Below are 72,089 nucleotides of genomic sequence, written 5' to 3'. Positions count from 1 at the left end.
AGATCTTCCATATGTGGTTGGTTCAAAACAAATCAATTCTTAGTAAATAAAAATATATAGATCTTCCATGTGTGGTTGGTCTAAAACAAATCAATTCTTAAATATTAGTTGTTGTTATTATAATTTAAAACATGTTATTTATAAATTCCTAAGTCAGTATTCAAATAATATCTTTATAATTTGAAATTTTATGCATAGAATTTAAATATAATCGCTTCATTTTAGACATTTTAATAATTTATAAATTTCATGTCTAATTACATTTATCTTAAGTTTCCCTAACGATATATTTACATAAAGTCAAATCTTGTAGGTAATATTTCAATTAAGGTACAATATATTATATGTGATTAATTAAAATTATTGGGCTTAAGTATTTTATTTTCTCTTATTACGTGTACCACCTACCCAGGTCATCAATTAACTCATTGTCGTAATTAAAGAACTTCTCAATTAATTGTACCGTTAAAAAAAAGGATTAATTGTTGTAACATGAACTTGTAGGATACAACCGGATACAAGATTAAAATAGATCATTACTTACTCTCTTCCCAAAACATGGATAAATATTCGTTTTTATTAATTAAGTTGCCATTTATGGAGCAATGGATTGAGCATTTGTTAATTTATTAGTTAATGTTGAAAAGCAATAATTTTTTTTTTAATTTAATATTCTCTAATGAATGAAAGAGCACAAAGAAGCGAGGATGAGGAACCCTTCTTGCGCAAAAATAATGCAAATTAAAGAATATAATTACATTATTGTCCTTTTCAATTCCTTTGGAGATCCAATAACAGCATTACCTGGAAGAATCGCAAAGAATGTACCCTAAAATAAATAAAATTTATTTGTTAATTGAAAGTCCTCGCATTCCTTTCGGTACACAAAGTCTAAAAATTCCAATAAAAATTAAACATTTTCATAAAATTTTTCCCATCTTACACCTTGCAATGCCTTGTATTGTAGCATTAAGAAAATATCAATAGTTTTGGAAAGCATTGTTAGGGAGCAGGGGGTTATGGAGGTGATGTTCAAAGCGCAATGACCCAAAAAATAAGCCTTCCCCTAATCCAATTAACACTATGTAGAATAATTAATTATCCAAAAAAAAAAAAAGAAATATATAATAACCAAGCACACAAAACCAGCCACACAATCACAAATAACACACCAAGATTTACATAGGCTGAGTTTGTGATGGAAACTCTAAAAGTCTCTCAACTGTCTAGCAAAGAACTATGAAGCCATAAAGCTTGTGCCTCATCATCAAAAGAAATTTTCATAGATGCCAAGTAATTTATAATTTCCTGCATTTCATTCAAATGATTAGTAATAGGAGTACCATCGCGGTAGTCTAAATTCATAAGCATCTTTATCATATACAATTTATTTTCCCTTGTTTTTCTAGCATAAAGGTCAACTAGTTTTGTCCAAAGTGAGTTTGCATCAATTTCATTGGCCATTGTTAGGAACCTGTGAGCAACCAGAAAGATGTGACACCAGAAATTTAACGTGGTTTGGTCAATATCGACCTACGTCCAGGGAGCACACACCACAAATTCACTATTCGCCGGAAAGTTACAATTCTCACTCTCTCTTTCCCTCTCTTCCTCCTCTCTTTCTCCTCTCTGCTTTTTGAGCTTCTCACTTGTGTACATATCACATTCCTCAGCTCTTTATTTATAGGGATGATATTTAAATCAATATTTAATCACAATTAAATATAATCAATCACAAACGGGAGGTTTACAATGATGAGATAAATGGAGATTAATTGCAATCCGCGTTCCAATTCTTCACGTGTCTCCACCTTCTAGCTTTCCTGTCTCCACCTACAACAATCTCCCACTTGGAGATGGAGACGCCTCCTTAACCAGTATTATGAATAAATGATGTGCTCAAAATATGTCTTCAGACATGAAGACCAACTGAAGTTGAAGATAACTTCAGCTTCTCTGTAGTCACTACCTCAGTTAACATATTTGCCGGATTTCTACTACCTTCGATTTTTTCAAGTATCAGCACACCGTCGTCTATCAAAGATCTGACGTAGTGGTAACGCAATCCAATATGCTTAGTTCTGGAATGAAATGTTGAGCTCTTTGCTAGATGTATCGCACTCTGATTGTCACTGTACAAAACATTCCTCTTCTGCTTTAATCTAAGCTCCATTAACAAACCCTGAAGTCAAATCATCTCTTAACTGAATTCTGTCACTACTAGATATTCAGCTTCTGTAGTGGATAAAACAACAATCTTTTGTATCTGTGACATCCAACTAATAGCTGTTGAGCCAACAGTGAATATGTACCCGGTGGTGCTTCTGCGATGATCAATCTCACCTGTAAAATCCGCATCTACAAATCCTCAGATTTTCAGATCATTTTTTTCGAAACATAGGCACTTATCAATAGTGCCACGAAGATATCCAAAATCTACTTCACTACTTCCTAGTGTGTCTTCCCTAGATTTGACATATACCTGCTGACAGCTCCCATTGCTTGGCCAATATCCGGTCTAGTTCCAACCATAGCATACATTAGACTTCCAACGACTGAGGCGTATGGAACCTTAGTCATGAAGTATTTCTCTTCATCTGTTTGGGGAGATTGATCCTTTAAGAGACGGAAATGACCTGCCAATGGTGTATTTACAGCCTTGGCACTGCTCATGTTGAACCTTTGTAAAACACGGCTGATATACTCTAACTGAGATAGCTGCAACCTGCCTTGTTGCTCATGTCTAGAGATTCGCATCCCAAGAATCTTCTTTGCAGGACCCAATTCTTTCATATCAAATTCCTCTGATAGTTGCTGCTTCAATTTTTTGATCTCTTTTATACCTGATCCTGCCACTAGCATATTATCAACATATGACAGTAGAATAATATAGCTAGCATGATACCTTTTGAAGTAGCAACAGTGGTTGACATTGGAATCTGAAAATTGTTCCTCTGTATATAGCTGTCGAATTTCTTGTACCACTGTCTAGGAGCTTGTTTGAGACCATACAAACCCTTTTTCAATTTGCATACAAGATTCTCTTTACCTTTTTCTGAGAAACCTTCTAGATGTTGCATATAGATTTCCTCATCAAGATCACCATGAAGAAATGTCGTCTTCACATTCAACTGTTTAAGATGTAAACCCTTTAAGGCAACAATACTCAGAACATATATGATGGTTGTCAGCTTCACAACTAGTGCAAAAATGTCGGTGTAGTCAATTTCTTCCTTCTGCTCGAAGACTTTAACTACCAACTGAGCTTTGTACCTCCTGGATCCATCATGTTCTTCTTTGATCCTGTAAACCCATTTGTTATGAAGAGCCTTCTTACCATTGGGCATGTAGACACCCTATTTTTGCCCTAACCGAATAGAACAAAGGAGTCCCTTCTCGTTATATTATTATTATTATTACCTTATTTTTATTATTATTATTTTATTATTATTATTAGTACTTTACTATTATTTTGCTAGTATTTTTATTATCATTATTATTATTTTTTATTATTATTACTAGTACTTTTATTATCTTTATTTTATTTTTACTTTACTATAATTATTTTTGTTTTCCATTTATTTTATTGTTATTATTTTTGATATATTATTATTATTATTATTATTATTATTATTATTATTATTATTACTTTTTGTATTATTACTCTATTTTTATTAGTATTGTTATTATTATTATTATTATTATTATTATTATTATTATTATTATTATTATTATTTTACTGATAATATCTTTATTATTTTTATTTTTACCATAATTATTTATTATTATTTACTATTAATAGTAGTATTATTTTTATTATTATTTTCTTATGGATACTTATATTATTATGATAATTATTATTATTATTATTTCCTTTTTCATTATTACCATAAGAATAAAAGAATAAAAAAAAAAAATCAAAGAAGGAAGGTTGTATTAGGGTTTTCATTTTTTTATTATTATTTTTTTATTATTTTTTTATTATAAAACAAAGGGGGGTGAACACACAAGGGGGCGCGCACAAAGGCAGCACACAGCCGGAGCAAAAAAGCAAAAAAAAAAAAACCTTTTTCATTCTTCTTCTTCTTCTTGGAGACACTGCAGCAGCCACCACCGTCTCCGATCGCACACGACTCCATCACTCTCAAACTCCCATCTCTTACCTCCATTCCATCCTCTACTCCCCTGTTCCAGCACCCGAGCATCCCTCAAGCATTAACCCGAGCGCCAAGAGCCCAGCACCAGCAATAATCACCACCGGTGGCCTCCCCTGCAAACACCGACGGCCACACCCATCTCCGACGAACCCGCACACTTGCAGCACCAGACGCCATTGCTGTTGCCACCGACGCTGTCCACTGCCACGCACCAGCCATCCTCCAGGCTGTGCCCAGCAACCTCGCTCCTCACACAACACAGCAGTGCTCCGATCTCTCTATCTATAGCCGCCCAGCACGCACGGCACCACGACAACCTGTTCCTCTTAGTCCTTCGCTGCAAACACTGTCGCCGTCGCCCCAGCGTCTCCACAGCTCCGGACTGCCACACCACTGTCGCTGTCAACCACGTCCGTCACCAGCGCCATTCCGGCTTCTCCTCGCGCCGGATTTTTTTTTGGGGCTTATTTCAATGTTCAAAGTTGGATTTTGTTCTCTTGATTTTATGGTACATATGTATATATATATGGTGTTGTTTTCGTTATGTAAGTATCAAGTTTATATTTTTATTTTTACGTTTACTTTTATTATTTATTTGGTCTGCTGCGTTTGGTTATATTTATCTCTATTATTATTTATGTTTAGCACATAGATTATTTCAGGATTGTTTGGGTATTTTTAGTTTAGATTAATTTTCACATTAATATTGTCTAGGTTTTGTTTAACATTTAGATTATTTCATGATTGTTTGGGTATTTTTAGTTCAGATTATTTTTCTCATTAATATTGTTTAGGTTTTGTTTAACGTTTAGATTATTTCATGATTGTTTAGGTATTTTTAGTTTAGATTATTTTTCACATTAATATTGTTTAGGTTTTGTTTAAAACTTAGATTATTTTGTTTGGTTTTTTTTTATTTTATTTTTATTTTTTAGATTATTTTTCACATTAATATTGTTTATGTTTTGTTTAAGGTCTAGATTGTTTCATGATTGTTTGGTATTATCTTTATGTTTGTATTTGGCATTTCTCATTATTATTTTAGTATATATGGTATTATTTATTATGATATTTTAAGCATTTTTAGGATCTTAGCATATATGGTGTTTTTAGTATGTTAATATATTTAGTGATAGTATCATAGTATTTCTATTATGTTTACATGTGCTGAGATTTATTATAGTATCCTTAGTATATTAACATAGTAATATGGTATCTAATTACTTATTTTGACATTCATGATATTTTAGTAAGTGTGTATCGCTTATTACTTTATTACCATATATTAAAACCTCCCATATTAGTATCTTTCTATAAAAAATTTTTATACAATTTTAAATTTTGGGAGAGTATTTTTCATAAGTATTTTCTTAATTATTATTCCCTATGATTTTATTGCGGGGGTATGAGCCTTCGGGCATCACGTACCCTAAGCTCTGAGGGAATATATATATATATATGTATATATTTATTTATTTATTTTTCATATGTATTTATAAATTAATAAAAAGGAGTAATTTAAAGACTTATTAAATTAACTTAGGGATAATTTCGAATTAATTAGGTACCGTTCGTAAGAACAGGCGCGTAGGGGGTGCTTGTACCTTCCCCTCGCGTAACCGAACTCCTGAGTTTAACTCTGGTAACATAGACCTACTCTACCCCTAACGGGGTAGTAATCATGTGTTCTAACCACACTAAAAGGTTAGTGGCGACTCCGACACTTTCATTTTTTAATTGAAAATTCAAATTGATTTTAATTTCGCCGCCCGGGGCACACGCGCTCCCGGGACGTCGTGACAGGGCAACTTAGCTAGTTCCCATGTTTTGTTGGAGTTAAGAGATTTCATTTCGTTTTTCATTGCAAGCTCCCACTTGCTCACATCTCCTGCCTGACATGCGTCAACATAGCATTCAGGTTCTCCTCCATCTGTAAGAAGTAAATGGTTCAAATACCTCCTGTTTGGTACGTGCTGCCGAGAAGATCTCCTAAGTTTTGGTGCTGGAGTAGGAGGTGGTGGTGCAACAATCTGCTCCACATGTTCCTCTGCCTAAGGAATCTAGAGGAATCTAGGTAGTCTATTTAGAATTCTTTATGTTCTACTGATGTGTCCTTACACTTCTTAAAATATCATCCGCATATACAAAGGTTGTTTCAGACTCTGTAGACTCTGTTGTGTGTCTATCTTTGTACATCATCTTTTCATCAAAAATCACATCTCTGCTTCTGATCACCTTTTTGTTTTCATCATCCCAAATGAGATATCCAAATTTATCTCCACCGTAACCGATGAAAGTGCATTTCTAGGATTTCGGATCTAGCTTATTCCTAAAATTATCATTGATATGTACATATACAACACAAACAAAAACTTTCAAATGTGAAAGTCTTACCTCTTTGTTACTCCAAACTTCTTCTACCATCGCTTTCCAAATTTTAAAAGCATAAAAAACATCATATTTATACTTCGGAAAGTAAACCCATACCTTCCGTGAATGATCATCAATAAACGTGACGAAGTAATGCTTTCCTCCTGTAGACAAAATGGTTGTTGGTCCCCATACATCTTAATGGACTAGCTCAAGTCTCTCATTCTTTGGGTACTGATGTTTGTCTAGAAACTGACCCTCTTTTGTTTCCCAAATATGCAATCCTCACATGTATTAATCTTCACCGACTAAAAATCACTCAATTTACTCTTTGAGTGCATCACCCTGAGTCCCTTCTCACTCAGGTGTCCAAGTCGTTGATGTCATATGTTACCATCATCATTTCCTGTAGCAACTGTAATAGACATACATGTATCAGGAGTTACATAAAGAGTACACTTTTCTTACCTCGGGCAATTGTCAATGCAACCTTCGAAATCTTCCATTCATTACTAATGAAAGATGTGTTAAAACCTTCATCTGCCAATTGACCGAATGAGATCAAATTCTTTCTCAAGTCTGAAATATACCTGACATCTCTCAGTTTCCATACTAACCTATTCATTTTGATCTTTACTGTTCCCTTACCAGCAATGGCGCATGGTTGATCATTGCCTAGATAAAATTTACCGAAATTACCTGATGTATACTCCTCCAGGCAATGTTTGCTGCAAGTGGCATGGAATGAAGCTCTAGAGTCTAACACCCAAGACTCCTTTTTGCTCTCCAAAGAGCAGATCAACAAATCATTATTTTCGGAAGTAATATTTGCTCCTATCTTTGCCCTCGTCTCATATTCTTTCTTCTGACTTCTGCATTGGTTCTTATAATGACTAGTTTTTCCATAGTTCCAGCACTCAATAACTTTTGTGCTCTGGGAACCTGTGTCCTGAGTACCTCTAGGATTTCTGGATTTAGACCGCTTGGGCCTAGATCTACCATGGTTGTTTGATCGTCCATGTCTGTTTCCTCTACCTCGACTTTCCATGTTCAAGGATGAATTCGAAGTGGAGCCATGGTTCGACTGCATTTTGATTTCCTTCGTCAAAATCATGTTGACGACCTCATCGTATACAAGCTTTGATTTTCCTGTGACGCTACCGATGGTAGTAACGACACCATTCCAACTTTCAGGAAACTGACTAAGAATCAGTAGGGCACAAATCTCATTATCAAACGTTATCTTGACCGAGGCGAGTTGATCTGACAACTCGTTGAAATTATTCAAATGTCTGCTTAAACTTTCACCTGCATAAATGCTCATCGTAAATAGTCTTTTCATAAGATGTACCTTGTTTGCGTCTGAAGGCTGCTCGTATATATATTAGAGAGCGCATCCATCGGAGACTTGGTGGATGATATGCTTGATATTGAACGCCACAGATTTCGACAACGTCATTCTGATGTTCTGAGAGCTTTTCGATCAAGAATGTAGTAACCGGGAAAAAAATAAAATTTTTTTAAAAAATAATAATAAAATAATAAAATAATTAATTAATTAAATTAACAAGTAAAATGAATAGTATGATAAGGAACAAATATATATATATATATATATATACATAAATATAAAGTGCGAAAGCTTCTTCAAGAAGCTTTACTTTAATTAATGTATACTATTATATATATATAAAATAACACAAACTTCTTCAAGAAGCTTTGAAAGTCAAAATCCAAATTGAATTGGATTTTTGGGTGTGCGTGAGTGCACTCTCTCTCTCTCTCTCTCTCTCTCTCTCTCTCTCTCTCTCTTTCTTTCTCTCTCTCTCTCTCTCTCTCTCTCTCTCTCTCTCTCTCTCCTATGACTCTCTCTCTCTTCGATTCCGGGCTAGTTTTACGCCGGATCGACAAACTGAAGCCACCACGACGCTCCTGGTGAAGTTCTTTACAAGTCTGCCGGAGCGGATCGTCAGGAAAACAAAGTTGGATTTCATCCCAAATCCAAGGTAAGACTTTATATTCAATATTTGGATTTTTGACAATTGAAGAAAGTGATATACGCGTAAAAATAATGAACTCTAATACTGGAAATTTTCAGTTCCAGGGTGTTGATTGGGAACGTTGGGAATCATCCCTAAGTTGAGGTAAGACTTTTTAAGTAGAATTTGACTTAGTGGTAGTTATAGAAAATGTTGTACGTACGAAAATACTAAACTTTAATTCTACGAGTTTTCATTTTCAGGGTGTTGAGTTGAGAACCTTGTGGGACGAGGAAGATTTTCTTAGGGGTTTTTTAGGAATCAGGTAAGGGGATAAACTAAGTTAGTTTTGTTTTGAGAAAATGCATGTATATATATGTAGCATTTGGTTTCAGGAAAAATAAATATATTTATATATATGATTTATATTTGGAAAATACTGTTTAAATGATGATATGTTGAATACGTGGAAAATTTGTTTAGTGTGACATGAGTATAAAAATGTTGTGAATACTATTTTCTGGGAATGGGGACGATATGGATTTCTATGATGGAAAATCGGCGTACGGGCCAAGATATATATATATATATATATGTGTGTGATTTGCCGGCATACGGGCCGTGCTATGTTGATATGTTTGCCGGCTTACGGGCCGTGCTATGTGGATGAGATTTGCTAGCATACGGGTTGTGTTATGTGATTTGCTGGCGTATGGGCCGAGCTATGATAAAATGTGAAATACCGGTGTACGGGCCGATGATTTTCATGATATATGTATACGTGAAAAATGATATGAATGATTTGATAATTAATGATATGAGTTATCCATGTATCACGATTTTAGTATATGTATATGATATCAGAACCTGGTTGGCTTGGTCTAGGCTAGCACTTGCACGGTACCGTTGCTATGTGTCCATGGTCCTCGTGATCATGATATCTTTGTTAACGCCGCTGTACGGAGTGGTGTGAGATTGGATGGTCGATGTGGTTATTTTCAAGAAGTGTGTTGTTATCGCCCCTGGTGTACTGACCAGTCTAGGTAGAACCATCGGACCTACAGACTACTGTTTGACTTGGCAGTGGTCGGCCAACCATTGTCAGGTCCCGCCTTCGGGCCACACAACCCAGTCATGTGGGGGTAATACATGACAACAGCCAGCTAACCTACCAGGATTGTTTTATGTTATTATTAGTGTATGAGATGAGAAATGTTTATAAAAATGCAGTATATTCTGCTATGTGTTGATATATATGTATATTTTCCCAGATTTGATAAACAGTATTGAATATGTTATGTATGGTATATGTAGAACACATAATACTCATGTTGCCACACATTGGTATTAGTTTATTTCCCTTATTGAGAGGTGTCTCACCCCTAAATCTTTTTAACTTTTCAGGAGCCCCGAATAGGAGAGCGGGAAAAGCCCCGCTGATATAGTACGGTCTATCTACCCTTTTTGAAGGGTAAGTTTTGTAGGGATAGTTAGATTTTGTGGAAAATGTCCCTAGGTTTTATTTTTGGGATGTATATATGAAAATACAGTGATTGTAGTAACTTTGGCATATTGTAGTATATGGTATTGAGATGTACATGTTTGTATATTTTCTATTGCTAGGGCTTCTACTTTATGCTTTGACATATCCCTGGTACCCACAGGCCCAGGTGGATTGTGACCTGATGAGCTGGAATGTATGATGTGATGATAATTTATTTATTAAAAAAAATATATGTGAAAAAGGAGCAGGTTGTTACAGTTGGTATCAGAGCCTAGGTTGCTAGATTCTGTAGACTTTAGAGTGCAGCATGAACAATACCAGAGTTTAGGAAATGATTTGAGGTTTTGTTCTACAGTCTAGAGGCAGGACTTCCGTGGTAGTTTCTGTGTTTTTCCTGGAGTGACGATTTCAGGAAAATCATAGTAAGCTATTGTTGGGTTGTGTTCCTAGAATGTAGGACTGGGGATTAACAATAAGTTAGAAATGTTGAGATGAGTGGTGAGGATAGGTGGGTAAATTATGAGGATAGGATTACTGAATTGCAATTGTTATTTTCCAGGATGGATTCAGAAGGAAATAGTGCCCATGCGAGTGGCAGTGATGGAGTAGGACCATCAGGTGCAGCTAGGGCTGACTCTAATGCGGTATTACGTAGCGTGGCTCAGCAGGTTATGACTGAGATTTCTAGGAGCTCGAGGGAGCAGAGTGGTCCATCTACAGGTCATGGGTGCACTATAGAGAAATTTACAAAGATGAATCCTCCGGCGTTCTCAGGTGGAGTTTATCCTGTAGCCGCTGAGAACTGGATACAGGAGATTGAGAAAATCTTGGCTGTGCTGCAATGTACTAAGGAATAGAGGGTCCTCTTTGCCACCTATAAATTGACAGGAGAGGCTGAGAGGTGGTGGACTGCGGTGAGACTATTAGAGCAGCAGAGGGTGACTCCAATAGCTATGACATGGGACCGGTTTAAAGATCTGTTCTTTGATAGATATTTTCCAGCTACTGTGAGGGAGGCTAAGGTAGAAGAGTTCTTGAGTCTGAAGCAGGGACAGCTATCCGTCCAGCAGTATGCAGCACGTTTTATCGAGCTCTCTCGATTCGCCCCATACATTGTTCCTGATGAGGTGAAGAAGGCGAGACAGTTTGAGAGAGGCTTGAGGCGGAGTATATTTAGGCAGGTGGTGGTGCTGCGGATCCAGGACTTCGTTGAGTTGGTCGACAAGGCGGCCTTGACAGAGATTGGTGAGCGTCTTGATGCAGATGAGCCAGGACAGAGGAAGAGATCTGCATCTACAAGCTACCAGCAGGGTCACAGGCCGGGTTAGTGGAGGAGAGGTAATCATGGTAGAGGGCGGAGACAGGAGACGGGAGGACGCCAGGTGCATACAGGGCAGGGTCCTCCAGTTTGTCAGACTTGTGGTAGGAGGCACTGGGGAGAGTGTCGAGCTGGTGGTGTAGTGTGCTACCGATGCGGTAGATCGGGACATATAGTACGAGATTGTCCTACCCCGCCAGATGCAGCTCCGGTTTGCTATCACTGCGGTAGATCGGGGCACATGGTACGAGATTGCCCTACTCCACCAGATGCAGTTCCAGCTCCTAGACCATACCGGGGAGGTTATCAGGCACCACGGGGAGGCCAGCAGAGGAATACGGCTCCAGCCAGGGTGTTTACTCTGACGCCAGGTGAGGCTGAGGCGTCAGGTGACGTGGTGACAGGTATGGTCATTATGCTTTCTTTTAAAGTTATTGCATTATTTGATTTAGGAGCTACACACTCGTTTGTGTCCTTGGGGTGTATTAAATTATGTGAGACTGAAACACAATCATTAGATGTTGAACTGTTGGTATCTACACCGACTAGGTCGGTAGTGAGGTGTGGTTGGGTACTCCGCGATTGCCCAGTAGAGATTCAAGGGAAAACATTGTCTGTTGATTTGATAGTGTTAGACATGCATGGGTTTGATGTTATATTTGGCATGGATTGGCTAGCAGCTAATTTTTCCAGCATAGATTGTCGTGCATGAGAGGTGATATTTAGACCCCCGGGGGAAGCAGAATTCAAGTTTGTAGGGTTGCATGTACAATCCCCGCCTCATCTAGTTTCAGCTATTCAGGCCAGGAGACTACTGCTGAGTGGTTGTCAGGGGTTTGTGGCGGTTGTGAAAGAGATGTTAGAGAATGAGTCGAAACTTGCTAGCACGCTTGTAGTGAAGGAGTTTGTGGATGTTTTTCTAGATGAGTTACCAGGCTTGCCACCCGACCGTGAGATGGATTTCTTTATTGATCTACCTCCCGGTACAGCGCCGATTTCTAAAGCACCTTATCAAATGGCGCCAGTGGAGTTAGTAGAATTGAAGAATCAGTTGCAAGATCTGCTAGATGAGGGCTTCATACGGCCCAGTGTATCTTCGTGGGGAACTCCAGTTTTATTTGTGAAAAAGAAAGACGGGACTATGAGGATGTGTATAGACTATAGGGAGATAAATAAAGTGACAATCAAGAATAGGTATCCTCTACTCCGTATCGATGATTCGTTTGACCAGCTCCAGGGTACACGGGTGTATTTGAAGATTGACCTCAGATTTGTCTACCATCAAGTGAAGGTGAAAGTAGAAGACATCTCAAAGACGGCCTTCAGGACTAGGTATGGGCATTACGAGTTTTTAGTGATGCCGTTTGGTTTAACGAATGCTCCTACGGTATTTATGGACTTGATGAATAGAGTCTTCCACCAATACCTAGACTAGTTTGTTGTTGTTTTTATTGATGATGTACTGGTCTATTCTAGGAACTATGAGGAGCATGAGACGCACTTGAGGCAGGTTTTGCGAACACATCGGGAAAAGAAGTTGTACGCCAAGTTCAGTAAATGTGAATTTTGGCTGGAGAAGGTCGTGTTCTTGGGGCATGTTGTATCTGGAGACGGTATTTTTGTGGATCCTAGCAAGATTGAGGCTATAGTGAATTGGGCTAGACCGAGAAATGTCCACGAGATTAGGAGTTTCTTGGGGCTAGCAGGCTACTACCATCGTTTTGTTGAGGAATTCTCAGCTTTGTCAGGGCCCTTGACACGACCGACGAGGAAGAATGTTAGATTTGAGTGGGACGATAGTTGTGAGCAGAGTTTTCAGGAGCTGAAGCAGAGACTAGTTATAGCACTAGTGTTGATCATCCCATGTGGGGGTGAAGGGTATACCATTTACAGTGATGCGTCCTTGAAGGGACTTGGCTGTGTATTAATGCAGCATGGCAAGGTAGTGGCGTATGCATCCAGGCAATTGAAAGAATATGAGAAGAACTACCCTGCCCATGATATTGAGTTGGCTGCAGTGGTACACGCACTGAAGATTTGGAGGCATTACCTGTACGGTGAGCAGTGTGAGATCTTCTCCTACCATAAAAGTTTGAAGTATTTCTTTACGCAGAAAGAACTGAATATGAGGCAGAGAAGGTGGTTGGAGCTGATTAAGGATTTTGATTGTACCATCAGTTATCACCCAGGGAAAGCAAACGTGGTAGCTGATGCGTTGAGTAGGAAATCTAGGGAGCCAGTGTTGGCGGCTATGGGGACCCAGCATCTGATTATAATGGATCTGGAGAGACTCGGCATAGAGTTGGTGGAGAGTGATCTCCCAGTAGGTATTACCAGCCTAGTGGTACAGCCTACCCTACAGGAGATAATTAAAGCTGCCCAGAAGGAAGATCCAGAGCTAGTGAATGTGATAGACAGAGTACAGAGTGGGCAGGGGGAGGAGTTTAGTATCGCAGATGACGGAGCTTTGCGGTTCCGTTCCAGATTATGTGTTTCTGTCGATACTGAGATCAGAAAGACTATTCTAGAGGAGGCTCACAGATCTTTGTATACAGTTCATCCTGGTAGTACAAAGATGTACAGAGATCTGCGAGAGTCATACTGGTGGAGTGGTATGAAGAGAGAGATTGCCGAGTATGTAGCGTAGTGTTTGACGTGCCAGAAGGTAAAGGCTGAGCACTAGAGACCGGCAGGGCAGTTGTAGCCGTTATTCATCCCGGAGTGGAAGTGGGATCACATATCGATGGACTTCGTGTCAGGACTGTCGATGATGTTACATGGTCATAATGCCATCTGGGTGATTGTTGATCGATTGACGAAGACCGCCCACTTTATTCCCATCAAGATCAGCTACTCCCTCAGCCGTTTAGCGGAGATTTATATTCAGGAGATAGTACGTTCTCATGGGGTGCCTGTATCTATTGTGTCGGATCAAGACCCACGATTCACATCACGATTTTGGAGGAGTTTGCAGGAGGCTCTAGGGTCTCAGTTATCGTTTAGTATGGCAATCCATCCTCAGTCAGACGGGCAAACTGAGAGGACGATACAGATATTAGAGGACATGCTCAGAGCGTGTGTACTAGACTTTGGGGGTAGTTGGACCCAGTTCATGCCACTAGTAGAATTTGCGTATAATAACAGTTATCAGTCTACCATTGGCATGGCACCATTTGAGGCTCTGTACGGTAAGAGATGCCGTTCTCCTTTGTTTTGGGATGAAATGGGTGGGCGGCGAGTAGTGGGGCCAGAGCTAGTTCAGTAGGCGTGTGATAAAGTTCGTTTTATCAGGTACAGGATCAGTGCAGCTCAGAGTCGACAGAAGAGTTATGCCGACCATCGCCGCAGGAATTTAGAGTTTGACGTAGGTGATCACGTATTTTTGAAGATAGCTCCAATGAAAGGGGTTATGCGATTTGGGAGGAAGGGTAAACTTAGTCCTAGGTTTATCGGTCCATTTGAGATTCTATATAAAGTGGGACCGGTAGCCTACAGGCTAGCTTTGCCACCTGTATTGTCTAGGATTCACAACGTATTTCATGTTGCTATGTTGAGGAAATACGTCCTAGACCCTTCTCATGTCATCAATTATGATGAGTTGGAGCTTAGTGATTCACTGGGATATGAGGAGGTACCTGTACAGATTCTGGATAGGAAAGTGCAAGAGCTACGTAACAGGACGATTCCTCAAGTAAAAGTCTTGTGGAGGAATCATGCAGTAGAAGAGGCTTCTTGGGAGTTTGAGGAGCAGATGAAGCAGAGGTATCCGCATTTATTTCAAGAAGTCTGAGTGAATAAATGTAAATAGTTAAGTAGTTTTCTGTTGCAGGTACATGTAATGGTTGAATAGTATAGTACTTTAGTTTTGGGAGAATGGTTTTCTTTTGTATATGTAATCTTCCAAGACTCGAAATGTAACCATGGTATTCCTTCGCCATAAGTAAGGGTAGGTAATAAAATGAGTAGACCATTTTTCCTGATTAAAGGATGGCGAGTTACGGAAACGGTAAATTTCGAGGACGAAATTCTTTTAAGGAGGGAGGAATGTAGTAATCGGGAAAAAAATAAAAGTTTTTTTTTAAAAAAATAATAAAATAATAATAAAAATTAATTAATTAAATTAACAAGTAAAATGAATAGTATGATAAGGAACAAATATATAGATATATATATATATATATAAATATAAAGTGCGAAAGCTTCTTCAAGAAGCTTTACTTTAATTAATGTATACTATTATATATATATATATATATATATATAATAACACAAGCTTCTTCAAGAAGCTTTGAAAGTCAAAATCCAAATTGAATTGGATTTTTGGGTGTGCGTGAGTGCACTCTCTCTCTCTCTCTCTCTCTCTCTCTAACGACTCTCTCTCTCTCTTCAATTCTGGGCTAGTTTTACGCCGGATCGACAAACCGAAGCCCCCAAGATGCTCCTGGCGAAGTTCTTTACAAGTCTGCCGGAGCGGATCGTCAGGGAAACAAAGTTGGATTTCATCCCAAATCCAAGGTAAGACTTTATATTCAATATTTGGATTTTTGACAGTTGAAGAAAGTGATATACGCGTAAAAATAATAAACTTTAATACTGGAAATTTTCAGTTCTAGGGTATTGATTGGGAACATTGGGAATCATCCCTAAGTTGAGGTAAGACTTTTTAAATCGAATTTGACTTAGTGGTAGTTATAGAAAATGTTGTACGTACGAAAATACTAAACTTTAATTCTGTGAGTTTTCATTTTCAGGGTGTTGAGTTGAGAACCTTGTGGGTACGAGGAAGATTTTCTTAGGGGCTTTTCAGGAATCAGGTAAGGGGATAAACTAAGCTAGTTTTGTTTTGAGAAAATGCATGTATATATATGTAGCATTTGGTTTCAAGAAAAATAAATATATTTATATGTATGATTTATATTTGGAAAATACTGTTTAAATGATGATATGTTGAATACGTGGAAAATTTGTTTAGTGTGGCATGAGTATAAAAATGTTGTGAAATACTGTTTTCTGGGAATGGGGATGATATGGATTTCTATGATGGAAAATCGGCGTACAGGCCAAGATATATATATATATATATATATATATATATGTGATTTTTCGGCGTACGGGCCGTGCTATGTGGATGAGATTTGCTAGCGTACGGGTTGTGTTATGTGATTTGCTGGCGTATGGGCCGAGCTATGATAAAATGTGAAATATCGGTGTATGGGCCGATGATTTTCATGATATATGTATACGTGAAAAATGATATGAATGATTTGATAATTAATGATATGAGTTATCCATGTATCACAATTTTAGTATATGTATATGATATCAGAACCTGGTTGGCTTGGTCTAGGCTAGCACTTGCACGGTACTATTGCTATGTGTCCATGGTCCTCGTGATCATGATATATGTGTTAACGCCGCTGTACAGAGTGATGTGAGATTGGATGGTCGATGTGGTTATTTTCAAGAAGTGTGCTATTATCGCCCCTGGTGTACGGACCAGTCTGGGTAGAACCATCGGACCTACAGACTACTGTTTGACTTGGCAGTGGTCGGCGAACCATTATCAGGTCCCGCCTTTCGGGCCACATAACCCAGTCATGTGGGGGTAATACATGGCAACATCCAGCTAACCTACCAGGATTGTTTTATGTTATTATTAGTGTATGAGATGAGATATGTTTATGAAAATGCAGTATATTCTGCTATGTGTTGATATATATGTATATTTTTCCAGATTTGATAAATAGTATTGAATATGTTATGTATAGTATATGTAGAACACATAATACTCATGTTGCCACACACTGGTATTAGTTTATTTCCCTTACTGAGAGGTGTCTCACCCATAAATCTTATTAAATTTTCAGAAGTCCCAGATAGGAGAGCGGGAAAAGCCCCGCTGATATAGTACGGTCTATCTACCCTTTTTGAAGGGTAAGTTTTGCAAGGACAGTTAGATTTTGTGGGAAATGTCCCTAGGTTTTATTTTTGGGATGTATATATGAAAATACAGTGATTGTAGTAACTCTGGTATATTGTGGTATATGGTATTGAGATGTACATGTTTGTATATTTTTTGCTACTAGAGCTTCTGCTTTATGCTTTGATATATCCTTGGTGCCCACGGGCCCAGGTGGATTGTGACCTGCTGAGCTGGAATGTATGATGTGATGATAATTTATTTATTAAAAAAAAAATATATGTGAAAAAGGAGCAGGTTGTTACAAAGAAACTCCCACTCGTCCTCGTTATGCTGGCTTACCCTTCAACGGTAAGTGCAATTCCTTCCCATACAAATAATCTTCTATCTGCATCTTCCAGAAACCAAAATTGTTGCCAGTGAACATTTCGATTTTTGAGCTCTTTTTATTTGACATCTTGATTCACTGATCTAGAGATGGAATTAGCTCAAATGGATAGTGCGGTTGGATCCAAAATGATTGATACCCTCAGAAATGGTTCAAGTCACTCGAAAAACGGACCCCAAAACGACTCCGAAAAGCTCAGTCAAAATTTTAGGTCGAACTTGGCCAACTGGTCTACGTTGACGTAGCAATGCTAACGTGGCACCCGACTGACGTGGCAGGGCTGATATGGCAGTCCTGACGTGACACCTACTAACGTGGCAGTGATGTCCACCTATTAACGTGGTATTGGGGCCCACCTGCTGACGTGGCGACTGATGTGGCACCTGATGACGTGGCACGCTGACATTGCGCTGAGCCAACAGGTCAGATCCCGGTCGAAACTGGTTCTCGGGTTAACCCGGTCTGAGGGTGTCTTCGAGTTGGGTCAGGTTTTTTCTCGAGTCAGATTGGGGCAGTTCGGGCGAGGAAGACGCATGCAATGTGTGCAGCGCATGGGGAGCTGGTCACCGGCGCGTGGCGAAGCGTCTTGCTTCGGCAAGGTGCATGAGGGTGCGTGAGCCTTCGTCTAGACTCCGTTTGAGCTCCAGCTTGCACGATTCTTTTCGTCTCAGTGAGCTGAATGTGATGGTGGCCTCAAAATTCAGTTTTGATCCACTAGACAGAGCTTTGATTTCAGGATCACTTTCGATTTGGCTTTCCTACTCCAACCGGTCTTTGATACAACTTGTTAGGAACCTGTGAGCAATCAGAAAGATGTGACACCAGAAATTTAACATGGTTCGGTCAATATCGACCTACGTCCACGGAGCACACACCACAAATTCACTATTCGCCCAAAAATTACAATTCTCACTCTCTCTCTCTCTCCCTCTGATCCTCCTCTTTTTCTCCTCTTTGCTCTTTGACCTTCTCACTTGTGTACATATCAGATTCCTCAGCTCTCTATTTATAGGGCTAATATTTAAATCAATATTTAATCACAATTAAATACAATCAATCACAAATGGGAGGTTTACAATCATGAGATAAATAGAGATTAATTGCAAACTACGTTCCAACTCTTCACGCGTCTCCAGCTTCTGACTCTCTTGTCTTCAGCTACAATGGCCATATGGTTATGGACATTACCATTAACCCATTTCCGGATATAACCACATACTTTTTTTTTGTTTGGTAAAAGAGGGTGGCACCTCCTTTCTTAAGTTTATTAATAACCTTCACTTATGGCGGAGGAATACCGTGGAAACAAAAGGACACTTGGCACTTACATAATAACCAATAAAATACCCTATGCATTAAACCAAATAAAGGAATAAAGCAAACCTATACCAATACCAAACAGAAACCAACTAAACATACCTCATATAAGTCGTACTCATCTTATCTAATCTATACAAACCTTTAATACCTTTAGGAAGTTGACTACTATTTGTAAACAAACTATTCTTTCTATGGCACCTTGTCGAGCCAACGCATCTGCCACGTTATTCCCTTCTCTATAGAAATGATATAACCACATACTTGCCTATTTAACAATTTTTAGTCATCATCAGTTCTATCACTAGGCTTGGTTGACTCACCAAGAATAAAAGCACGATAATTTTTGTAATAAAGTAGGTCCTCCATTTTTCCTTTCCAGATGTGATAATTACTCTCATTCAAACTTATAATTCTACTAGCGTTCACCTCCAAAGCTACAAAGAAACCAAGCTCTAATACCACTATTGGGGAAGAGGGGGTTGTGGAGGTGATGTTTGTTGTGCTGAAGCCAGGAGACGTTGAGCTGGAGACGCATTGGAAGCGGAAGTTGTTATCTGCCATTTAATTTAGATGGATGAAACCTCTTATTTTTTATTTATTGTATTTAATTTTAATTGATTACCAGCCTTATAAATAGAGGAGCTGTGGAGATTTGTAAGATGCACATAAAAGATACGGAGAAGAAAAGAGAGGAAGAAGAGAGTTGTATTTCTTTCTAGCAAATTTTTAGTGAATTTGTGGTGTGCTCCGTGGACGTAGGTCGATCTTGACCGAACCACCTAAATTTCTGGTGTTCTAATTTTTCTGGTTGCTTATAGGGTCCTAAGAAGTGGAATTAGAGCTCGGTTAGAGCAGAAAGACCAGATTGGAGTTGTTTACCGAAATCAGAGTTCTGTCCAGTGGCTCGAAATTAAATTTTGAGGCCACCATCACATTCACCTCACCGAGATGAAGCCAATGGTGCAAACCAGAGTTCGAAAGGAGCTCAAATGGAGATACACGCGCTTCGCCAGGGCAGGATGCCTCGTCACACTCCAGTCACGCGCCGGTGACCTGCTGCCCACGCGCCCCTCACGTCTTCCACACCTAGACTGCCTCAACCTGAACTGACCAACACTCGACTTGATCCAGAGACTCACTCAGACTAGACCAACTCAAGACCCGGTCCGCGCTCGACCCGAATCTATATCTGACCCGACCCGCTTCTGACCCGGCCACATTAGCACTGCCACGACATATGCCACGTCAGCAAGTGGATCGCAGTGCCATGTCAGAAGGGCTTGGTGCCACATCAACAGGTGTGTTGTAGTGCCACGTTAGCAGGTGGTCCCTAGTGCCACGTCAGCACCTGCCACATCAGCATTGACCTGATCTTTGACCAAGCTTTTTGGAGTCGTTTTGGGTCCGTTTTTCGAACGACTTGAACCATTTCTAAGATTTTCAACCGTTTCGAATCCAATCGTGCTACCCATTTAAGCTAATTCCATCTTTAGATTAGATAATCAAGATTTTAAATGAAAAGAGCTTAAAAATTGAAATGTTTAACGACAACAATTTCGGTTTCTTGAAGATGCAGATTGAAGATTATTTGTTTGGGAAGGAGTTACACTTACCATTTAGCATCTATGAACGAGGAACACTTACCATTGAATGGTAAGCTAGCATATATGAACGAGGACAAGTGGGAGTGGCTTGATCAAAAAGCTATCGAAGCCATCAGAATGACGTTGTCAAAGTCTGTGGCATTCAATATCAAGCATATATCATCCACCAAGTCTCTGATGGACGCGCTTTCTAATATGTACGAGCAGCCGTCAGCCGCTAACAAGGTACATCTTATGAAAAGATTATTTACTATGAGCATGTCTGCAGGTGAAAGTTTTAGCAGGCATTTGAATAATTTCAACGAGTTGTCGGATCAAGTCGCCTCGATCGGGATAACATTTGATAATGAGATTCGTTCCCTATCGATTCTCAGTCAATTGCCTTAAAGTTGGAATGGTGTTGTTATTGCAATGAGTAGCTTTGCAAGGAAATCAAAGCTTGTATACAATGAGGTCGTCAACATGATTTTGACGGAGGAAATCAGAATGCAATCAAACCATGGCTCCACTTCGAGTTTAGCCTTGAACATGGAAAGTCGAGGTAGAGGAAACATGCATGGACGATCAAACAACTACGGCAGATCTTGGCCCAGGCGGTCTAAATCAAGAAATCCCAGAGGTTTTTAGGTCATAGGTTCCCAGAGCACAAAAAATATTGATTTATGGAACTGTGAAAAAAATGGTCATTACAAGAATCAGTGTAGAACTCTGAAGAAGAATATGAGACAAGGGCAAAGACAGAAGCAAATGTTGCTTTAGAAAATGATGATATGTTGATCTGCTCTTTGGAGAGCAAAAAGGAGTCTTAGGTGTTAGACTTTGGAGCTTCATTCCATGCCACTTGTAGCAGAGATTGCCTAGAGGAGTATATATCAAGTAGTTTTGGTAAAGTATATCTTGGAAATGATCAACCTTGCGACATTTCTGGCAAGGGGACAATGAAGATCAATATGATTCGGCTAGTATGGAAACTGAGAGATGTGAGATATATTCCAGACCTGAGGAAGAATTTGATCTCATTCAGTCAACTAGCAGATAAAAGATATAACACATATTTCATTGGTGATGAATGAAAGATTTCAAAGGGTGCATTGACGATTGCACGAGCTAAGAAAAGTGGTACTTTTTATGTAACTCCTAATGCATGCATTTCTATTACAGTTGCTATAGGAAATGATGATAGCAACTTATGACATCAACGACTTGGACACCTGAGTGAGAAGGGATTCAGGGTGATGCACTCAAAGGGTAAGTTGAGTGATTTATAGTCTGTAAAGATTGACACATGTGAGGATTGCATATTTGGGAAACAGAAGAGGGTCAGTTTCCACACAAACATCAGTACCCCAAAGAAGGAGATACTTGAGCTAGTCTATTCATATGTATGGGGACCAACAACCATTTCGTCCACAGGTGGAAAGCATTACTATAACGACCTGAAGAATAATGTTATTTAAATAATAATAAAGAGGGAGGGAAATGGAAACAGGAACAGAAGAAATTTTCTAATGGCCTCGTCGACGAACATAGGGGATTCGTTGACGAGGGTACAAGTGGGTCTCGTTGAAGTAGGCATGCCTCGTCGATGAGAAGATACTGAGAGAATGTTTTGGGCGATTCTGAATTTCATCGACGAAGGGTAGAGCTTGTCGATGAATTTTCTATTCGACTCATCGATGAGATGACATGGCTCGCCGATGAAGGTCGCAATATAAATAGCCCTAAACTTCGTTTAATTGTAGAAAAATCAACGAAAAAAAATCCTCTTTCTCTCTCTCTCCTATGACTCTTTCTCTATCTCTCTTCCATTTCAGCCACGTTAGTCGTTGGATTGACAATCTGAGGCTACCATGACTCTTCTGGCGAAGTTTTCTTCAAGTTTACTGGGGCGGATCGTTGGTGGAATCGAGTTGAATTTCTTCCCAGAATCAGGGTAAGGCCTTATATTCAGTTTTTGGCCTTTTAGTAGTTGTAGGAAATGATGGAGGTAAAGAAATAACGATATTCTGTTATGGCGAATGTTGTTTTCAGGGTGTTGAGTAGGAAGCCTTGCAGGTGTTAGACCAGTATACCTTAGGGGTTTTCTAGTAGTCACGTAAGGGAAACATGCTATGCTAGACAACCATATATGAGTTCAGTACAAATTATATGCTTGTATTAACTTATTATTCAAACTATATATTCCATTTTTCAGAGCCTGGTAATATTAATATTTATTTGTGTGGCTTGAGTTGATAACAGAAAGAGTACTATATTTATAGAATTTGTGAATACCAAGTTTATAGTTATTAACAGAAATACCATGATATTTGCATGTTTATAGAATGACGAATTTTTTAGTGTACAGTATACTTAAAAGTATGTATTTTCAGTAATTACAGAATAACACATTTATCAGTACCATAACACCCCAATAAACAAATATTCGGATAGCAATTCAGTTATACAGAAAAAAGATTTCCAGTCAGTTTATTTAGAATTTCAAATAAATTCTATGGGGTTATGGTTATTTTAGAAACCATAGTAAAAACAGTATATTACAGACATCAGCTACTTATATAGTATTAGACTCTGATAGATTAGACATTAGAGCATGGCACTTTAGCTATAGATATTTAGTTCAGAGTGTAACCACTTTACTAAGATGGTAAATGGTATGAGGTCGATCGTGCCCACGTCAGGACAGGCTTTCCATCAGATATAGATTGAGGGGGCTGATCAGACTGTAGGAGTTCAGTTGACTTACCCTAGTCGGCCAGCTAGGGTAGGTCCCGCCTTCGGACTGCACAACCTAATCATGAGGGGTTAAATAATGACATACATCCATCTAGGGAAATTTCCCAAATATTATGAGTACTATCATACCTTCGGGAATAGTAGTATTAATATGAAAAGTAGTTTCATACAGATTGGCATGTTAAATAATATAATTAATGGTTTTATTATACATTATGTAATATCAGCATTTTCAGATTCAATTATTCATACTATTCCTAAATCCTATTATTTTTACCAAACTATAATTCAGGGGCTATACACTAGTAATAGCATGTTTTGTTTTACTGAGTGTTGGCTCATCCCAGTGTTGAATTTTTTTTTAGGTGAACTAGCTAGGTGAGCGGAGCAGGCTCGCAGGTAGAAGGGCTGTTGTATTGCCCTTTTGAGAGTGAGTATTATTTTGAGTGGCATGTTTTGTAAACCCTTGGTATCTGTAAGGGTAGTTGTCGAGAGAACAACAATGTTTGTATATTGTGGGATGATTTGACACTCTGGTATTGTATTATGTGTGGTTTTATTTTATATGATTGACTTTCCGTTGTTTAGGTTAATGATTGAATTTAAAATTAGGAAAAAATATTTTATTTTATTAGCAGGTCGTTTCAATTACTTCGTCATGTTTATCGATGATCATTTACGGAGGGTATGGGTTTACTTCTTGAAATATAAATCTGAAGTTTTTGATGCTTTTAAAATTTGGAAAGCAATGGTAGAAAACGAAACTGGTTTGAAAATCAAGAAGCTGAGAACGGATAATGGTGGTGAATATGTTGACACCGAGTTCAAGAAATTCTGCTATAAGCATGGTATCAGAATGGAAAGAACTGTGCTAGGTACACCTCAACACAACGGCGTAGCCAAGTGGATGAACAAAACGTTGGCAGAGAAAAATAGAAGCATGCATATGCAGTCAGGCTTGCGAAAGATGTTTTGGGCAGAAGCAGTCAACATAGCAGCTTATTTGATTAACAGGAGTCCATCAGTACCATTGGACTATAATCTACCAGAAGAAGTATGGAGTAATAAAGAGGTAAGACTTTCACATTTGAAAGTTTTTGGTTGTATTGCATATGTACATATCAATGATCATGTCAGGAATAAGATGGATCTGAAATCCTGGAAATGCACTTTCATCGGTTCTGGTGGAGATGAATATGGGTATTGCATCTGGGATGATGAAAACAAAAAGGTGATCAGAAGCGGAGATATGATTTTTGATGAAAAGGTGATGTACAAAAATAGACACACAACAGAGTCTGAAACAACCTTGTAGATGTGGATGATGTTTTAGAAGGTGTAAGGACACATCAGTAGAATACCAAGAACCCTCAGCAGAATACTGAGAATCCTCAGGCAGAGGAACATGTGAAGGAGATTGTTGCACCACCACCTCCTACTCCAGCACCAGAGCTTAGTAGATCTTCTCGGCAACATGTACCAAACAGGAGGTATGTGAATCATTTACTTCTTACAGATGTAGGAGAAACTGAATGCTATGTTAAATCATGTCAGATAGGAGATTCGAGCAAGTGGGAGTTTGCAATGAAAAACGAGATGAAGTCACTTAACTCCAACAAAACATGGGAGCTAACTGAGTTGCCTAGTGGAAAGAAGGCTCTTCACAACAAATGGGTGTATAGGATCAAAGAAGAACATGATGAATTGAAGAGGTATAAAGCTCGGTTAGTAGTCAAAGGTTTCTAACAGAAGGAAGGAATTGACTACATTGATATTTTTGCACCAGTTGTCAAGCTGACAACCATCAGATCTGTTTTGAGTATTGTTGCCTTAGAGGGTTTACATCTTGAGCAGTATGACGTGAAGACGACATTTCTTCACGGTAATCTTGATGAGAAAATTTATATGCAACAGCCAGAAGGTTTCTCAGTAAAAGGTAAAGAGAATCTTGTATGCAAATGGAAGAAGAGTTTGTATGGTCTCAAACAAGCTCCTAGACAGTGGTACAAGAAATTTGACAGCTGTATGCAGAGGAATAATTTTCAAAAGTACAATGTTAACCATTGTTGCTTCTTTAAAAGGTATCGTACTAGCTATATTATCCTACTATTATATGTTGATGAAATGTTAGTTGCTGTCACACCTCGAACCCCGAAATGGGACCCAAAGGTGAAAATGTAACCTAACATGTCCCTATATCATACAAATCATATATGCAGCAGAAAAATCATTCTATATCAACATATGCAGTACCATATCAGAGTCTATAGAAGAGCAGAGCATGGCTTTAAAAAAATGTACAAACTGGGTGCCCAAATACAACTCAAAATGGCAATCCAACAAAACTACAATCCTAGCACTTACCCAAGCGCTAACGCAGTACACTGGCCACTACGCTCCCTACACTAGGACGCTAGTTCCGGTTACCCAAAGGACCTGTAAAAATATATGTACAATAGGGGTGAGACACCTCTCAGTAAGGAAGAACACATGTTATATCGGTGTGTGGCATTTGAGTGTTATCATGATACAACATACACGCAGTTAAATGCATTCTAGTACTAATTTACTCATTGCATACACGCACACATACGACGACCATTTATACGTAGCCCCATCACAATACATACATATGATCAGTAATCCTCAGTGTCATCACACTCTTCAGCCAGAGGCCAGACTGCAACATACGGCATTGGCCCGTAGGCAACCCGCAAACATGGTGCCACTGGCACATGGCTAGTCCCCAACTCCCATGGCATCGTACCGGCGCTAAACTGGTGGATCCACACGCTTCGGCCTGATCTGCTGGGATAGGCTCACACCCTCGGATATAGAGCCGGACACTCTTGCCCACATGGCAGGAAGTAAAATACACGCCCTTGGATATAGAACCGAACACTCTCAATACCTGGAATCATTTCGGAATCGCGTTCCTACTAGCATTTCAACATATCACACACACATGCATGCTCATATAACCAAACAAACCACATTCATTTGGTAATCTAAATCATGATTTTTCAAACAAATATAGTTTAAACAAAGTCAAGGCACGGCCATCCCAATATTACAGTATAAATCACACATATACTCGATTTTCAACAAAACCTGGGATTTAGCCCGTCGCCCTTTTTTTCCCAAAACTGTAATAATGAAAACCCATAGTTTTTCCCATTAGATCCCCCCAAATGAGTAGCCAAAATACACACAGGACCATGGACCACAGTTCCACCAAGTCCGATTTAAAAAATAACCAATATAACTATAGTTCCCCTTACCTTAACCCCGTAAGCAAATCCTGAACTCCAAGGTCCCTAAATAGCAAACTGAGTTCCAAAACCTACAAATCACAGTACAGAATATGTTCACAAGATAGTTACCTACAAATCTACCAATCAGAATTGAAAACCGAGTCTTACCTCGATTTTACGTCGAAACCCAAAAATCTTCGAAACGAGATTCCAATTCATAGAAGTTGTAGAGAATCCTTCCACGATCCTCGTGGTAGCTTCCATTTTTTGATTCTGTCAACGATCAGTGAAGAATTCTAGAGAGAAGGAGTAGGGAGAGGTTTAGAGAGAGAGAGAGAGAGAGAGAGATAAAAATCTAAGTTTGCTTAGCTTGGAAGAAAAGAGAATTTCCTTTTATAGCGCTTCGACCCGCGCTATTTCCAATTTTGCCTCTCTCTTAATATTTAAACCAATTTTTCATATTTCGGGTTCTTACAATCTCCCCTCCTTACAAATATTTTGTCCTCGAAATTTGCCATCTCTCATTCCCAGATTTATACATATAATCAAATACATAGACACAACTTAAGAGCGAACTGGCGATCATCACAGCGCAGTCTCATCATACACATACACATAGACACAACTCAAGAGCGAACTGGCGATCACCACAGCGCAGTCCCATCTTACACATACACATACATACCCTCACTTATGGTGGAGGAATACCGTGGTTACATATACAATGGTCTCAGGAGTTCACAATACTCACACTCCCGACGACTAACCACATTTCCCAACCCATAGTAGGATCATGTACAAGTGCTCAAAATAACTGTGGATACTTCCATCATATTTCCGTTTTCAGTTCCCAAGAAGCTTCCTCAACCTCGTGGTTTAGCCACAATACCTTCACTAATGGTATTTCTCTGGTACGAAGTTTCTGAACTTTACGGTCCAGAACCTGAACAGGTATCTGCTCATACACTAAAGTATCCCCAATTTCCAACTCATCATAACTAATCACATGTGAAGGATCCAACACGTACCTCCTCAACATGGAGATGTGAAACACATCATGAACCCTCAAAAATGTTGGAGGTAATGCAACTTTGTAGGCTACCGAACCCACTCGCTCAAGTACCTCAAATGGTTCGATATACCTCGGGCTCAGCTTGCCTTTCCTACCGAATCTCATCACTTCTTTCATCGGAGCAATACGCAGAAATACCCTACCTCCCACTTCAAAATCTAACTCACGGCGGCGAACATCTGCATAACTCTTCTGCCGACTCTGAGTCGATTTAATCCTCTCCAGATCAAACCCACCTTCTCAGACGCTTGCTGCACAAGTTCAGGTCCTAACACCTGACATTCACTAACCTCATCCCAACACAAAGGAGATCGACACCTCCGACCATACAAAGCCTCGAACGATGCCATCTTGATACTAGATTGAAAGACGTGGTTATAAGCAAACTCCACAAGTGGCATAAACTGTATCCAGCTTCCACCGAAGTCTAACACACAAGCTCACAACATATCTTCCAATATCTGTATTGTCCTCTTCGACTGTCCATCAGTCTGGGGGTGGAACGCTGTACTGAAAGTAAGCTTCGTCCCCAATGCCTTCTGCAAACTCATCCAGCATCAGGAAGTAAACCTTGAGTCTCGATCTGATACTATGGACACCGGTATCCCGTGCATTCTCACAATCTCATGCACATACAAATCTGCTAGCCTACTCAAAGGATATCTAACTTTCATTGTTATGAAATGAGTAGATTGATTCAATCTATCCACGATCACCCAAATAGCATTCTGCCTGTGAAGCGCTAGTGGCAAACCGGTCACAAAATCCATGGAAATATGCTCCCATTTTCACACTGAAATAGGCAAAGGCTGCAACGGCCTTGCTGGCCTCTGATGTTCAGCTTTCACCTGCTGACACGTCAGACACTGCTCCACGAACTGAGCAATCTGCCTCTTCATACCAGACCACCAGAAGGTCTCGCGCAAGTCCTGCTACATCTTTGTACTACCAGGATGTACCATATACATAGAACGATGCACCTCCTCTAGAATCGTCCTTCTGATCTCATCATCGTTCGGAACACACATTCTGGTCCCAAACCTCAACACATCTCCTTCAGAGATGTTAAACTTTGTAGTCAATTCCTGCTGTACCTTTTCCATAGACTTTGCCAACTCTGCATCACTAGCCTGCGTGGCTTTTATACGCTCAAATAGGGTCGGTTGGACCATCAAATCAGCAAAATAAGTCTGATGATCACCAACCACCAACTCTATACCTCAGCTCTCTAAATCTCGTCTAATGTGACATTGAGTTACAACCGCAGATACAGCTATAGGTCCTGACTTCCGACTCAACGCATCAACCACCACATTTGCCTTCCTCAGGTGATAACTGATTGTGCAATCGTAGTCCTTGATCAACTCTAGCCACCGCCTCTGCCTCATATTCAACTCCTTCTGCATGAAGAAATACCTGACGCTCTTATGGTCAATGAAGATCTCACATTGTACCCCATACAAATAGTGTCGCCAGATCTTCAGTGCATACACAACAACAGTCAACTCTAAATTGTAGACACCCTATTTTTACCCTAACCAAATAGAACAAGGGGTTCCCTTTTATTATTTTATTATTATTTTTATTATCGTTATTTTATTATTACTTTCTTATAATTATTTTTATTATTTATTATTATTATTATTATTATTATTATTAATTTACTATAATTATTCTAGATTATTATTACTATTATTTTCATTTATTTATTTTTACCTTATTATTATTATAATAATAACAATAATTATTATTATTAGCATTAGTATCTTATTTTGGTTATTATTATTTTTATTATCTTCATTTTTATTAGTAATATTATTATTATTATTATTGTTATTATTATTAATTTTTACTTTTAATATTAGTATTATTACTTTATTTTTATTAGTATAATTATTATTATTATTTTACTGATAGCATCTTTATTATTTTTATTTTAATTATTATTTACTATTAGTAGTAGTATTATTATTATTTATTATTATTATTATTACCTTATTGATGTTATTATTATTATTATTATCCTTATATTATTACTATAAAATCAAAAAAGGAAGTTTTTTTAGGGTTTTCAATTTTTTTTTTTATATAAGGGCAGGGGGCGCACAGCAAAGGGGACGGAGGCCAAGAACAAAAAAAAAAAATCGGTTTTGATTCCTTCTTCTTCTTCTTCTTCTTCGATCTCCCTTATAGCCTCCATCCATCCCAGCCTCCCTCACAGCACACCCAAACTCTGGCCACCTTTCATCCTCAGCCAACCACCAGATCTCCGAAGCCGCAGCGACTACAGCCACCTCCCAGCAGCCCCACAGCCTCCTTGACGCCCTCACGCACGTCAATGCCAGCTTCAGGCTCTCCACTGCTGCCAGCCTAGCATCACTCCACAGCAACTCCACGACCCTCTTCTCCGCAAGCCACGAACGCTGCCATTGTACCCATGTTGTTGCCGTTGCCCTACGGCCACGGCTCTATCAGTCCGGCGCCAAGCAGCAGAAGAAGCAGCAACTCCGAACAACCCCGTCTTTGTCCCCACGAACCAGCAGTTCCCCCGAGCACCCCAGGATCTCCGGCGACACACACACATACCCAAAGGTCCAGATGCACCTCTGTAAGCCCCTTTGCAAATACACTAAACACACACACGCACATGGAACCCATGAACAGTGTTCTCACACACACAATGCACACATATATCTATATATTTATTTTATTAGTGTTGACATATATACATGTATATATTGGTTTTGTTTGGGGTTTTGATACTTAAAGTTTAAACTGTTTTTTTATATTTGTATCTGTGTGTATGTAATGCTTGTGGGCACTCACTCACACCCATACACTATGCACACACACACAGCAACCACAGCAACACACCCACTGCACACACAACAACACACACACTGCACACACACACAGCACACACAGAAACACAAACACACAGCATACACACTGCACACACTGCAAAACACACTACACACACACACACAGCACATACAGCAACACACACACTGCACACACGGTAAAACACACACAGCACACACCTTTTTATTGTAAAGTTCAAATTTTGCTTGGTTATTGTTTTAGGGTTTTTAATAATTAATGTCCATATTTATAAATACTAATTTGTTTATCTTCATTATTGTAGGATTTTTTCTTTTTATTGCCAAGGTAAGATTTCATTTGTAATATTTCAATGTAATAATTTCTGTTGTCATATTTTATTTTATTTTATTTTTTTTAGTATGCAATATTCAAGTTGTATGTGTAATATATATTCTTAGGTTTCGGGTTGTTATCTTGTTGTGGTTCTGACGTGTAAGATATATATATATTTTTTATTATTATTATTTTATTCATGCTTATATTGTATGTTAACTTTATGTTATATTATTAGTATTTTAGAATTTTGGTCATGTTATATATCATGTTAGGATTTTTAGTAGATTAGTTGCAATATATGTGGTATTTTAGAACTATAGTTGTATGTGTATTCTTGAATGTTAGTCATATTAGGTATTTTTATAACTTAGGATTTATAAGTAACATCATACATATAATTTAGTATTTTAGGTAACTTTTAATATAGCATCTTGAGTAATACTATATATTTATTATTATTATGATACTTTTAGTATGTTAATATATAAGGTATTATTTATTATGGTAAGTTTAATATTTTAGGTAATATAATATATTTGGTGTTTTGGTATCATGCTATTATATTATATGTTTAGTATATATAGTGTTATAGTAATTTATTACGTATTACAGTATTTGTGGATATTTATTATTATTATTATGTTTGAGTATTTTTGTTTATAACGTACATGTAGTATTTTAATATTATGGTATGTTCATTATGTTAGTCTATATTATATGTTTTATATTCTACTATTATTGGTATGTTGGATATTTTAGCTTGTATTATATATGTTGATTAGTATGTATTGTGGTATCCTAATATTCTAGTTTATTACTATTTTTTTATCTTTATTATTATGTTTAAATTATTATATCTATTATCCAAAACCTCCCAAACTAGTACTTTCATACTTAGGAAAATCCATAAAATTTCTAAAATTTGGGGATTGTATTTTATAAAGTATTTTTTTTTTATCCCTATGATTTTATTGCGGGGGTATGAGCCTTTGGGCATCACGTACTTTAAGCTCCGAGGGAATATTTATGTATATATTATATTTATTTATTTATTTATTTTTCATGTGTATTTATAAATTCATAAAAAGGAGCAATTTAAAAACTTATTAGATTAACTTAGGGATAATTTCAAATTAATTAGGTACCGTTCGTAAGAACGGGCGCGTAGGGGGTACTTATACCTTCCACTCGCGTAACCGAACTCCCGAGCTTAACTCTGGTAACGTAGACCCATTCTACCCCTAACGGAGTAGTAATCATGTGTTATAACCACACTAAAAGGTTAGTGGTGACTCCGACATTCCCTATTTTTCCTTGAAAATTAAAATTGATTTTTATTTCGCCGCCCGGGGCACACGCCCTCCCTGGACGTCGCGACACAGATCATGCGTAGGGTAATTCTTCTTATACTCCTTCACTTGCTGAGAAGCATATGCCACAACCTTACCCTGCTGCATAAGCACACATCCTAAGCCCTTCAGAGACGTGTTGCTATAAATCACAAACCCACCATCCCCCAAAGGAATGGTCAACACTGGAGTAGTAACCAGCCGGTGCTTCAAGTCCTTAAAGCACTGCTCGCAATCATTGATCCACTCAAAGTGGACTCCCTTCCTAGTCAATCGAGTCAGAGGTCTAGAAAATTTAGAGAAACCCTCTACGAACCGATGATAGTATCTCGCCAGTCCTAGAAAACTTCGAACCTCCTGCACATTCTTCGGCCTTACCCAGTCGACCACAACTTCAATCTTGCTAGAATTAACTGATATTCCATCCCCAGTAACCACATGGCTTAAGAACGCAATCTAACTCAACCAGAATTCACATTTCTTCAACTTAGCATACAACTTTTTCTCTCGCAGAATCTGTAACACTAACCTCAAATGTTCCACCTGTTCTTCCGTACTCCTCGAGTATACCAGAGTGTTATCAATGAATACCACCACGAACCGATCTAGGTACTCATGGAAAACCCTATTCATCAGATCCATGAACACCGCCGGAGCATTCGTCAACCCAAAAGGCATGACTAAAAACTCGTAGTGGCCATATCTGGTTCGGAAAGCCGTTTTGCTACATCCTCCACTCGAACCCTCACCTGATGATATCCTGACCGCAAATCAATCTTCGAAAAGACCCGCGTTCCCTGCAACTGGTCAAAGAGATCATCTATACGAGGTAAAGGATAACGAATCTTCACAGTTACCTTGTTAATCTCACGGTAATCAATGCACATCCGCATCGACCCGTCCTTCTTCATCACAAACAGTATTGGAGCTCCTCAGGGCGAAACACTAGGTCGAATGAATCCCGTGTCCAGTAATACCTGCAGCTGCTCCTTCAACTCACGAAGTTCTGATGGTGCCATCAGGTATGGAGCTTTAGAGATCGGCGCCTTACCAAGTAGCAACTCTATCGCAAACTCCACCTCATGATTCGAAGGTAAACCGGGTAAATCATCTGACAACACATCCGGGAATTGGCTGACTACCCAAATATCCTCGAGTCTCAACTAATCCCGCGGCGGTTCCTCCACACAAGCTAAGTACCCCTGACATCCGTCCAAGAGTAGCCTCCTCGCCTGTAGTGCCGACAGAATCTGTGGCACTGAATGCACACACGCTCCCACGAACTCGTACTCCTGCTCCCAGGAGGTCTGAAAACTACCACCTTTCTACGACAGTCGATCATGGCATAACTAGAGATTAACCAATCTATCCCCAGAACGACGTCGAACCCTGACATGTCGTATACCACAAGATTCACCGGTAACAGCTTTCCTTGAATTTCCACTGGGCAGTTTATCAACATCTTCCTACAGAAAGATACACTCCTAGATGGAGTAATAACAGCTAATACCTCATTCATGTCTCAGGTCTCAATCCCACACTGTCCCACAAAATTTACAGATACAAAAGAATGGGTTGTACCCAAATCAAACAGAAGCTTTATTCAAAAGCAATAATAAGGTACCTATCACCATGTTACCTGTATGCTCAGCGTCTGCTGGAATAAGAGAGTATATTCTAGTCGGAGCTGTATTCGTCTGAGTGGTTCCCCGAGGTATCTGATTACTCCCTCGGTCCCCACTAACTGCAGGCACATCTTGCCTCGGTGCTCGACAATCACGAGACATGTGGCCTAGCTAGCCAAAGTTGTAGCAACTACGCCCAAATGACCGGCACTCTCCCTCATGCCACCTGTGACATCTAGTACAACGACCACCAGTCTGGCTCATCTGAGAGTCTCGGCGCTCGGTATTCTGGTGGTAACCCGAGCCCTTGCCCCTCTTCTTCCATGATCCCTAACGAGATCCTATCTGAGAACCAGAAGGTACCGTCCTCTTCCTCGATTCCTGATCCACCTCATCCTCTCGAATACCAGTCTCGATCACCGTGGCTTTATCCACCAACACCGAGAACTCGCAGATCTGAAGCATACCCACTAGTCTACAGATACCTCAAACCCTTCTCGAACCTCCGAGTCTTCTCATACTCGCTCGAGATCATACATGGTGCAAAGCAAGACAACTCTATGCATCGAGTCGCATACCCCTGCACCTTCAAACTCCCCCGAGTCAGCGTAAAAAACTCATCTGCTTTCGCATCTCGTACGGAAGTCGGGAAGTATCTGTCAAAGAACACCTCCTTGAATAGGCTCCACGTCATCTCCTCAGGACCAGCTCTCTGCTTCTCCAACAAATTCACCGCAGTCCACCATCGACCTACTTCCCTAGACAGCTGGAAGGTAGCATAAAGAACTCATTGCCTATCTGTGCAGTGCAGGACCTCCAAGATCCTCTCAGTATTTTCCATCTAGTCCTCTGCTATTGTCGGGTTAGGTCCTCCAGAGAACGTCGGAGGATGCATGCGTGTGAACCTCTCAATGGTGCACCCCGCAGTAGTAGGAGAGCGCTTGCGTCTCCTCACACTCCGCCCGATCTCCCGCAATACTTGTCTCATCAAACCTCAAGACACAGAAGGAGACTCATCACTCGCAGTCTCCTCGAAGCCACTTCCCAGGTTATTATCCTTGGGCTCCATTCTGTAACACAATAGGAATCTATCGGTATCCCTATAACACATACAATTAACACAATGATCTACACTAATCGTGTTAACTACTTCCTGCCAGGTCTAGGTATGTCCTACCACACCGACACGAAAGTCATCAATGATCTGCCCTGCTTTTACTAGAATCGTCATCCCAGGAAAAACATGGAATACCATCGACAATTCCCGGTCTAGCAATCGAACAACCCTCAACCAACTCTACCCATATCCACATCCTATACTCAGGTATGTACTCATAACTAAGCCTAACCAAGTCTAAAAGGTCTAGTAACCTAGTTAGCTCTAACACCAAGTTGTCACGCCCCGAACCCCGAAATGGAACCTAGAGGTGATAATGTAACCTAACATGTCCCTGTATCATACAAATCATATACGCAGTGGAAAAATCATTTTATATCAACATATACAGTACCATACCAGAGTCTATACAAAAGCAGAATATGGCTCTAACAAAACGTACAAACTGGGTGCCCAAATACAACTCAAAATGGCAACCCAACAAAACTACAGTCCTAGAACTTACCCAAGCGCTAATGCAGTACACCGGCCACTACGCTCCTTATACCAGGACGCTAGTTTCGGTTACCCAAAGGACTTGTAAAAATGTACGTACAGTAGGGGTGAGACACCTCTCAGTAAGGAAGAACACAGGTTATATCGGTGTGTGGCATTTGAGTGTTATCATGATACAACATACACGCAGTAAAATACATTCTAGTACTAATTTACACAGTAATACATGCACAAATACGACGGCCATTTATACGCAGCCCCGCCACAATACATACACATGATTAGAAATCCTCAGTGTCGTCACACTCTTCAGCTCAAGGCCGGGCCGTGACATACGGTGTTGGCCCATAGCCAACCCGCAAACACGGTGCCACCGGCACATAGCTAGTCCCTGACTCCCATGGCATCGTACCGGCGCTAAACTGGTGGATCTACACCCTACGGCCTGATCTACCGGAATAGGCTCACACCCTCGGATATAGAGTCGGACACTCTCAGTACCTATAATCATTTTGGAACCGCGTTCCTATTAGCATTTCAATATATCACGCACACATGCATGCTCATATAACCAAACAAACCACACTCATTTGATAATTTAAATCATGGTTTTCCAAACAAATACATTTTAAACAAATTCAAGGCACGGCCATCCTAGTATCACAATATAAATCACACATATACTCGGTTTTCAACAAAACCCGGGATTCAACCCGTCGCCCCCTTTTTCTCAAAATTGTAATAATGAAAAACCCATATTTTTCCCCATTAGATCCCCCCCAAATGAGTAGCCAAAACACACAGAGGACCGTGGACCACAGTTCCATCGAGTCCGATTTCAAAAGTAACCAATATAAACATAGTTTCCCTTACCTTAACCCCGTAAGCAAAGCCCAAACTCCAAGGTCCCTAAACAGCGAACTGAGTTCCAAAACCTACAAATCACAATATAGAATATGTTCACAAGACAGTTACCTACAAATCTACAGGATCAGAATTGAAAATCGAGTCTTACCTCGATTTTACGCCGAAACCTGAAAAATCTTCGAAACGAGATTCCAATCCGTAGAAGTTGTAGAGAATCCTTTCACGATCCTCATGGTAGCTTCCTTTTTCCGATTCCATCAACGATCGGTGAAGAATTATAGAGAGAAGGAGTAGGGAGAGGTTTAGAGAGAGAGAGAGAGAGAGAGAGAAAGAGATAAAAATCTAAGTTTGCTTAGCTTGGAAGAAATGAGAATTTCCTTTTATAGCCCTTCGACCTGGGCAATTTCCAATTTTGCCCCTCTCTTAATATTTAAACCCATTTTTCATATTTCGGGTTCTTATAGTTGCAAGATAAGATATAGAAGAAATCAGAAAATTGAAGCAGCAATTGTCAGAGGAATTTGATATGAAAGACTTGGGTCTTGCAAAGCAGATTCTTGGGATGCAGATCTCTAGAGATAAACAATAAGGAACGTTGCAATTATCTCAGTCAGAGTACATCAGTCGTGTTTTACAGAGGTTCAACATGAGCAACGCCAAGGCTGTAAATACACCATTGGTAGGTCACTTCCGTCTCTCTAAGGATCAATCTCCCCAGACAGATGAAGAAAAAGACTTCATGGCTAAGGTACCATATGCCTCAGCCGTTGGAAGTTTAGTGTATGCTATGGTTGGTACCAGACCAGATATGGAAGCTGTCAGCAGGTATATGTCAAATCCAGGGAAGACACATTGGGAAGCAATGAAGTGGATTTTGAGATATCTACATGGCACTATTGATAAGTGCCCATGTTTCGGCAAAAGCGATTTGAAAATTCAAGGATTTGTAGACGCTAATTGCAGGTGAAATTGATCATCGCAGAAGCACCACCTGATATATATTCACTGTTGGCACAATAGCTGTTAGTTGGATGTTATAGATATAGAAGATTATTGTTATATCCACTACATAAGCTGAATATGTAGTAATGACAGAAGCCAGTAAAGAGATGATTTGGCTTCAGGGTTTATTAACGGAGCTTGGATTAAAGTAAGAGAGGAATGTTTTGTACAGTGATTGTCAGAGTGCAATACATCTGGCAAAGAACCTCGCATTGCATTCCAGAACTAAGCATATTGGATTGCGTTATCATTTCGTCAGATCTCTGATAGAGGGCGATGCGTTAACACTTGAAAAAATCCAAGGAAGTAGAAATCCAATAGATATGTTAACTAAGGTGGTGACTATAGAGAAGCTGAAGTTGTGTTCAACTTCAGTTCGTCTTCATGCCTGAAGACATATTTTGAGCACATAATTTATTCATGATACTGGTTGAGAAGGCGTCTCTGTCTCCAAGTGGGAGATTGTTGTGCTGGAGCCACGAGACACTGAGCTGGAGACACATGAGGAGCTGGAGACGCGTTGCAAGTTGGAGCTGTTATTCGCCATTTAATTTAGATGCATGAAACCTCTCATTTTTTATTTATTGTATTTAATTGTAATTGATTATCAACCCTATAAATAGAGGAGCTTTGGAGAGTTGTAATATGCACAGAAAAGATACAGAGAAGGAAAGAGAGGAAGAAGAGAGTGTGAGGAAGAGTGTGAGAGGAAGAAGAGAGTTGTATTTCTTTCTAGTGGTTTTTTAGTGAATTTGTGGTGTGCTCCGTGGACGTAGGTCGATCTTGACCGAACCATGTAAATTTCTGGTGTTCTAATTTTTCTAGTTGCTCACAGGGTCCTAACAAAGTCCAAAACACAATGGCCCAAAAAATAAAGCTTCCCCTGGTCCAATCAACACTAAGTAGAATAATTAATTATCCAAAAATAGAAATACATAGCAACCAAATATACAAAACTAGTCACACAATCACAAAGAGAATACCAAGATTTACGTAGAAAACCCTTCGATTTGAAGGGAAAAACCACGGGACCGAAGTCTACTTCCAATCTTCCACTATCTCAAAATAGTAGGTTACAATAGGTCTTTCCTAGTTAAAACTAGCGGCATACATCAACAAAAATTATCATGAATCACAAATTCTTGGCATAGAAAAATAAAGCCGGAATCAAACTTAAATGAGAAATGGAGAGGTCTCACCCAAAATAGAGGCTGCTGTCGAAGCTACAAAACCTAAGATACAAAGCTATAAATTATAATCAAACTGAACGAAATAAAGAAGGATCAGTCACGAATTTTTTTTATAAAATTCCACCCAATTGGATGAGAAAGAACCATCTGATCATCAAGATTAAGCTGACTGCACGGACACCTTTAATCCTAAAATTTCTGCCAACTATTTTCTTCTCTCCCTCACTCTTTTCTTGGATATCCCAAGGATACATGAAGCTTCCTTTATTGCAGCAATAGCATCCCAATTTAAGTGTTTTTCCTTCTCCAAAGATGACCCATCATCTTCCAAAGAAAGCCACAACGAAAAAAATTAATGAACCATTCCATTTCAAGACAACAAGCGGGACACCACTAAACACAAATGTTTTCAATTCCACTTGAACCAGAGTTTGTTCGAAAATGGAGAAAGGAGAATCTCAAATTATCAATGCCTAGTCCACCATCTTTTCGACAATTTCCAAATTAAGAACATTTGCTCTCAAGAGATTGTTGGATTAATGCGACAACGGAGTGTTGGGCATTGGAAAAGGTCCCTGCGGGTTTCTTGAGCTTTTATTTTTTATTTTTTTCTCAATTGCAAGTAATTCTCATGCACTATTAAAGTACATGTCAACTTCAACTTTTGACGCCAACAATGACAATTATATAATTTTTTGAAAAATAGAAAATCAAAACAACAATAATTGCAAATCCTCAATAATTTTATTATTGGCATAAGTTAATAACACAACAACTGACTACTACTATTACAAAATATCATTTTATTTTGGAGAGGTAAGCTCCAATGCCCACATTGATCAAACCATATATAGATACTAAGAGTTTGTTCTAGTGAAAGGTGGGCAGGACATTTGTGAGAAGGGAGGTGGCAACGTGGGTGTAGGCAGATTGGGTGGGATGGGCACTATCCCAAAACATGTATTGTGAAGAATTCAAGCATGTGGGTGTGATTGGGGTGCAAAGTTCTGCCAACTCTACAAATCCAGTCCCACAACATCCTCTGTCTGCTACCACAAAACCTACAATCACAAAATTAAATAAAGAATTAAATGATATAAAATATGAATAAGTAAATTTTTTTTAAAAAAGAAAAGAAGATAAAAATATTAAGGATTTCATTTTTTTTTTCTTTGTGTAATAAAAATTCAAAAGTTGAATGATTAGATTACCATAGTTTTGGGGATTATTGCCCATGTCAAGCAAAGGCCCGTATATATCGGCATAGACAATTTGGGAGCCAGGGAGCGATGCTTGTAATTGAGGAATCTTGTTCACAAGCTTGTCGTTGTAAGATTTAGCACCTGCATTGATAATCTCCGAGCAACTTACAGCCAACGGAACAAGTTTTAGAGCTTTCACGCCTGGCCAGCATCCAAATGGAGGAAGACTTCCTATCGCCATTTTCCGTAAGCCGACATTGTATAGATTCTGCAATATAGGATAAACGAGAAAGATATCCCAACTATTAATTAAATGCATATGTTGATAAATTGTTAATTCAAATACAATTTTAAAAAGAGGAAATTAATTTTTTTTTTAAAAACTTATTTAGAGTCCATTTCTTTTCTTGTAGGTTCGGCAATGAAGAAAATACTAAGGTTTAGGGAATGAGATCCCAACAAGTTTTCAATTTTAAGGAAGAGCAAAAAAAGAAATATATTTTATTTATAAAATTAAAATAATGACGGGGTTAGGCCCAACTCTAAGAAAATTAGAAATAAAAACTAAGGGATCCACGAATCTACAACCAAATAACTTTACATGCAATGTACGAGAAAAATGGTCTATTTGGTGTGATAGTCAAGTATACTAGGACCAATATAGTGCTCGCACGTGGGTGTGTTGGTTACAACTAGATATGCTTATCCAGTCTATTCAAAATAAATGGGCCTTAATCTAATATAGGAAACGTGACAAAATATGATTGGTCCTAATGTCTAGCATGCTAGCTAGTGCACTAAGAATTTAAAAATATTTTATAGGGGTTGTCGATGCCACCTAAATTTGAGTTAGATATGAGATCTACCTCTTGCATATGTCCTACACACATGTCCTCTTTCAGTGTAACTTATTGAAATACTCATCCTTACTTCTTATAGTTAGAGTAAGCAAAGTGTTGAAATCAGTGATGTGCTTAACTACCTTTACGAAGTTTTGAAGGTTTTCTTGAAGAAAATCTTGGTATCCATCAAGAGTAAATTGAGCCTTCCGAGTAGGCATAGGAAAGTAATTAAGTGCAAAGTCATTTGACCCTGCAACTATAAGAACAAGAGCACAGTTCAATATCTTAGTGGCCTCTCCCTCCCCCACAATCCTCTTGAGCCTCTCCACGTAATCCTTTAAGTACTCCGCTTGCTTAGACACGGCAATCACACCAGACAGCGACGTTGTGAGGTCATCGTAGCCAGACCCTGCTGATGCAAAGTCGACACCAGTCTTGACATCGTCATCTGTAAGGTTTGGGTCAAGGAAGGGAGGGACAGTGTCTTTGATACCAAGTGAAGAAGCCAACATGTCAGGAACCATTTTTCCATCGGTGAACCTCCCTGTGGCAATGTGACCTGGGAAGAGTTGGCCATATGGAAAGTGATTCGCCTTAAAGGTTGTGTCAATGAAGTTGTTGTTGCCTGTGTCCACCAACGAGTCTCCGAAAACGAGGATGGCTGGGAACTTTGGTTGGGTTGCCGAGATCGTAGTTGTAAAAATAAAAAGTATTGTAAGAACGCAAAGGTATTTTGGAGTCATTGTGAAATTCTAGAGTGACAAATACTATTTTGAACAACTCTAGAGGATTCGTTTGTAAGATTTTGTAGTTCACTCAACGACTATTGTTTTTGAAGATGGGGATGTGAGGGTCTATATAGGATAGTAGAATGCATGCGCTCCCCATTCATTCATTGCTATATTTGCATTTTTAGCAATCAAATTAAAAGGATGAAGAAGAAATGAGTGCATGATAGATCTTCCATATGTGGTTGGTCTAAAACAAATCAATTCTTAGTAAATAAAAATATAGATAGATCTTCCATATGTGGTTGGGCTAAAACAAATCAATTCTTAGTAAATAAAAATATAGATAGATCTTCCATATGTGGTTGGTTTAAAACAAATCAATTCTTAGTAAATAAAAATATATAGATCTTCCATGTGTGGTTGGTCTAAAACAAATCAATTCTTAAATATTAGTTGTTGTTATTATAATTTAAAACATGTTATTTATAAATTCCTAAGTCAGTATTCAAATAATATCTTTATAATTTGAAATTTTATGCATAGAATTTAAATATAATCGCTTCATTTTAGACATTTTAATAATTTATAAATTTCATGTCTAATTACATTTATCTTAAGTTTTCGTAACGATATATTTACATAAAGTCAAATCTTGTAGATAATATTTCAATTAAGGTACAATATATTATATGTGATTAATTAAAATTATTGGGCTTAAGTATTTTATTTTCTCTTATTACGTGTACCACCTACCCAGGTCATCAATTAACTCATTGTTGTAATTAAAGAACTTCTTAATTAATTGTACCGTTAAAAAAAAGGATTAATTGTTGTAACATGAACTTGTAGGATACAACTGGATACAAGATTAAAATAGATCATTACTTACTCTCTTCCCAAAACATGGATAAATATTCGTTTTTATTAATTAAGTTGCCATTTATGGAGCAATGGATTGAGCATTTGTTAATATATTAGTTAATGTTGAAAAGCAATAATTTTTTTTTTTTAATTTAATATTCTGTAATGAATGAAAGAGCACATAGAAGCGAGGATGAGGAACCCTTCTTGCACAAAAATAATGCAAATTAAAGAATATAATTACATTATTGTCCTTTTCAATTCCTTTGGAGATCCAATAACAGCATTACGTGGAAGAATCGCAAAGAATGTATCCTAAAATAAATAAAATTTATTTGTTAATTGAAAGTCCTCGCATTCCTTTTGGTACACAAAGTCTAAAAATTCCAATAAAAATTAAACATTTTCATAAAATTTTTCCCATCTTACACGTTGCAATGCCTTGTATTGTAGCATTAAGAAAATATCAATAGTTTTGGTAAGCACTGTTAGGGAACCGGGGGTTATGGAGGTGATGTTCAAAGCGCAATGACCCAAAAAGTTAGCCTTCCCCTAATCCAATTAACACTATGTAGAATAATTAATTATCCAAAAAAAAAAAAAGAAATATATAATAACCAAGCACACAAAACCAGCCACACAATCACAAATAACACACCAAGATTTACATAGGCTGAGTTTGTGATGGAAACTCTAAAAGTCTCTCAACTGTCTAGCAAAGAACTATGAAGCCATAAAGCTTGTGCCTCATCATCAAAAGAAATTTTCATAGATGCCAAGTAATTTATAATTTCCTGCATTTCATTCAAATGATTAGTAATAGGAGTACCATCCCGGTAGTCTAAATTCATAAGCATCTTTATCTTACATAATTTATTTTCCCCTGTTTTTCTAGCATAAAGCTCAACTAGTTTTGTCCAAAGTGAGTTTGCATCAATTTTATTGGCCATTGCTAGGAACCTGTGAGCAACCAGAAAGATGTGACACCAGAAATTTAACGTGGTTTGGTCAATATCGACCTACGTCCACAGAGCACACACCACAAATTCACTATTTGCCGGAAAGTTACAATTCTAACTCTCTCTCTCCATCTCTTCCTCCTCTCTTTCTCCTCTCTGCTTTTTGAGCTTCTCACTTGTGTACATATCACATTCCTCAGCTCTTTATTTATAGGGATGATATTTAAATCAATATTTAATCACAATTAAATATAATCAATCACAAACGGGAGGTTTACAATCATGAGATAAATGGAGATTAATTGCAAACCGCTGTCCAACTCTTCACGTGTCTCTAGCTTCTGGCTCTCCTGTCTCCGGGTACAACAATCTCCCACTTGGAGACGGAGAAGCCTCCTTAACCAGTATTATGAATAAATGATGTGCTCAAAATATGTCTTCAGACATGAAGACCAACTGAAGTTGAAGACAACTTCAGCTTCTCTGTAGTCACTACCTCAGTTAACATATCTGCTGGATTTCTACTACCTTCGATTTTTTCAAGTATCAGCACACCGTCGTCTATCAAAGATCTGACGTAGTGGTAACGCAATCCAATATGCTTAGTTCTGGAATGAAATGTTGAGCTCTTTGCCAGATGTATCGCACTCTGACTGTCACTGTACAAAATATTCCTCTCCTGCTTTAATCCAAGCACCATTAACAAACCCTGAAGCCAAATCATCTCTTAACTGACTTCTGTCACTGCTACATAATCAGCTTCTGTAGTGGATAAAACAACAATCTTCTATATCTGTGACATCCAACTAAAAGCTGTTGAGCCAACAGTGAATATGTACCCGGTGGTGCTTCTGCGATGATCAATCTCACCTGTAAAATCAGCATCTACAAATCCTTAGATTTTCAGATCATTTTTTCCGAAACATAGGTACTTATCAATAGTGCCACGAAGATATCTCAAAATCCACTTCACTGCTTCCCAGTGTGTCTTCCCTCGATTTTACATATACCAGCTGACAGTTGCCACTCCTTGGCCAATATCCGGTCTCGTTCCAACCATAGCATACATTAGACTTCCAACGACTGAGGCGTATGGAACCTTAGTCATGAAGTCTTTCTCTTCATCTGTCTGGGGAGACTGATCCTTTAAGAGACGGAAATGACCTGCCAACGGTGTATTTACAGCCTTGGCACTGCTCATGTTGAACCTTTGTAAAACATGGCTGATATACTCTAACTGAGATAGCTGCAACGTGCCTTGTTGCTCATGTCTAGAGATGCGCATCCCAAGAATCTTCTTTGCAGGACCAAATTCTTTCATATCAAATTCCTCTGATAGTTGCTGCTTCAATTTTCTGATCTCTTCTATATATGATCCTACGACTAGCATATCATCAACATATGACAGTAGAATAATATAGTTAGGACGATAGCTTTTGAAGTAGCAGCAGTGGTCGACGTTGGATTTCTGAAAATTGTTCCTCTGTATAGAGGTGTCGAATTTCTTGACCACTGTCTAGGAGCTTGTTTGAGACCATACAAACCCTTTTTTAATTTGCATACAAGTTTCTCTTTACCTTTTTCTAAGAAACCTTCTGGATGTTGCATATAGATTTCCTCATCAAGATCACCATGAAGAAATGTTGTCTTCACGTTCAACTGTTTAAGATGTAAACCCTCTAAGGCAACAATACTCAAAACATATATGATGGTTGTCAGCTTTACAACTAGTGCAAAAATGTCGGTGTAGTCAATTTCTTCCTTCTGCTCGAAGACTTTGACTACCAACCGAGCCTTGTACCTCCTGGATCCATCATGTTCTTCTTTGATCCTGTAAACCCATTTGTCATGAAGAGCCTTCTTACCATTGGGCAACTTAGCTAGTTCCCATGTTTTTTTTGGAGTTAAGAGACTTCATTTCGTCTTTCATTGCAAGCTCCCACTTGCTCACATCTCCTACCTGACATGCTTCAACATGGCATTCAGGTTCTCCTCCATCTGTAAGAAGTAAATGGTTCAAATACCTCCTGTTTGGTACGTGCTTCTGAGAAGATCTCCTAAGTTCTGGTGCTGGAGTAGGAGGTGGTGGTGCAACAATCTGCTCCACATGTTCCTCTACCTGAGGAATCTAGGTAGTTTGTTTTGAATTCTCTGTGTTCTACTGTTGTGTCCTTACACCTTCTAAAATATCATCCACATCTACAAAGGTTGTTTCAGACTCTGTAGACTTTGTTGTGTGTCTATCTTTGTACATCATCTTTTCATCAAAAATCACATCTCTGCTTCTGATCACCTTTTTGTTTTCATCATCCCAAATGCGATATCCAAATTCATCTCCACCGTAACCGATGAAAGTGCATTTCCAGGATTTCGGATCTAGCTTATTCCTGACATGATCATTGATATGTACATGCACAACACAAACAAAAACTTTCAAATGTGAAAGTTTTACCTCTTTGTTACTCCAAACTTCTTCTGGTAGACTATAGTCCAATGGTACTGATGGACTTCTGTTAATCAAATAAGCTACTCTGTTGACTGCTTCTGCCCAAAACATCTTTGGCAGGCTTGACTGCATATGCATGCTTCTGGCTTTCTCTATCAACGTTTTGTTTATATGCTCAGCTACACCGTTATGTTGAGGCGTACCTGGCACAGTTCTTTCTATTCTAATACCATGCTTATAGCAGAATTTCTTGAACTCTGTGTCAACATACTCATCACCGTTATCTATTCTCAGCTTCTTATTTTCAAACCAGTTTCGTTTTCTATCTTCGCTTTCCAAATTTTAAAAGTATCAAAAACATCATATTTATACTTCAGGAAATAAACCCATACCTTCCGTGAATGATCATCGATAAACATGATGAAGTAATGCTTTCCTCTTGTAGACGAAATGGTTGTTGGTCCCCATACATCTGAATGGACTAGCTCAAGTCTTTTCTTCTTCAGGGTACTGATGTTCGTCTAGAAACTGACCCTCTGCTGTTTCCCAAATATGCAATCCTTACATGTATCAATCTTCACTGACTGTAAATCACTCAACTTACCCTTTGAGTGCATCACCCTGAGTCCCTTCTCACTCAGGTGTCCTTGTCGTTGATGCCATAGGTTGCTATCTTAATTTCCTGTAGCAACTGTAATAGACATACATGAATCAGGAGTTACATAAAGAGTACTACTTTTCTTACCTCAGGCAATTGTCAATGCACCCTTCAAAATCTTCCATTCATCACCAATGAAAGATGTGTTAAAACCTTCATCTGTCAATTGACCGACTGAGATCAAATTCTTCCTCAGGTCTGGAATATACTTGACATCTCTTAGTTTCCATACTGACCCATTCATTTTGATCTTTACTGTCCCTTTACCAGTAATGTCGCACGATTGATCATTGCCTAGATAAACTTTACCGAAATTACTTGATGTATACTCCTCCAGGCAATCTCAGTTGCAAGTGGCATGAAATGAAGCTCCAGAGTCTAACACCCAAGACTCCTTTTTTCTCTCCAAAGAGCAGATCAACAAATTATCATTTTCGGAAGTAATATTTGGTTCTAGCTTTGCCCTCGTCTCATATTCTTTCTTCTGACTTCTGCACTGGTCATTGTAATGAACAGTTTTCCACAGTTCTAGCACTCAATAACTTTTGTGCTATAGGGACCTGTGTCCTGAGTACCTATGGGATTTCCGGATTTAGACCGCATGGGCCTAGATCTACTACGGTTGTTTGATTGTCCATGCTAGTTTCCTCTACCTTAACTCTTCATGTTCAAGGCTGAACTCGAAGTGGAGCCATGGTTCGACTGCATTTGGATTTCCTCCGTCAAAATCATGTTGACGACCTCATCGTATACAAGCTTTGATTTTCCTGTGGAGCTAGTGATGACAGTAACGACACCATTCCAACTTTCAGGCAATTGACTGAGAATCAGTAGGACACAAATCTCATTATCAAACGTTATCGCGACTGAGGCGAGTTGATCTGACAACTCATTGAAATTATTCAAATGTCTGCTGAAACTTTCACCTGCATAAATGCTCATCGTAAATAGTCTTTTCATGAGATGTACCATGTTTGCAGCTGAAGGTTGCTCGTACGTATTAGAGAGCGCATCCATTAGAGACTTAGTGGATGATATATGCTTGATATTAAATGCCACGAATTTCAACGTCATTCTGATGGTTCCGAGAGCTTTTCAATCAACAACTCCCAGTCGTCCTCGTTATGCTGGCTTACCCTTCAATGGTAAGTGCAATTCCTTCCCAAACAGATAATCTTCTATCTGCATCTTCTAGAAATCGAAATTGTTGCCATTGAACGTTTCGATTTTTGAGCTCTTTTCATTCAACATCTCGATTCATAGATCTATGGACGAAATTATCTCAAATGGATAGCGCGGTTGGATCCGGAATGATCGAAACCTTTAGAAATGGTTCAAGTCACTCGAAAGACGGACCCAAAACGACTTTGAAAAGCTCAGTCAAAGTTTTAGGTCAAACCTGGTGAACGCTGATGTGGCAATGCTGACGTGGCATCTACTAACGTGGCTATGGGGTCCACCTACTGATGTGGTAGTGGGGTCTACCTACTGACGTGGTAGTAAGGTCCAACTGCTGACATGGCACCTGGCTGATGTGGCACCTGATGACGTGGCGCGCTGACGTTGCGTTGAGACGGCGAGTCAGATCTGGGTCGGGACTGGTTCTTGGGTTGACTCAGTCTAAGGGTGTCTCCAAGTTGGGTCGGGTTTTTTCCCAGGTCGGGTTGGGGCAGTCCGGGAGAGGAAAACGCGTGCAACGTGTGCGGCATGTGAAGAGCTAGTCACCGGTGTGTGGCAAAGCGTCTTGCTCCGACAAGGCGTGTGAGCCTTCGTCTGGACTCCGTTCGAGCTCCGACTTGCACGGTTCTCTTCCTCTCAGTGAGCTGAATGTGATGGTGGCCTCAAAACTTAGCTTTGATCCACTAGAAAGAGCTCTGATTTCGGGATCACTTCCGATCTGGCTTTCCTACTCCGATCGGTCTCTAATACCACTTGTTAGGAACCTATGAGCAACCAAAAAGATGTGATACCAGAAATTTAATGTGGTTCGGTCAATATCGACCTACGTCCATGGAGCACACACCACAAATTCACTATTCGCCATAAAATTACAATTCTCACTCTCCCTCTCTTCCTCCTCTCTTTCTCCTCTTTACTCTCTGAGCTTCTCACTTGTCTACATATCACATTCCTCACCTCTCTATTTATGGGGCTGATATTTAAATCAATATTTAATCACAATGAATATAATCAATCACAAATGGGAGGTTTACAATCATGAGATAAATGGAGATTAATTCCAAACCGCGTTCCAACTCTTCACGCGTCTCCAGCTTCTGGCTCTCCTGTGTCCAACTACAACAGCCATATGGTTATGGACATTACCATTAACCCATTTCCCGATATAACCACATACTTTTTTTTTGGTAAAAGGTGGCGGCACCTCCTTTCTTAAGTTTATTAATAATCCTCACTTATAGCGGAGGAATACCGTGGAAAAAAAAAAAAGGACACTTGGCGCTTATATAATAGCCAATAAAACACCCTCTGCATCAAACCAAATAAAAGAATAAAGCAAACCTATACCAATACCAAACGAAAACCAACTAAACATACCTCATATAAGTCGTACTCATCTTATCAAATCTATACAAACATTTGATAACTCTAGGAAGTTGACTACTATTTGTAAACAAACTATTCCTCCTCATGACACCTTGTCGAGCCAACACATCTGCCACGTTATTCCCTTATCTATAGAAATGATATAACCACTTACTTGCCTATTTAACAATTTTTCAGTCATCATCAGTTCTATCACTAGGCTTGGTTGACTCACCAAGAATAAGAGCATGATAATTTTTGCAATAAAGTAGGTCCTCCATTTTTCCTTTCTAGATGTGATAATTACTCACATTCAAACTTATAATTCTACTAGCGTTCACCTCCAAGGCTACAAAGAAACCAAGCTCTGATACCACTATTGGGGAAGAGGGGGTTGTGGAGGTGATGTCTGTTGTGTTGGAGCCAAGAGACACTAAGCTGGAGGCGCGTTGCAAGCTGGAGCCGTTATCCGCCATTTAATTTAGATGGATGAAAACTCTCATTTTTTATTTATTTTATTTAATTGTAATTGATTATCTGCCCAATAAATAGAGGAGCTGTGGAGATTTGTAAGATGCATATAAAAGATACAAAGAAGAAAAGAGAGGAAGAAGAGCGTGAGGAAGTGAGTGAGAGGAAGAAGAGTGTTGTAATTCTTTTTGGTGAATTTTTAGTGAATTTGTGGTGTGCTCCGTGGATGTAGGTCGATCTTGACTAAACCACTTAAATTTATGGTTGCTCATAGGGTCCTAATAGTCATATCGGAGCCCGGTTGGAGCAGAAAGACTAGATTGGAGTTGTTCACCGAAATCAGAGCTCTGTCCAGTGGCTCAAAATTAAATTTTGAGGCCACCATCATGTTCACCTCGCTGAGACGAAGCCAACGTTGCAAACCAAAGTTCGAAAGGAGCTCAGACGGAGATACAAGTGCTTCGCCAAAGTAGGACGCCTTGCCATGCTCTCGTCACGCACTGGTGACCTTCTGCCCAGGCGCCCCACGCGTCTTCCTTGTGTAGACCACCTCGACCCGACTTGACCAATACTCGACCTGACCTGGAAACTCACTCAAACCAGACCAACTCGAGACCCGGTCCGCACTCAACCTGAATTTGTATCCGACCTGACCCGCTCTTAACCCGGCCACGTCAGCAGCGCCATGACATTTGCCACGTCAGTAGATCGGTCCCAGTGCCATGTCAGAAGGGCCTAGTACCACATCAGTATGTGGGTCCCAGTGCCACGTCAGCAGGTGGTCCCCAGTGCCACGCAGCACCTACCACATCAGTATTGACCAAGTTTGACCTGATCTTTGACCGAGCTTTTCAGAGTCTTTTTGGGTTCATTTTTCAAACGACGTGAACCATTTCTAAGGTTTTGGATCGTTTAAGATCCAACCGTGCTATCCATTTGAGCTAATTCCATATCTAGATCAGTGAATCAAGATTTCAAATGAAAAGAGCTTAAAAATCGAAATGTTCAACAACAACAATTTCGGTTTCTTGAAGATGTAGATTGAAGATTATTTGTTTGGGAAGGAGTTACACTTACAATTGAATGGTAAGCCAGCATCTATGAAGGAGGATGAATGGGAGTTGCTTGATCGAAAAGCTCTCAGCGCCATCAGAATGACGTTGTCAAAGTCTGTGGCATTCAATATCAAGCATATATCATCCACCAAGTCTCTGATGGACGCGCTTTCTAATATGTACGAGCAGCCGTCAGCCGCTAACAAGGTACATCTTATGAAAAGATTATTTACTATGAGCATGTCTGCAGGTGAAAGTTTTAGCAGGCATTTGAATAATTTCAACAAGTTGTCGGATCAAGTCGCCTCGATCGGGATAACATTTGATAATGAGATTCGTTCCCTATCGATTCTCAGTCAATTGCCTTAAAGTTGGAATGGTGTTGTTATTGCAATCAGTAGCTCCGCAGGGAAATCAAAGCTTGTATACGATGAGGTCGTCAGCATGATTTTGACAGAGGAAATCATAATGCAGTCAAACCATGGCTCCACTTAGAGTTCAGCCTTGAACATGGAAAGTTGAGGTAGAGGAAACAGGCATGGACGATCAAACAACTGCGATAGATCTAGGCCTGGGCGGTCTAAATCCAAAAATTCCAGAGGTTCTCAGGACACAGGTTCCGATAGCACAAAAATTATTGAGTGGTGGAATTGTGGAAAAACTGGTCATTACAAGAACCAGTGTAGAAGTCTGAAGAAAGAATATGAGACGAGAGCAAAGACAGAAGCAAATATTGCTTCAGAAAATGATGATATGTTGATTTGCTCTTTGGAGAGCAAAAATGAGTCTTGGGTGTTAGACTTTGGAACTTCATTCCATGCCACTTGCAGCAAAGATTGCCTAGAGGAGTATACATCAGGTAGTTTTGGTAAAGTATATCTCAGAAATGATCAACCTTGTGATATTGTCGGCAAGGGGACAGTGAAGATCAATATGAATGGGCCAGTATGAAAACTGAGAGATGTCAGATATATTCTAGACCTGAGGAAGAATTTGATCTCATTCGGTCAGCTAGTAGATGAAGGATATAACACATCTTTCATTGGTGAGGAATGGAAGATTTCGAAGGGTGCATTGACGATTGCACGAGGTAAGAAAATTGGTACTCTTTTTGTAACTCTTAATGTATGCATGTCTATTACAGTTGCTACAGGAAATGATGATAGCAACTTATGGCATCAACGAATCGGACACCTGAGTGAGAAAGGACTCAGGGTGGTAAGTTGAGTGATTTACAATCGGTAAAGATTGACACATGTGAGGATTGCATATTTGGGAAATAGAAAAGGGTTAGTTTCTAGACAAACATCAGTACCCCAAAGAAGGAGAGACTTGAGCTAGTCCATTCAGATGTATGGGGACCAACGACCATTTTTTCCATAGGTGGAAAGCATTACTTCGTCACGTTTATCAATGATCATTCATGGAAGTAACAAGGAAAATAAAAAGGTGATCAGAAGCAGACATCTGATTTGTGATGAAAAGGTGATGTACAAAGATAGACACACAACAGAGTCTATAGAGTCTAAAACAACTTTTGTATATGTGGATGATGTTTTAGCAGGTGTAAGGACACCTCAATAGAACACCGAGAATCCTTAGCAGAATACCGAGAATCCTCAGGCAGAGGAACATGGGAAGCACATTATTGCACCACCACCTCCTACTCCAGCTCCAGAGCTTAGGAGATCTTCTAGGCAACATGTACCAAACAAGAGGTATGTGAATCATTTACTTCTTATAGATGGAGGAAAACCTGAATGCTATGTTGAAACATGTCAGGTAGGAGATTCGAGCAAGTGGGAGCTTGCAATGAAAGACGAGATGAAGTCTCTTAACTCCAACAAAACATGGGAACTAGCTGAGTTTCCCAATTGTAAGAAGGCTCTTCACAACAAATGGGTGTACAGGATCAAAGAAGAGCATGATGAATCCAAGAGGTATAAAGCTCGGTTAGTAGTCAAAGGTTTCGAACAGAAGGAAGGAATTGACTACACTGATATTTTTGCACCAGTTGTCAAGCTGACAACCATCAGATATGTTTTGAGTATTGTTACCTCGGACGGTTTACATCTTGAGCAGTTGGACGTGAAGACGAAATTTCTTCATGGTGATCTTGATGAGGAAATTTATATACAACAGGTAGAAGGTTTCTCACTAAAAGGTAAAAAGAATCTTGTATGCAAATTGAAGAAGAGTTTGTACGGTCTCAAACAAACTCCTAGATAGTGGTACAAGAAATTTGACAGCTGTATGCAGAGGAACAATTTTCAGAAGTGCAATGCCGACCACTGTTGCTACTTCAAAAGGTATCATACTAGCTATATTATCCCACTGTTATATGTTGATGATATGTTAGTTGTAGGGTCAGATATTTGAAAATTCAAGGATTTGTAGATGCTGATTTTGCAAGTGAATTGATCATCGCAGAAGCACCACTGGATATATATTCCCTGTTGGCACAATAGCTGTTAGTTGGATGTGACAGTTATAAAAGATTATTGTTCTATCCACTACAGAAGCTGAATATGTAGCAGTGACAGAAGCGAGTAAAGAGATGATTTGGCTTCAGGGTTTATTAATGGAGCTTGGATTAAAGTAAGAGAGCAATTTTTTGTACCGTGATAGTCAGAGTGCAATACATCTGGCAGAGAACCTCGCATTTCATTCTAGAACTAAGTATACTGGATTGCGTTATCACTTCGTTAGATCTCTGATAGAGGACGATGTATTGACAATTGAAAAAATCTAAGGAAGCATAAATCCGGCATATATGTTAACTAAGGTGGTGATTACAGAGAAGTTGAAGTTGTGTTCAACTTCAGTTGGTCCTCATGCCTGAAGACATATTTTGAGCACATCATTTATTCGTGATACTGGTTGAGGAGGCGTCTCTATCTCCAAATGAGAGATTGTTGTGCTGAAGCCACAAGACGCTGAGTTGGAGACGCGTTGCAAGTTGGAGCTATTTTCCGCCATTTAATTTAGATGGATGAAACCTCTCATTTTTTATTTATTGTATTTAATTGTAATTGATTATCAAACCTATAAATAGAGGAGCTGTGGGGAGTTGTACTACGCACAGAAAAGATGCAGAGAAGGAAAGAGAGGAAGAAGAGAGTGTGAGGAAGAGAGTGAGAGGAAGAAGAGAGTTGTATTTCTTTCTGACGGTTTTTTAGTGAATTTGTGGTGTGCTCCATGGACGTAGGTCGATCTTGATCGAACCACATAAATTTCTGGTGTTCTGATTTTTCTGGTTGCTCACAAGGTCCTAACAATGTCCAAAACACAATGGCCCAAAAAATAAACCTTCCCCTAGTCCAATCAACATTAAGTAGAATAATTAATTATCGAAAAATAGAAATACATAGCAACCAAACATACAAAACTAGTCACGCAATCACAAAGAGAATACCAAGATTTGCTTAGAAAACCCTTCGATTTGAAGGGAAAAACCACGGGACTGAAGTCTACTTCCAATCTTCCACTATCTCAAAATAGTAGGTTACAATAGGTCTTTCCTTGTTAAAACTAGCGGCATACATCAACAAAAATTATCACGAATCACAAATTCTTGGCATAGAAAAATAACATGAGCCATCACCATCAAGTCGGAATCAAACTTAAATGAGAAATGGAGAGGTCTCGCCCAAAACAGAGGGTGCTGTCGAAGCTACAAAACCAAAGATACAAAGCTATAAATGATAATCAGACCAAATGAAATAAAGAAGGATCAGTCACGATTTTTTTTTTTTTTAAATTTCCGCCCAATTCGGTGAGAAATAACCATTTGATCATCAAGATTAAGCTGACTGCACGGACACCTTTAATCCAAAAATTTCTGCCAACTATTTTCTTCTCTCCCTCACTCTTTTCTTATATATCCCAAGGATACATGAAGCTTCCTTTATTGCAACAATAGCATCCCAATTTAAGTGTTTTTCCTTCTCCAAAGATGACCCATCATCTTCCAAAGAAAGCCACAACGGAAAAAATTAATGAACCATTCCATTTCAAGACAACAAGCGGGACACCACTAAACACAAATGTTTTCAATTCCACTTGAACCAGAGTTTGTTCGAAAATGGAGAAAGGAGAATCTCAAATTATCAATGCTTAGTCCACCATCCTTTTGATAATTTCCAAATTAAGAACATTTGCTCTCAAGAGATTGCTGGATTAATGCTATAACGGAGTGTTGGGCATTGGAAAAGGTCCCTGCGGGTTTCTCGAGCTTTTTTTTTTTTTTTTTTTTTCTCAATTGCTGGTAATTCTCATGCACTATTAAGGTACATGTCAACTTCAACTTTTGACGCCAACAATGACAATTACATAATTTTTTGAGAAATAGAAAATCAAAACAACAATAATTGCAAATCCTCAATAATTTTATTATTGGCATAAGTTAATAACACAACAACTGACTACTACTATTACAAAATATAATTTTATTTTGGAGAGGTAAGCTCCAATGCCCACATTGATCAAACCATATATAGAAACTAAGAGTTTGTTCTAGTGAAAGGTGGGCAAGACATTTGTGAGAAGGGAGGTGGCAACGTGGGTGTAGGCAGATTGGGTGGGATGGGCACTATCCCAAAACATGTATTGTGAAGAATTCAAGCATGTGGGTGTGATTGGGGTGCAAAGTTCTGCCAACTCTACAAATCCAGTCCCACAACATCCTCTGTCTGCTACCACAAAACCTACAATCACAAAATTAAATAAAGAATTAAATGATATAAAATATGAATAAGTAAACTTCTTTTTTAAAAAAAAAAATAAAAGAAAGTAAAAAATATAAAGGATTTCATTTTTTTCCTTTTTGTAATAAAAATTCAAAAGTTGAATGATTAGATTACCATAGTTTTGGGGATTATTGCCCATGTCAAGCAAAGGCCCGTATATATCGGCATAGACAATTTGGGAGCCAGGGAGCGATGCTTGTAATTGAGGAATCTTATTCATAAGCTTGTCGTTGTAAGATTTAGCAGCTACATTGATAATCTCCGAGCAACTTACAGCCAACGGAACAAGTTTTAGAGCTTTCACGTCTGGCCAGCATCCAAATGGAGGAAGACTTCCTATCGCCATTTTCCGTAGGCCGACATTGTATAAATTCTGCAATATAGGATAAACAACAAAAATAGCCCAACTATTAATTAAATGCATATGTTGATAAATTGTTAATTCAAATACAATTTTAAAAAGAGGAAATTAATTTTTTTTAAAAACTTTTTTAGGGTCTATTTCTTTTCTTGTAGGTTCGGCAATAAAGAAAATACTAAGGTTTAGGGAATGAGATCCCAACAAGTTTTCAATTTTAAAAATAGCAAAAAAAGAAATATATTTTATTTATAAAATTAAAATAATGACAGGGTTAGGTCCAACTCTAAGAAAATTAAAAATAAAAACTAAGGGTTCCACGAATCTACAACCGAATAACTTTACATGCAATGTACGAGAAAAATGGTCTATTTGGTGTGATAGTCAAGTCTACTAGGACCAATATAGTGGTCCCACGTGGTGTGTTGGTTACAAATAGATATGCTTATCCAGTCTATTCAAAATAAATGGGCCTTAATCTAATATAGGAAACGTGACAAAATATGATTGGTCCTAATGTCTAGCATGCTAACTAGTGCACTAAGAATTTCCTAATATTTTATAGGGATTGTCGATCCCACCTAAATTTGAGTTAGATATGAGATCTACCTCTTGCATATGTCCTACACATATGTCCTCTTTCATTGTAACTTATTGAAATACTCATCCTTACTTCTTATAGTTAGAGTAAGTAAAGTGTTGAAATCAATGATGTGCTTAACTACCTTTACGAAGTTTTGAAGGTTTTCTTGAAGAAAATCTTGGTATCCATCAAGAGTAAATTGAGCCTTCCGAGTAGGCATAGGAAAGTAATTAAGTGCAAAGTCATTTGACCCTGCAACTATAAGAACAAGAGCACAGTTCAATATCTTAGTAGCCTCTCCCTCCCCCACGATCCTCTTGAGCCTCTCCACGTAATCCTTTAAGTACTCTGCTTGCTTCGACACGGCAATCACACCAGACAGCGACGTTGTGAGGTCATCATAGCCAGACCCTGCTGATGCAAAGTCGACACCAGTCTTGACATCGTCATCTGAAAGGTTTGGATCAAGGAAGGGAGGGACTGTGTCTTTGATACCAAGTGAAGAAGCCAACATGTCAGGAACCATTTTTCCATCGGTGAACCTCCCTGTGGCAACGTGACCTGGGAACAGTTGGCCATATGGAAAGTGATTCGCCTTAAAGGTTGTGTCAATGAAGTTGTTGTTGCCTGTGTCCACCAACGAGTCTCCGAAAACGAGGATGGCTGGGAACTTTGGTTGGGTTGCTGAGATCGTAGTTGTAAAAATAAAAAGTATTGTAAGAACACAAAGTATTTTTGGAGTCATTGTGAAATTCTAGAGTGACAAATACTATTTAGAACAACTCTGGAGGATTCGTTTGTAAGATTTTGTAGTTCACTCAACGACTATTGTTTTTAAAGATAGGGATGTGAGGGTCTATATAGGATAGTAGAATGCATGCGCTCCCCATTCATTCATTGCTATATTTGCATTTTTAGCAATCAAATTAAAAGCATGAAGAAGAAATGAGTGCATTATAGATCTTCCATATGTGGTGGGTCTAAAAAAAATCAATTCTTAGTAAATAAAAATATAATTTTTATTGGCAAATTTGGACGACCATCTATCATCATTCATATTCTTATCCTATTTCTTATTCTTCCTTGTGAATAGATCTTCCATATGTGGTTGGTCTAAAAAAAATCAATTCTTAGTAAATAAAAATATAATTTTATTGGCAAATTTGGATGACCATCTACCGTCATTCTTATTTTTATCTTATTTCCTGTTCTTACGTGTGAATATTTTCATCCTTTGAAAAAATTATTTTGTTTGGCATCATTAAATGACATTGTAAAACAAATTAAGTGATTTAACTAATAAATTAGGCTCAGTTGGATAAAAATACATAAATTTTAAGTTCTTAGAAAATTTGATTAACATATCACTCATATGCCCAAGTCTCCAAATGTATCCACCTGTAGTCACCAAGTTGTTCTACCTCTATTATGGAACTTCAATTTTTCTTGTCAGCCTTCTCTTTTTTTTCCCCCACAAACTATTAAAAATTAGTTGTTGTTGCCTGTGTCTACTAAGGATTGTCAATGTGAAATTTTAGAGTGACATTTAGAATAACTCTGGAGGTTTCGTTTGTATGATATGATTTTGCTATTTTCACTCACTAGTTATTGTTTTTGAGATAGGAATGTGAGGGTCCATAGTAGAATGCATGTGCTTACCATTCACTCATTATTGTATTTGCATTTTTGGTAATCATATTAAAACATAATAAATGAGTGAAGTGGAAACATATGCATGATACATTTTCTTCGTGTATTTTAATTCTTATAGGCAAATTTGGACTCTCTTTCATTATTCATTTTCCCATCTTATTCCATCCTTCTCATGCCATTTGAATACTTGGGTCTTTTTTAAAAAAAGAAAATCATTCATTAAATGATTTCAATTTTAAATTGTGGCTCAGTTGAATAAGTTGATAAGAATTTTAAGTTCTTGCAAAATTTAATTAACTTATCGCTTTTTAGTTCAAGTCCAACTGCATCCACCTATAGTTACCAAGTTATTCTAACTCTATAACGGAAGCTTAATTTTTCTTATCTGTCTTGCCTTTTTTTTTTTTTTCACAAACTTTTAAATACTAGTCATTCTTTTTTATCAGTAAAAGATAAATGTATTGATCAAATTTTATATACAAAATACAGTGGGCATACCCAGGATAAAAGGGAAAACAAATCCCTATCCAAAACAATACAAGGGAAATTTAGGCCACAAGACCTTCCTAACAAAACAACAAGAAGATCCAAACTAACAGCAGAACTGAAAGCAATTCAATCATTAAACATGTTAAATTTATCATAAATTACTCTATATGTGTACCTTTGGATCACTTCAAGTAGTTCTGAGGGGGATATCCTTTTCGCTTCAAATTTCCATCTATTCCGGAAGTGCCATATGAAGTAGATCGTGACTGCCAAGCACACCTTCTTCCCAATTGCCTGAATCCCAGTACCTTTTGCTTCCTTATGGAGCCACTTCAGAGTAGCTTTTAAAGTAGACATTGTTTTGGTAAGACCCAACCATTCTTTGATTCGATCCCACACTTCCTTAGTAAATCTACATTTGAAGAACAAGTGCTCGTTGGTTTCAATTTTTGAATTACATAGCACCCACTGCAGGTTCACACCTTCTTCTTGGATTCTATCATTTGTCAGTAGCTTCCATTGATTCCCATCCATATAGTAAAAGCATGTTCGAGTATACTTCCACATTTCCATACCTCTTTATACTAGTGCACTGGACTCCCCTTATTTCTCCAGAAATTATAGGCTAGCTTATGTAACGACCAAGAAAATAATGATATTTAAATATTAAGAGAGAGAGAAATGAAAACAAAAACAGAAGGAGGCAGTAGGTTTCGTCGATGAACGCTTCACGTTCGTTGACGACATCGCATTTTGGAGATAATAATAATTGGGGATAATAATAATAATAATTTCAAGGAATTTCTAGAACTCGTCGACGAATATAGGGCTTCGTCGACGAGTACATAAGGAAATTCGTCGACGAATACAGGGCTTCGTCAACGAGTACATGATGCAATTCGTCGATGAGAATATACCGAGAGAGGTTTTGGAGCAGCCTGAATTTCGTCGACGAATACAGGGAATCGTCGACGAATTTACTAAAGGATTTGTCGATGAAGTGACGTGTCTCGTCGACGAATCTGACAGTATAAATAGTGAAAAACCGGGATATTTTGTCATTTTCAGTGCCCCTCTCTCTCTCCTACAACTCTCTCCCTCTCTCTCTTCGATTCCGGGCCAGTTTTACGCTGGATCGACAAACCGAAGTCACCACGACGCTCCTGGGGAAGTTCTCTCCAAATCTACCAGAGCGGATCGTTGGTGAAAACGAGTTGGAAATCATTCCTGAGTTGAGGTAAGGCTTTTTAAGTCATATTTGGTATTGCGATAGTTATAGGAAATGATGTACGCATGGAAATACTAAAGTTTAATACTGAGAATTTTCAGTTTCAGGGTATTGGTTAGGAAATCCTACGGGAGTTAGACTAAATTGTTTTGGGGGTCTTCTCAGTAGTGAGGTAAAGGGATAAACTAAGCTAGTTATTTTTGATAAAATGTATGTATATATAAATAGCATTTGATTCCTGAAAAATAAATATATTTATATATGATAAATGATTTATATTTGGGAAATATTGTTGAATATGATCGTATGTTGAATATGGAAAACTTGTTTAGTGTGGCATGAGTAGAAATAACTATGAGATACTGTTTTCTGGAAATGTGATTATGATACAGATTTTTATGATGGAAAACCGGCGTATGGGCCGAGATTTTATGATGTGTTTGCCGGCGTACGGGCCGTGCTATGATGTGATTTGCTAGCGTACGGGCTGTGCTATGATGTGTTTTCCGGCATACGAGCCGTGCTATGATGTGATTTTCTAGTGTACGGTCTGTGCTATGATGTGTTTGCCGGCATACGGGCCGTGCTATGATGTGATTTTTCAGCGTAGATGTTGTGCTATGATTTGCCGGCGTATGGGCCGAGCTATGATAAAATGTGTAATATCGCCGTACGGGCCAATGATTTTCATGATATACGATATATGCGAAATGATATGATTAATGTGAAAATTAATGATATGAAATATCCATGTATCACAGTTTTAATATATGTTATATGGTATCAGAACCTGGTTGGTTTGGTCTAAGCTAGCACTTGCACGGTATCGTTGCTATGTGTCCATGGTCTTCGTGATCATGATATTTGTGTTAACGCCGCTGTACAGAGTGGTGTGAGATTGGATGGTCGATGTGGTTATTAAGAAGTGTGTGTGATTGCCCCTGGTGTACAGACCAGGTCAGGCAGACCCATCAGACTTACAGAATGTATGTTTGACTTGGCAGTGGTCGGCCAACCATTGTCAGGTCCCGCCTTCGGGCCACACAACCCAGTCATGTGGGGGTAATACATGACAACAGCCAACTAACCTAGTAGGAATGTTTTTATGTTATTATTATTATATGAGATGAAATATGCTTATGAAAATGCTATATGTTCTACCATAATTTGATATGTATATGTTTTCCCAGATTTGACAAAATAGTTACTGGATATGTTCTGTATGGAATATGTATAACACAGTTTACTCATATTGCCACACACTAGTATTAGTTTATTTCCCTTACTGAGAGGTGTCTCACCCCTAAATTTTATAAACTTTTCAGGAGCCCGAGATAGGAAAGCGGGAAAAGCCCCGCTGAGCTGAGTTGTTTATCTACCCTCTGTGAAGGGTAAGTTTTATAGGGACAGTTAGATTTTGGGGAAATGTCCCTAGACCTTATTTTTGGGTTGTATATATATATATATATATATATATATATATATATATATATATATATGGAAATACTGTGGATATAGTGACTCTAGTATTTGTATAATATGATGGATGTTTGTATTTACAACATTGTGAATATATGTTTCCTGCTATTTAGGCTTTCGTGTTGTGCTCTGATTTATCCATGGTACCCACGGGTCCAGGTGTATTATGACCTGCTGAGCTGGGAATTGGTATATTGAATATATATATGTGTGTGTGGAAATTGGGCAGGTCGTCATAGCTTAGTTGACAGTTGACCCTCCACCACCCACTTGTTTAACATGCTTTCAGCTTCCCTATAATTACCACAACTCAGAATGAAATGATTCTTCCGGTCCATCATTTTTTTGAAAAGAGGAGAGTCTTCATGCTTAGGGGTTGCCTCCCACAGATTTGTATCTTTTAAGTAAATTTGGTGTACCCATTTCGACCATAGTGAGTCTTTTTTGCTTTGGATATTCCATAAAGCCCGAGTGAGCAAGGCTTTATTCCAAGCATTTAGATCCAATATTCCCAGACCTCATTCATGCTTTGGTAGACAAATTTCTTTCCAAATAACTGGGGGTTTCTTCTTTCCACCCCAAAGAAAGGATCTACACAACCTCACCACATGATCAGCAACTGATTTAGGAATAGGAAAGATTGCCAACTAGAAGCATTCCACCCCCTGGATAATAGAATTAATTAGTTCCAGTTTACCTGCATAAGAAATTGTATGATTCGGCCAGCCACTGAGAAGTTCAGAAACCCTATTAATTAGATGGGCACAGTGCATTTTGTTAAGTCTAGAAGCGGCCAGTGGAATACCCAAACATCTGAATGGGAAGCTCCCCTCTTGAAAATCTATTAAACATCTAATCTATTCCATCTCCAATGCTTTAATACCATCATGTAGAAAATTTTATTTCAAGTTATTAGTAGTTAGTCCTGAGCATTTTGAAAAATTTTCAAGACATCCCAATAGTTGTTTAGCAGAGCTTGAGTCACCCCTAGAGAACAATATTAGATCATCAGCAAAATCTAGGTGTGACAGTTTCAGCATCTCACATCTAGGGTGGAATCTGAAGTTTGCATTACTTTCCAGACCTTTAAGAAGCCTTGATAGGTATTTCAATCCAATCACAAACAATAGAGGGAAAATTGGGTCTCCTTGCTGCAAGCCTTTCCTACCCTCAAAGAATCCATGGTAGCCTCCATTAACATACAAGGAAAATTTAAGAGTGGACACACACTGTAATAATCCCAAAAAGGGATATAGAAGATTAGTGGAGTGATTCCAAAAAAATAAAATAATAATAATAATAATAATAATTAATTAATTACATTTAAAATAAAAAATAAAAAAATAATAATTAAAATTTATTTTTATTTAATAAAGTATATTATTATTAATATTAGTTAAATATTATTATTATTATTATTATTATTATTATTATTATTATTATTATTATTATTATTATTATTATTATTATTATTAACATTCCCGAAGCTTCTATGAAGCTTCAGGATGTTCTTCATCTTGTGCAGCCCCCCCCCCCCTTTATTTTTATTTCTTCCGCAACTTCTTCTCTCTCTCCTCTCATTCTCTCTCCCTCTCTCCTCGATTTCGTGATGGATTTTCGCCCGATCGAAAATCGGAAGACACTGTTGGACTCCATTCTCTGCTGTCGTCATTTCTACCGGAGCGGATCGGTGGTAGGAGCGGCGTAAACATATCTCCTAGGGTAAGCTAATTTTTCCGTTTTCTTTAATTTCTTACAAATTATAAGTCTGATTGACGAACGGACACCACCACGAGAATCTAGGGGTGATTCTCTATAAGTTTAGCGAGACGGAATTCTCGTGGGATCGTTGTGGGCAAAACCCCAAATTTGGGTACGGGGGTTATTAAGGGGCTTATTTTTCATTAATTAGTATTAATTTAGAAATGTTAAAATATTGAGCATCTGGGGTTAAAGTAGGATTTCTAAAATTTAGAGATCGAGTGAGCGCCGCGGGTGTAATTTTGGGATCCACAGGCAAAATTCAAAAAATTAAGTGGGGGAATAATAGTTTAAATGATAATTTGGGGTATATGAAGCTTAGGGAAGGTTAGTTAATTATTGTTTTGGGGGAAATGAGTTAATTAAATTAGGAAAAGTATGAATTTCAGGATTTAAGTTTTAGGCACCAAGGGCATAGAATTCAGGTGTTAACGATTCTCTCAGTAAGTCAGGTAAGGGGAATAAATTATAGTAGTATTTTTAAAATTATTGTTTAAATTAATATGTGAAAATATGCTTATGGTATTTTGTCTGAAATTATTACAATATAAATATCAAATAAATTGTGTGACATTTGAGTGATTTTAAATTGTGATATTTTGGATTGTGAAAATAATATGTTATGAATATTAGATGAAAATTGTGTAGCACATGACATGTGTTGAAAAATGTGAAATATAATGATGGGTATTTTCTGAGAAAATATTGAAATGAGAATGATTGATATGATTAGTGGAAAATAATGAAATGTGGAATTTATTTGTGAGTGGAAATTATTTGCATGAGAAATGAGTTAGTACAAATTATTGATATGAGTATTTTGGGAAAATGTGAAAAATACGTGAGATATGATATATGTTATTACGAGATGATGAAATATGCACAGAAAATTATGAGAATAATTATATTGAACTGAATTGTGATATACTGAAATATGATTGATGAAATGACAATACCGCATAATGATTGCAGGTATGTGGTAGTGAACCCTGATGGATGGTTATGATATTGAGTACGGTACCATTACTAGTGGTGTTAGTGCAACCACATGGACTCTTGGAGCGTGTGGCGTGACAGTCGACTAAACCATTTTGTAGAGTTGTTGGGCCCCCTGAATCCGGATCAGGGTTATAAGCCCGCCAGTCGTACTATAGACACGATATTATTATTATTATTATTATTATTATTATTATTATTATTATTATTATTATTATTATTATTATTAACATTCCCGAAGCTTCTATGAAGCTTCAGGATGTTCTTTATCTTACGCAGCCCCCCCCCCCTTATTTTTATTTCTTTTGCAACTTCTTCTTCTCTCTCTCATCTCATTCTCTCTCCCTCTCTCCTCGATTTCGTGACGGATTTTCGCCCGATCGAAAATCGGAAGATACCGCTGGACTCCATTCTCTACTGTCATCATTTCTACTGGAGCGAATCAGTGGTAGGGTAAACGTATCTCCTGGGGTAAGCTAATTTTTCCTTTTTCTTTAATTTCTTACAAATTATAAGCCTGATTGATGAACAGACACCACCATGAGAATCTAGGGGTGATTCTCTATAAGTCTACGAAAGTTCTGACTATTATGCAGTTTATTTATTTACGAAAATTATATATTTTAGTATGGTGTGGCTTATGATTATGTATATGATACGGGGATATGTTTATGAATTTAGTTTCATGATTTTACGAATTTCAGTATTATGATTATACGCATTTCAGTACCATGATTATACGAATTTCAATACCATGATTTTACGATATTTCAGTACCATGATCTTATGAATTTCAGTACCATGATAACACAAATTCCAGTATTACGAATATGCAGTTCCATGTTATGATTATTCAGATTTCAGTACCTTATGCAGTATCATGGTTATTTCAGTACTTCAGAATCATGGTAAATCAGATAGACATGTATATAAAAATATATTATACGATATCAGACCCTGTTGGACTTGCAGCTACAGAGCACGGTATTGTTGCTATAGATACTATGTTACTTTATGAGTGCAACCACCTATTCAGATATACGTGGTACGGTCGACCACCAAGGCCCTAGAAGATGTTAGGCTCCCCATCCAGATATGGGTTGAGGAGGGCAGGTCGACTGACAGAGTTAAGTGATTTATTCCTAGTTGGCCAGCCAAGGTAAATCCATCCTATGGGCCGCACAACCTCGTCATGAGGGGCATGTCATGACACAGATAGTCACAGGGAACAGTTTCAGTTACTATTACTTACGTATTGATTTACAGAAACAGGTATCCTACTATATACACTAGAAGTATTTTAAATTATAACCATAATACTGATATGTTAAGAAATAGGGAAAAGGGGTGGTGTGTTTTATTATTTGTACTGTACTTTTGTACTCAGTTATTCATGTTTATATGAAACAGATTTCATGATATGTAGTAGCTCATTTGCCACACAGTAGTAATAGCATATTTTCTCTTACTGAGCGTTGGCTCATCCTAGTGTTGAAATATTTTTCAGGTGATCTGGGTAGGCGAGCAGATCAGGGTCGCAAATAGAGGGCGTCTGTAATGCCCCATCAGAGAGTGAGTATCATTTTTGGGAATGATTTTGTGTAACCCTAGCTAGTTGAGGGCATTTTTGGGGATACAGTTATATTGTATGTATTGCAAAACATTTTAGAACTCTGGTATTGAATGTAATGGTTTAGGTTTTGTTTATATGATTATGCTTCTCGCTGCTTAGGATAATGTTATGGTAGCAGAGTATGATAATTATTACAGTGGAAAAAAAATCAATTTATTAAGTAGTTCGTTACAACGATGTACTAAAAGTAAGCTTTGTCCCCAGTGCCTCCTGCAAGCTCGTCCAGAATCGAGAAGTAAATCTCGTGTCTCGATCTGACACAATGGACACCGGTACTCCGTGCATTCTCACAATCTCATGCACATACATATCTGCTAACCTACTCAAAGGATAGCTAAGCTTCATCGGTCTGAAATGAGCAGATTTCATCAATCTGTCCACGATCACCCAAATAGCATTCTACCCATGAAGTGTTGGCGGCAATTCAGTCACAAAATCCATGGAAATATGCTCCTATTTCCACACCGGAATAGGCAAGGGCTGCAATAGCCCTACCGAATTTTGATGTTTAGCTTTCACCTACTGACATATTAGACACTGCTCCATGAACTAAGCAATCTACCTCTTCATACCAGACCACCAAAAGGTCTCACGCAAGTAGCGATACATCTTTGTACTACTAGGATGTACCGTATACAAAGAACGATGTGTCTCTTCCAAAATCATCCTTCTGATCTCACCATCGTTCGGAACATATAGCTTGGCCCCAAACCTCAATACACCTCCTCCAGAGATGTTAAACTCTGTAGCCAGTCTTGACCGTGCCTTTTCCCTAACCTCTGCCAACTCTGAATCACTAGCCTGTGTGACCTTTATACGCTCAAACAAAGTCGGTTGGATCACCAAGCTAGCAATGAAAGCCTGATGATCACCATACACCAACTCTACGCCAAGGCTTTCCAGATCCCGTCTGACATGATGCTGAGCTACAACTGTAGATACTGCTGCATACTCTGACTTTCGACTCAACGCATTTTCGACCATATTAGCCTTTTCCGGGTGATAACTGATCATGCAATCGTAGTCCTTGATCAACTCTAGCCATCGCCTCTGCCTCATATTCACCTCCTCCTGTGTGAAAAAGTACCTGAGGCTCTTGTGGTCAGTAAAGATCTCGCATTGCACACCATATAGATAGTGTTGCCAGATCTTCAGTGCATATACAACAGTAGCCAACTCTAGATCATGCGTAGGGTAATTCTTCTCACACTCCTTAAGCTGCCGAGAAGCATAAGCTACTACCTTACCCTATTGCATAAGCACACATCCCAAACCCTTCAGGGATGCGTCGTTATAGATCACAAAACTGCCATCCCCCGAAGGAATGGTCAAAACTGGAGCAATAACTAGCCGTTGCTTCAACTCCTGAAAACACTGCTCGTAATCACTGGTCCACTCAAACTTCACAATTTTTCTGGTCAAACGTGTCAAAGGCTTAGACAGTCTAGAGAAACCCTCTATGAACCGACAATTGTAACCTGACAGTCCTAGAAAACTTTGATCCTCCTGCACACTCTTCGGTCTTACCCAGTCGACCACCGCTTCAATCTTGCTAGGATCAACCGGGATGTCGCCCTTAGACACCACATGGCCTAAGAACGCAACCTAACTCAACCAGAATTCACACTTCTTCCAATTAGCATACAGCTTCCTTTCCCGCAGAATCTGTAGCACCAACCTCAGATGGTTTTCATGCTCTTCCGAACTCCTCGAGTATACTAGAATGTCATCGATAAACACCACTACGAACTAGTCTAGGTACTCATGGAAAACCCAGTTCATCAGATCCACGAACACTACTGGGGCATTAGTCAAACCAAACGGCATAACCAAGAACTCATAATGGCCATATCAAGTTCGGAAAGCTGTCTTCGCCACATCCTCAAATCTAACCCTCACCTGATGATATCCTGACCGTAAGTCGATCTTTGAAAAGACTTGCGTTGTGACGACCTGCTTAATTTCCATATTTATTCCATAATATAATAAAATCAATTTCCCAAAACTCAGCAGATCATAATCCACCTGGACCCGTGGGTACCAAGGATACATCAGAACACATAACGGAAGCTAAAGTAGCAGGAAACATGCAATCATAATATCATAAATACAAAATCATCCATCACAATACCACAGTTACTACATCCACCATATTTATATGCACACAATACACAACCCAAAAGATATCTTAGGGTCATCCCACAAAATACATCCGACCCTATCAAACACTTACCCTTCTAGAAGGGCAGATCAACAGTACTAGATCAGCGGGGCTTTACCCGCTCTCCTATCAGGGGCTCCTGAAATGTTTATGAAATTCATGGTGAGAGACCTCTCAACAAGGGAAATAAACTAACACTAGTGTGTGGCAACATGAGTATTTCCATGTTCTATATAAAATCATACATAACATATCAGTATAAATGTCTGTATCATACCTGGGAAACATATATTTTCAAATCATTGCAGAACATATATGATTTTCATAAATATAATCCATCTCGTATAACATAATAAGAAAACAATCCTCGTAGGTTAGCTAGCTATTGTCATGTATTACCCCCACATGACTGGGTTGTGTGGCCCGAAGGGTGGACCTGACAAGGGTTGGCTAACCACTCCCAAGTCAAAAGTATAGTCTGTAAGTCTGATGAGTCTGCCAGACCTAGTCTGTACACCAGGGGTGCTCACACACTTCTTAAAAACCACATCGACCATCCAATCTCACACCACTCCGTACAGCGGAGTTAACACAAATATCATGATCATGATGACCATGGACACATAGCAACGGTACCGTGCAAGTGCTAACCTAGACCAAGCCAACCAGGTTCTGATATCATATAACATATACTGAAACAATGATACATGGATATTTCATTTCATTAATTTTCAAATCAATCATATCATTTTGCATATATATGTATATTATGAAAATCATCGACTCATACGCCGTTATTTCACATTTTACCATAGCTCGGCCCGTACGCTGGCACATCATATCCAGAGCACAGTCCGTATGCTGGTAAATCATTTTCATAGCTCATCCCGTACACCGGCAAACATATCCATAGCTCAACTCATACATTGGCAAATCATATCCATAGCACGGCTCGTACGCCGACAAATCACATACATAGCTCAGCTCGTACACCGGCAAATATATCAAAATCTCTGCCCGTACGCCGATTTTTCATTATAAAAATCCATATCATTAGCACATTCCCAAAAAATAGTTTTTCATTATAATTTCTACTCATGCCACACGAAATAGGTTTTTTATGTATCTAATATACCATCATTTTTAGCAGTATTTCCCAAAAATAAATCATATATAAATATATTTATTTTCCTGAAATCAAATGTTGTAACAATATAAATATTTTCATAAAATTACTAGCTTAGTTTATCCCCTTACCTAGTTCCTGAAAAGTCCCTTAGAGAAATATTCCTGCACCCGCAGGGTTCCCCGTTCAACACCCCGAAAACAACATTCCCCAGAACTAAAGTTTAGTATTTCTACACATACTACACTTTCTACAACTGTCAAGAAACCAAATACTGAGTAGAAAACCTTACCCTGAATTTAGGATGGTTTCCAACTCAGCCCCACCGACGATCCGATCGGGTAGATTTGCAAAGAACTTTCACAGGAGTGTCGTGGTGGCTTCAGATCGTCGAACCGGTGGAAATTCGGGCCAAAACTTAGAGAGAAGGAGGAGGAACTAAAGGACGAGAGAGAGAGAGAGAGAGAGAGAGAGAGAGAGAGAGGTTCTGCGAAAGAAAATGAAGTGAAAAATGACGTTTAACCCTATTTATACAGCGGGATTCGTCAACGAGCCACGTCACCTCATCGACGAGTCTTGTAAAAAGTTCGTCGATGAACTTGAACCCTCGTCGATGTATTTCAGGCTTCCAAAAAATCCTCTCTCTATATCTTCTCGTCAATGAGACAGAACTTTGTTGACGAGATCCTGAAGAACCCTCGTCGATGAAACCCCTATGTTCATCGACGAGGCCTGTTTCCATTTCCCTTTCTTTTATTATTTAAACACCATTATTCTTCAAATCGTTACATTCTCCCCTCCTTATAAAATTTCATTTTCGAAATTTACTGTTCACGTAACTCATCATCCCTTAACAGGAAAATGATCTACTTATTTTATTACTTACCCTCATTTATGGCGGAGGAATATTGTGGTTACATTCTAAGTCCTAGGAGATTACATATACAAAAGAAAAAATCTCCCAAAACTAAAATGCTACACTAATTAAACCATTGCATGTACCTGCCAAAGAAATATTACCTAACTACTTAAGTTTCTTGAAATAGTTGTGGGTACTTTTGCTTTATCTGCTCCTCGGACTCCCAAGAAGCCTCTTCAACTGTATGATTCCTTCACAAAACTTTTACCTAAGGAATCTCCTTGTTACGTAACTTCTGTACTTTCCTATCCAGAATCAGTATTGACACCTCCTCATAAACCAGTGAATCATTGAGTTATAATTCACCATAACTGATGATATGAGAAGGATCTGGGACGTATTTTCTCAACATAGCAACATGGAATACGTTGTGGATCCTGGACAACACAGGTGGTAAAGCTAGCCTGTAGGCTACTGGCCCCACTTTCTCTAGAATCTCAAATGGACCGATAAACCTAGGACTAAGTTTACCCTTCTTCCCAAATCGCATAACCCCTTTCAATGGAGCTATCTTCAAAAACACATGATTATCCACATCAAATTCCAGATTCCTGCGGCGATTATCAGCATAACTTTTCTGTCGGCTCTGAGCTACACTGATTTTGTCTCTGATAAGCCGAACCTTATCACTTGCTTGCTGCACAAGCTCTGGCCCCACTACTTGCCACTCTCCCACTTCATCCCAAAATAAAGGAGAACGACATCTCCTACAGTATAAAGCCTCAAACGGTGCAATGCAAATAGTGGTCTGATAATTGTTATTATATGCAAGTTCTACCAATGGCATTAACTGAGTCTAACTACCCCCAAAATCCAATACACACGCTCGGAGCATATCCTCCAATATTTGTATCATCCTCTCAGTCTGCCCATCTGACTGAGGATGGAATGACATTCTAAACGATAATTGAGACCCTAGTGCTTCCTGCAAGCTCCTCTAAAAACGTGATGTAAAATGCGGGTCTCGATCTGAAACAATCGATACTGGCACCCCATAAGAATGAACTATCTCCTAAATGTAGATCTCAGTCAAACAGTTAAGGGACTAGCTGATCTTGATAAGTAAAAAGTGGGCGGTCTTAGTCAAACAGTCAACAATCACCCAGAGGGCATTCTGTCCGTGTAATGTCGTCGGCAGTCTTAACACGAAATCCATAGATATATGATCCCACTTCCACACTGGGATAAATAACGGCTGCAACTGATCTGCCTGCTTTTGGTGTTCATCTTTTACCTACTGGCACGTCAAACACTGCGCTACGTACTCGGCAATCTCTCTCTTCATACCACTCCACTAGTACGATTCTCACAGATCTCTGTACATCTTCGTACTACCTGGATGAACTGTATACAAAGATCTGTGAGTCTCCTCTAAAATAGTTTTCCTGATCTCAGTATCGATAGGAACGTATAATCTAGAACGGAACCGCAAAGCTCCATCGTCTACAACACTGAATTCTTCCGCCTAACCATTCTGCACTCTATCCATCACCTTTGCTAATTCTAGGTCTTCTTTCTGAGCAGCTTTAATCCTCTCTGGAAGAATAGGTTGTACCATTAAATTAGAAATATGAGCCCGAGAACCACTTTCAACTAACTCAATGCCGAGTCTTTCTAGATCCGTCATGATCGGATACTGGATCTCCATATCCGCCAACACTGGTTCCCTGGATTTTCTAGTCAATGGATACCACATTTGCTTTCCCTGGGTGATAACTAATGGTACAATCGAAATCCTTAATTAACTCCAACCACCTTCTCTGCCTCATATTCAGTTCCTTTTGAGTGAAAAAGTATTTTAAACTTTTATGGTCGGAGAATATCTCACACTACTCGCCATATAGGTAATGCCTCCAAATCTTCAATGCATGTATTACTGCAGCCAACTCAAGATCATGGGTAAGGTAGTTCTTTTCATATTCTTTCAACTGTCTGGAAGCATACGCCACTACCCTCCCATGTTGCATCAATACACGTCAAGTCCCTTCAAGGACACATCACTGTAAAGGACATACCCCTCACCCTTTGACGGAATGACCAATACTGGTGTTGTGACTAATCTTTGCTTCAATTCCTAAAAACTCTGCTCATAGTTGTCGTCCCACTCAAATATGACATTCTTCCTTGTCAGTCGTGTCAAAGGCCCTGACAAAACTGAGAATCCCTCAATGAAACGGCAGGTAATACCTAGTTAACCCTAAGAAACTCCTGATCTCCTCAACATTCCTCGGTCTAGCCCAATTCACTACGGCCTCAACCTTACTAGGATCCATAGAAATACCGTCTCCAAATACAACATGCCCCAAGAACACGACCTTCTCAAGCCAAAATTCATATTTACTGAAATTGGCGTACAACTTCTTTTCCTGAACCGTCTGCAGAACCTCCCTCAAGTGCATCTCATGCTCCTTATAGCTCCTTAAATAAACCAGTACATCATCAATAAAAACAACAACAAACTGGTCTAAGTATTGGTGGAAGACTCTATTCATCAAGTCCATAAATACCGCAGGAGCATTCGTCAAACCAAATGGCATAACAAGAAATTTTGTAATGCCCATACCTAGTCCTGAAGGTCGTCTTCGAGACGTCTTCTACTTTCACTTTCACTTGATGATAGCCGAATCTGAGGTCAATCTTCGAATACACTCGTGTACCCTGGAGCTGGTCAAATATATTGTCGATACAGGGTAGAGGATATTTGTTCTTGATTGTCACTTTATTAATCTCCCTATAGTCTATACACATCCTCATAGTCCC

General features: G+C 38.7%; 2 protein-coding genes across 2 annotated transcripts; both read right to left on the bottom strand.

Moving 5' to 3' along the window:
• Positions 1-39,296: 39,296 nt before the first annotated feature.
• On the bottom strand, positions 39,297-41,213 carry LOC131149913 (GDSL esterase/lipase At2g30310-like). The gene is made up of 3 exons (XM_058100708.1): positions 40,611-41,213; positions 39,638-39,896; positions 39,297-39,487 (listed from the first exon to the last, which is right to left on the bottom strand). Exons 1-3 carry the CDS (start codon positions 41,211-41,213, stop codon positions 39,297-39,299), a joined length of 1,053 nt encoding a protein of 350 aa, XP_057956691.1.
• A 13,497-nt stretch (positions 41,214-54,710) lies between these two features.
• Positions 54,711-58,599, bottom strand: LOC131149912 (GDSL esterase/lipase At2g30220-like). Its single transcript, XM_058100707.1, has 5 exons — positions 58,202-58,599; positions 58,077-58,141; positions 56,027-56,568; positions 55,058-55,316; positions 54,711-54,901 (listed from the first exon to the last, which is right to left on the bottom strand). Exons 1-5 carry the CDS (start codon positions 58,597-58,599, stop codon positions 54,711-54,713), a joined length of 1,455 nt encoding a protein of 484 aa, XP_057956690.1.
• Between the last annotated feature and the right edge of the window lie 13,490 nt (positions 58,600-72,089).

Source organism: Malania oleifera, chromosome 2 (genome assembly GCF_029873635.1).
Source record: "Malania oleifera isolate guangnan ecotype guangnan chromosome 2, ASM2987363v1, whole genome shotgun sequence".
Lineage (NCBI taxonomy): Eukaryota > Viridiplantae > Streptophyta > Magnoliopsida > Santalales > Ximeniaceae > Malania > Malania oleifera.
Note: the sequence above shows the minus strand (reverse complement) of the source record. Positions and strands in the feature narration are given on the sequence as shown.

Coding starts and splice junctions, on each gene's coding strand:
- LOC131149912 (XM_058100707.1), bottom strand. CDS start 58,599: ATGGAAATGTGGAAGTATACTCGAACATGCTTTTACTATATGGATGGG. Junction 58,142..58,201: donor CTACTTGAAGTGATCCAAAG/GTACACATATAG, acceptor AATTGCTTTCAG/TTCTGCTGTTAGTTTGGATC. Junction 56,569..58,076: donor TTGTGGCCTAAATTTCCCTT/GTATTGTTTTGG, acceptor CTACGATCTCAG/CAACCCAACCAAAGTTCCCA.
- LOC131149913 (XM_058100708.1), bottom strand. CDS start 41,213: ATGACTCCAAAATACCTTTGCGTTCTTACAATACTTTTTATTTTTACA. Junction 39,897..40,610: donor ACCTTCAAAACTTCGTAAAG/GTAGTTAAGCAC, acceptor CCTATATTGCAG/AATCTATACAATGTCGGCTT. Junction 39,488..39,637: donor CAATAATCCCCAAAACTATG/GTAATCTAATCA, acceptor TTGTGATTGTAG/GTTTTGTGGTAGCAGACAGA.